The sequence below is a fragment of the Stigmatopora nigra genome, chromosome 2 (assembly GCF_051989575.1).
Source record: "Stigmatopora nigra isolate UIUO_SnigA chromosome 2, RoL_Snig_1.1, whole genome shotgun sequence".
Taxonomy (NCBI): Eukaryota; Metazoa; Chordata; class Actinopteri; order Syngnathiformes; family Syngnathidae; genus Stigmatopora; species Stigmatopora nigra.
The window spans coordinates 5,654,585-5,717,024 of NC_135509.1; the positions used below are offsets into that span (position 1 = coordinate 5,654,585).

Below are 62,440 nucleotides of genomic sequence, written 5' to 3' on the forward strand. Positions count from 1 at the left end.
CAATGATATTAAATAACAAGAGGAAGGGGCAACCTTTATATTTAACAAAGCATTGAAAAGTTGATGTAACATTGAACATTTTCTAAACCACCTTGTGTCTAGGATTTTTCAAATTTGATAATTGATTGAATGCTTTTATTGTTATTATACAAGTATGCCTTAATGCTGAGAAAGTTCAAAAGGTCATCATCAAGTGATACGGGGAGGCTATGTCTCTAACTTATAACAAAATAAGTGAATGACTTTAAAGCATTGTGTAGAAAAAGAAAAGATGGGCGTTTACAAACTGGATTAAGTTTCAGGGAGGGAATCCTGATGACTAAATGCTCAAACACGTCTCATTGTCATTCCGCTTTGGTGGAAGAGGTTGGAAATAGCTGTTTATGTGCCCTGCGGTTATGTTGTCACATCAACAGGATGTGCAGCATTACACACAATCAGATGTGCAATTAAAAAGCATCAGAAAAGAGATCAAATGTTGGGTCTGTGGGAAATATATAACATTGTCTCATTCTTTTCTTATCACTAAGACGTTTTAGATTAGCATCTTGATTAAAAGTGCATTTTGAAGTGTAATGCATTAGGTAGACTGGGTCGCAAAATTCCATTAGGGGAAATCATTTATCATATGAATGCATTTCATTTGATTCATTTACATTCATTCTTTTCACTTTCAGTGTGTAATTTGATTGTCATCTGCTTATGTCTGAAGCCTGGCAGACACTTTCACAGACAGCAAAAAAAAACGAGACATACTGTTGTCTTATTTTAGCACATTCGATTATAACCGTGGTCAGGGCAACCAAGCTGAGCCGAGCCCAGGGAGTAGGAGAAATTGGCGGGACAGTTTTGCAGCCTAAGCAGTAGGCACAATCAAGGCCAGCAAAATGACGGCTTCCTAGTGCCGTTTGGGTGAACTGCATACGTCATCATTGTAACTGCACACATTTTCATCAAAGTGTTTCCTGGAAAAATGACTGCACATGTGAGAAAATACTGTATCTCGAACACCTAAATTGCCAAATCAACACTATACATTTCTGGAAGCGTACAAGTTTGATTAACTACAGAAATGAGTCAGTTGTTACATGATTTAGTCTGGTCAATAACACAAATATGGCATAAATGATTTAACTTCACTCAAAGGAAAAGACTAAACAGACATAATAGTGGAGAACAAAGATGTGTGTATTGTACTGCATATTCTCAATAACAGGTTATGTTTTTGTGTTTAGTTAAATGACTTGAGTTGTGAGGAAATATAGAAAAAAAACACTTTTTTTTTTATTTAATTGATAAATAGCGTGGTTTACTTTGTGGTAAAAATTTTACAAGTTTTACCAAAATGTACAAACAAATGTTTTACAATTATCATTCTCAGTTGAGGCCAAGTTAGCCTCACCCCACTTACAAAACAAGCTCTGAAATGATTCAAAAGCTTGTCGAGTCCTGCAAATTTGCCACCCACACAGAAATACCTAGTATTTTTTTAACTAGGCTGCCAGCTTTAGTAAGAATCAAACACGTGTCACATCTTCAGTGACTGAAAAGTTTAAACATAAGCATTTTTTAACAGGTAATGAACTGCAGTAATCGAAAAGACAGTATAGAAATACACTGGAAATGCACTGAATTAAGTACACAATCCGACCAGATGATCAAAACAGATTCTGACACAATTGGAATCCCGAATTGATGATAGTCAAAAGCAAGAGACAAATGTAGCCATTCTCTTTTTAGGATCCTGTCACCATTCCCAGATGGTGGGTTTCACCTCATTACTAGGCCCTCTTGCTGAGAGGAATGGATGGGGGGCAGGTGCAATGGCCCAAGAGAGCTCCAGGACCATGTTCGATGTGGATTACGACACAGTGATTAGCTGCCATATAGTGAGTGGGAGATGGGAATGGGGGATAAGAGAAACCAGAGAAGGCTCTCTAACGGGACTTTGAAATTAATGTAGTCCTTCTCCCGCTTAGGGCATCAAACATGACAGGCTCTTGTTTGAATGGCCATTGTAGATGGGGGAGAATCATCCAGATCTTTTAGGTGCTTAACATGTGATGACCAGTAAAAAAAAAACACCTACTGTGCTCACCACACTCAAAACTACAAAGCTGGCAGCTGCTGGAAAAAGTAAAGAAAAAAAAAACCAAACTGTCCTCCAATTGAATGGCACTCTTTGATTCCTAACATATGCTGTCCCGTTTTTTTTTCTTCTTTTTTGGGATTTAACTTCATTTGTGATCACTAAGGCAAGGCTCTAAAACACACAGCTGCTTTCCTAATGATCAACAAAATCTTTAGTAGCAAAAGAACCAAACATTAATGACAGGCAACCAGTAATGTGTATTTAGAGCATTCACAGATAGATCAGCACTCAAACAGATATTGACTCTTTTAATTTAAACTAAGGAATTTAACCAGGAATTTTCATAAGAAACTATTATTGAACTGCTTTTGAACTCAAAATGGTTCAGGGACTGTTGTTTTTTTAGTAATCCTAATTAAATCTTATTTTGTTTTGGCAGAAATAATATGCAAATTATACTCTAGGATTTACAGTATTTTCTGCTAGTTTTGGCTGGAATCATCAACTGTCCTAATAAAAATATCTGAGAGGACTAATCAGACTTTCAAATTTTTGTTTGTATTTGCTATGCATCTTTGTTTACACACTCTCATCACAATTAAATGGCAAGCAATGAAATAAAACAGGAGGGAAGAACAGCTCATTCATTTTTATACACTCCATTTGTAGGCTCTATTTAAAATCATGAATAAAATACTTATTCATATTTACCTTTTCATTACTACAATTGCATATGTAAAGGAGACTATCCCATCTGACCTTAGCGAAAGTCAACCCATCAAGGAACGAGGGGGCCACAGGCAGTAAGATACCCGGGATAAATTATTCAAATTTATCATGAATAAATAAAAATAAATAGCCTACATGAAACAGCAACTACTGATTTAACACAAGAACACAATAGCAAGCGTACATAAAGCAACAGGGAGACTGTCAACTACTTTAATAGATATGAGACTAAAGAATAATAATAATGATGACTTATTGGAGCATGAATATGTTTTGATTTCAAAGCTGCAGAGGTGCTGAGAAGCTGTACTTACTGAACAGCCCATTCCTGATCTGTTGGAGAGTAGTATAAAAGTGAAAATACTGCAGAGGTAGTCACCACCATCCTCTTCTCTTTTGTTGCCCATCTGTCATATTACCTGTTCCACCATTCTCTTGATAAGATTACCCCCATCCCCTCTTGACACAGGTGTGAACCTCAAATGGTGAAAAAAAACTTGCCCTGAGCACCATAATAACTGATCATGAGGGCAATTACAAAATAATTATATCAAATGATGAGTGAGCTTTACATGAACTGTGAAAATGCAGGATATACACATGAAAATGTTTGCATTTATACTTAGTTTTCCCAGATCTATCTTTAATTGATATTTTTAGAACATTAAGTTTTTTTTTTTAGAAACTGTAATACTTACCTGCAATTAGGATATCATCTTATGATAACAACACACAAACACTCACTCAAAACATCATTTGCAGAATCTATAGTGACAAATACTATCAAAATTGGAACAGTGCAGTGATGTATGATTAATGCAAACCCATTTCATTTATTAGATCTGATTTTGTTTTACGTTTCTAACACAAAAAAGTGTCAAGATTGGTTTCTGACCAAAAAAATAAAGCATCTTTCAATTGATTTAACCCTATTTTTAAATCAGATTACTACTTTTACAATAGTAAATACTATATAATAAATTAGATGTGTTTACAATGGAACTAAAGACTGAAGCTGTCTTCGATGCTCTTGATCTCAACAAGTCTCATCTGTGTTATTATTTCCTAAAAACTTATTAAACCAAATCATCCAAATTGTATGAAATAATGATTATTTCATACAATTTGGATGATTTGGTTTAATAAGTTTTTAGGAAATAATAACACAGATGAGACTTGTCCAAATGATCGCCTATAGGATTATTAATCCTATAGGCGATCATTTGGACAGCAGTTGCAACATCTGCAGCAGGCTAACGTTAGCCCAGTATTCTCGAGCTGTGTATGAATTGTCATGTTAAACAACAAAAATCGATGTTTTCATCTAATCTACTGCAAACTAAAGCATATGCATGCCATATTTCATTCAAAAGCACTTAAATATATATGATGACTGTCAGCGATTGTTTATGGTCAGCACATTCCGTGTTAGCATCCATAGTGATTTGAATTGATGGGGGCTGGGATAACCCGCAGCATCCAGCCGCATCTTGACAGCCGTGGAGAGACAGTTTACCTGGTTGTAGTGAACCCTGAACGGCTTCAAGTAGTCGGATTCGGTGCATGGAACGACTTCAATGTTGTTGATCTCTTCCATAGTTTGTTGGGCGGCCAAGCTGGTCCTGTCACCGCAAACGCACGGACAGTGAAGGAATCCTACGGAAGCCTGTGGAGAGCATCACACTTAAACAGAAGTGGTCAACAATCACTCATTTTTTTGTTTATTACTTATAAATGTTGTTTATTGTTTCTCTTTGCAGTCATACAATTACCATTAAAAGAAGAAATCAAGAAAAACATTCCTGTAAAATAGGATATTAACAATAGGCAGATGTGTGGTTAATGTGTCTGCCTCACAGTTTAAGGGCCGTAGGTTCGATCCCGGATTGGTCCTCACAGTTCCAAATAAATTCAAGAATTTGCTTTGAATCTTGACATTTAAATGCTTCTCCGACTTCTCAAACTCAGGTAGTGCTATAAGGGAAGAACATTTCATTTTGCATGTTTTCCCCGGGCTTGCGTGGGTTTGCTCCGGGTATACTCCGGTTTCCTCCCACATCTCAAAAACATGCAAGGCAGGCTGGTTGAACACTCTAAATCGCCCCAAGGTATGAGTGTGAGGGTGAATGGTTGTGCCCTGCGATTGGCAGGCCAACAATTCTGGGTGTTCCCTCCCTGGTGCTTGTAGTTAACTGGGATAGGCTCCAGCACCCCCCGCGACCCTTGTGAGGAAAATGTAAATAATGAATTAATGAATTTAGAGACCAAATACGACTTGCTTAGTCTATGGGATGATTTAGATTGAATCACATTATTTTTTTGTCAAAATAATTCAGGATTTAACCGAAAATTGAATATTAACACTTAAATGCTTCTCCAATCACTTGAACCCAGATTATGCTATAAATGACTGGGAGATTGTGGAGACCCTTTGGTGACCCTGCATCCCTCAGTGTGTGTGGTAGGATGATGTAACCCCGAGTATTAAGAAAAAAAATGCATCATGGAAAACCATCTGTAGACATCCAATCTCGATTGAACGAACTTCCTTCATCCATGAAACTCCCACTACACAAGGGCAGGACATAACACATTTGTGAGCTGATTTACATCAAAATAAATATAGGCCAAGGCAAAACAATGAGTGGACCTGTAAGAGGAACACGGCGTCTCTCCTCTGGGCAAGTCCAATTTATACCGCCTGATCCGGCCAAGCTGCTGGGCACGATAAGAAGGGAGGGCCTGTTGAGTGAAGTTATTGTACTAAAGTCACCCTGCAGTGGCACCCTCGGAAAAGTGACATAAATAAACTACATAACGGTGATGTGTTGCTACGTAGTACAACTAGAAAAGAAAGAACAAATATAAAGAAAAGGAAACACTGACAAATGACAGCGAATCTATAGGTTTTCCGTCATTCCAGTCTTCAGTCCACTCAAGTATTTTTTTCAGCTTGTTCTTTTTAGCTATTATTTTAAATACAGAACAATAGGCAGACAAATATAAAGAATATGGCTCAGAAATACTCTCTAAAAGATATATATCTCATCCAATATTATTGACAATTTTGTCATACTTTGCACATTACCAAGTTTGCATCCTTGTAAAGGACAACATAAACCAGGTGTACTCTGATACATATTTTATACTTTTTAAAATAACTTTCTTATTAAAGTACTGAAATACATTTACAGTAAACACCCTTCTGCCTTAGTGTCTTTCCTTTTATGGGCCTCACTGGAATGTCGCCCACATAAAGAAAGGATTCCAAAAATCTTATCAGCTACTCCTGGGGCACCCATAAGTGCTAATCCCATCCTTCCATGAACATATGGGTGCCAGGCCCTGGAAGTCATGAACAATTACAACTTGCAGGTACCTGACAGAGGCCAGGCTGCATTGGGCTTAAGACAATGAAAGACCTGGAGCCATCTATAGTCTTCCTGTCTGTCTTCTCTTTCAATCTGTTTTAAAACTTTTTTGCATCCTTTTTTTCTGTTTTGTTTAACGTATAATGATTTATTGGAACTTATAATGAACCAGAAGAATGTTCTTTTGGTGTGTGGTTTTCCTATATGTACTCTAGGTTATTTCAAATAATGATTTAAGATTATTTTTTGATGTAAATCTCAATTATTTACCTAGAGTTGCCTTGTCTGAATGTATCGACTTTCATGGCTACAATATCCCTGGATAATCTATTTACATTTGGGAATACTATTAAAATTATCGTAACTAACATTCTCAATGGTACTGCAAATAACGCCTCATCCAGGATATCCTCCATGCAGCTTCAAAGGTCACGTACATGCCAACATGAAGAGAAAAGCTTTGTCATATATAACATGAGATATAAACAGACAGGCATTCGTTACTGTGGAAACTTCTGGACTGGTCTTTATTTTAAAGGAAATCTCTACAATGGGCTATCCATAGCATAGTTTATCAGTAAGGGTCAAGCAGGGATTTGGGTTGGAGCCAAAGGGAATGCACTTAGCCAAGGTGGCTGTTGTCTCCCTGTTAGCGGCTTTCGGGTGTAGGTCGCACAATAACCACAAGTCGGGATCTTTTGCAACCTCTCACCATTTATGGAAGAGGGCAGGTATTGCATGAGGCCCCATGACAGCATTATTATCATTCTTTAGTCTGTGATGGATTTCAAAATTCCCCCAAAAACAGGTTAATGGAGTTTGAGTCCTTGATGGGGATCCCCCTTTCAGTAAGGTAGTTTTGATTTCAGAATTAAACAGTTTGTGAAGGTTTTCCTGATCCAGGCTTTCCTGTTGCTCATCCAGTATATACAGTCCACAAGGTTTTGTTATTAGTTGTATTAAGTTCATTTTGTCCTCTTGTGGCCATGTCTAGTCTACATAATACGCAATATTCGATGAATTACTGTACTTATATGAAACACTTGAAAATCGTGGCAAACATGTATAGTTTTCACCAATAAATCACTTTTTTTGTGGATGGAATTGTGGGACAAGAATCACGATATCAATAGAATCGTGAGGTTTTTTTTGTTTGCATCGTTATAGCTCTAATGGGCCTTAGGGGCCAATGGGTCCTGATGCCACGAGGCAGCTGCAGTGGCTCCGCAATGCCCCTGCTGAGCAGGAGTCTATTTTAACAAGCGGACCTATTGTCTTTTCTAAAGAATGACCAGAGAATGCGGTCACTTCCGTATGTGTGTGTGTGTGTCTGTGAATGGGATGAGTGGGAGGAGAAGTTAGGGGTTGAAGGGGATCAGGCGGTATTGGCTTCATTCACATCCTTCTGGGAGCACATGCCACCAGAACTAATTACCTGCCTGCAAGGACCAATTAAGTCGGCCCCCTAATGCCACATAACAAGATAACTTCAGCTGTCCGGGAGGCGTACAGGAGCAGATTGGTGGGGGTAGGGTCTCTGATAGCGATTACTGAAGGACATGAGAACACAACAGTGTTATTTGGTGTCGGCTTTGTAAAGATATAGCACCCAGTGTCTTTGCAAGGCTTCATATTAGAAGCAATTGCACACTTTTACAAGGGGCCAAACTCATACTTCAACCTACTCATAAAGCAAATTAATTTGAATACACAATATATTGCAGTTTCCAGTGTTGATGTTCCTCAATTTTGCTCATGGTTAAAGGTCCCTACATGAGTCAAAATTACAAATAAAGCATCGGTCTGTGGTTTTCTATCTTCTCAAATCAATTACTGTGCCACATCTAGGAGTTGTTGATGTGATTAGAGGACAGATAAATATCATTGAGTAGATTTGATCAGGTTACTACAATGAAATATTGTTTCTAGGTGTGAGGCTAAAAAGATTTTTTTATATGGAGCCTGAAGCCAAATGTTCCACCTAATAGAATTAAACTCCACTAATGCCATTGCAAGACATTTTAAATACCACTAAATCACAAAGAAACTGTTACCCAGGAAGAAAAAGTTCCATTAATACTAATGATCCAATTTATTAGAAAACAGAAAAGACACATTTTATTTACATTAATGTGTTTTCCCCAAAATAAGACTACTATAGTTGTTTTACAAACCAAGTAGAATATGCTCGCCATCTACAGGTGACTGTAAAGACTACAAACAAATAGATTGAACTGAGAACAGAAAATACAAAAGAAAATTATACAATGTATATACATAAAATTTGACGGAAAATAGCACACTTTACAGATCTTAAGAAAGTAAGTCACAATTAATTTTCTTTACAATTTTTGTCAAGTGTTTCTTGCCTGGACTGAATGATTCCACAATCTGTTTGATTTGACAGGCCCTGCACACAAAAGCAATATAATATGAAAAAGCAGAAGCAATATTAATTCAAATTTGAAGGCATTAGCACAGAATAGGGGTGTCCAAAATGTTTTATTCCGAGGAAAGGAACAAAAAACATTACTATAACACAAGTCATAGTTTACTATGTTAATGACTGTCAGTGGTCAAGGTTAGAAACATGTTACTCATTTATAAATTGGTGCAGTAGGCCCTTAGAAAAAAGTTTGGACACCCCTATATATTACTTATTATATTATAAAATGCCCTTTGGTCATACATACGTTGCATCTCCAAAGAAGTTGTTGAAGGCTTGCAGTTGAACAACATAGAAGTGGTTGACCAAACTGACTGACAACGTGACCTCAAACCTGGAAAGTCTCTTCACACTGCTGAAGGTAATATTCACTCTGGAATAAATTGACAAGATACTATTTGTTAGAAAAATATGATGAACACACGTGAAGTATGAACAAATGGCTATGTACAGAGAAATAACCGTCAGCGTACTATGCAACTAACTTACCTAGTGTCCACACAGCTAATGTCCACGATGTTTAATCGTAAACCTCCCCACATTCTCATCAGTCGTATCTCCTCTCCCAAAAGACGACAGTGACTCACCACCAAGGACACGTCATGGAGCAGCTGAACCCAATAGGAAGAAGATATCAGAAACAATGGTAACTTGCAAGTTGCAACAAACCATAAATTACAAAAACAATTCTTGACTGAATTATAATGCATACAGACCTTTGGAATATGTCTATATGTTGGGTACTTCTCCACCCATGCTGTTTCACCCTCAATGTACTGAGAAAGCAGTTTGTGAACCAACCTGGTATGGTCCTGTGATTTTTCCTCTGGATATATAAAAAAAATGAAGGAGAAAAGTATTCCAAAAATATTAAAGTGTAAAATGCCAGGATTTGTAAGATGATTAAATTCAATTGAACAATTTTGAAGATCTTTATATTACCATCAAGAAGAAATTTGAAATTGATGTTTGACGTTTTCTTCTCAGCTTCCTTTTCAGCACTATCTCCTAAGGACAGCAAATTCATTGGTACCGAGAGTTTGAAATACAATAACAGTAATTGGACATCCAATATTAGATACAAATGAACCATTTCAATTATGGTAAGAAACAAAAAATACCTTTGTGCACCACTTGTAGATGCAATGTGTCATAGAGGAAAGTGTATATTGTGTGGTTGTCCATCTTCTCTCCGAATCGCCATTCAGTGACACTAAGAAGGGAGGTAATTTAGATATTTGAAACAAACATGTCATTTACAAAATATAAATTAATATAATAGGCCATTAAAAAAGAGAAACTAACATATTCAGCATCTTGACGAAGCCCTGAAGGTTTTTTGTCTCATTTTTCAAAATGTCCAGTTTTCTTGAAGCCTGTCTTGTCTGCAGATCCATTTCATACATCTGTCTGTTATAAGAAGACAACACATACAAAAAAAACACTTAAATATGGATTAATAAAAAACTTGGAAACATTCAAGAGTTTGTATTATGTGTTTACCGTTTTTTGTCCCCCAAAGTATCATTTGCATTCTTTATTTCTGTTGAAGATCATATTCATTAAACTTCACAATTGGACAAATGATCATATATTTATAGACAAATTTATACTGTGAACTAAACATAAATTGTGTGAGCTTACCTTCTTCAAGTGACTTCAGGCTAGCCATATTTTGAGTTCCTTTATCTTCAATTGTTGCAAGATCTGTGTGGAGAAAAAACACTGAGTAAGTAAATATATACAGTGAGACTGGAATTAATGTTTTTGGGGACTTGATAGTAAGAGAACTATATCAATTAAACAATAAAGAGTGCCACTTCCTAGGTAGTTGAATCCAGATGAGATTTTTTTTAAAATTCCAACACAAAGCCAATACCTTAAGAATAGAGAACAAGATAATAATACCTGCTTCCAAATCATAAATACAGCCATCCAGAATTTTGATCATCTCATCAGATAGAGCAACTTTACTTTTTAACTTCTCTTGCTCATCCTGTAAACAAAACCTCAGATGAAGATCTTCAATCTATGCAGATATTACACTCACCAAGTACTTTTGCAGTTTTTCTATTTACCGTAATGGCTTGTGCAAGATTTGAGTACAGGGCCTCCTTCATTTCATGTGAGCGGACTTTGCTCATCTTTCTGAAGAAATTGTTTCTCTCTTTTAATTTTGCACCAAAAGTTGAGATCTGTGGATTCAAACAAGTCCAGTTATACTCCACTATAGCGAAGGCATATCTACAATATACATAACATGACCTAAAAATGTATTTCCATGGAATATAAGTTTTTATCGCCATGTGCCATGGATCAAAATACATATCTGGACTACATGCAATTATGAAGTACCTCCTTTTCTGAAGATTTTTTCATCTCATTCCACAAACTTTTATTAATGACATTGAGGGGTTTGTTTAAGTGCATCATTCTGGCATACAACCTGAAAATACAAAATTGCAGTATATTTTAAACTATTAAAACACTACTACTGAAATGTATATTTTCAGTGTTTATTTCTTGAATAGAAAATATTCTTACCCTTCAACATTTCCTGAGAGTATTTCCAAATTACCTTCATAAACCATTTTTTGGGGATGATTTATATGTCTATTTTTCAATTGGTCCATTGGTGAGCAACCAGTATATGGAAGCTGAAAAAAACAACAACATTATTGTGTGTCAGTCTTATTCGTATTTTTTGTTTTAGTAAATAAACCTACCTTGCCATGACTTATGCTTTGTCGGGGCTTATGGATCACAAAGTCTATGCTGAAGAGTTGAAAGAACTGTAGCACCGTCAGAGTGCCATTCTCTAATTTCTGAAAGAAATATGAAAGAAAATCTCTAAGATTTTAAGGAAATTAACTTTTGAACTAAGGATTACAGAACCAAAAACAAACCTGCACATCACTGTCATCAAAGCGGGAATCTGACATGCTGTGTTTAAAAGCTGAAAACAAGAAGAGAAACTTAAATAAATGAAAAAAGAAACATAAACTACACTGGGCAAACTTACTAGATCCATCACTATGGGTACTGTTTGTATGTGTACTGCTGGAAGAATCCATTGTCTGGTTTGACTTTGTTGGCAAAGTAGTGCTGTTCACACCATCATATTCCAGAACAACAGGTTGCATTCCCTTGAAAGAAAAGAAAGGTGAACAATGGAAGTTATTTTAGTCAACTGATAAAATGATAATGACAAAAGTGTTTTTGATAATACCTTCAGACTTGAGGTCTGAATTTGGCTGTACAACATGTATAAATGCTTAACAATGACCCAAAGGTCTTTCTAACATGCAAAAATTCAATAAATAAATCAATTAAATTGAAAAAGGATAGTCTATTAGTTCTAAATAAAATCTGGCAAAGAGTGTGATGTTAGTTAATTGTTTAACTCTAAAGAAGAATAATGTAAACAAACCTACCGTTTCAACATCTTTGTGGAAAACCTCATCAGATGACTTTGTTTCCTTTTCATGCTCTGTATTGCTCTCATCAGATGGCAAGCATCTCTTCATTCCTTGGGTACCATTTGTGTTGTTTTCTTGAAAATCATGTTCCAGTATAGTTTTATCTATATTGTGTTCTTGAATAGGAATCATGACATCTGAGATCTTTGGGGGACTTTCCAGATTCAGAGTTTCTGATAAATCTTCACAACTACCAAGTTCTTCATCATTAATGTCACTCACATCTATAGCATTCCATTTGTTCAGATTATCGGTAACTTTGTCGATTGCTGTTTTGTACCCAGATTTTTCCTGAGAATAGCTGGAGTTTGCATTCTTTAATTCCTGAACTCTCTTCCTTTCTGGGAGTTTTGGCATGAAGGTTCCTACTGACAGTCTTGACCTCAGTTCTGTACTCTTAGATTTGAAAGGAGTTGCTACAGTTTTGTTTTCTTGCAAATCATGTTGTTTATGACCATGCAGAGTGTTTTCCAAGCTGGTTTTAACATCTGGCACCACTTCAGGAACCACAACATTGCTTTCTTTGTTGTTTTTGTTGGTGTCAGAGTCCAAGTCAGGCAAAGGTGCAGTGCAAATGTCTGTAGGAATACTCACAAAAGTACATGTCAAACGCCTGATTTTTGACTGAAGCTCTACTAAACTGACTCGTCTAGACTGTTTTGAATCTTTATCATGGTCACCAGAATTAGGTGAACATAAATTCTGTGACAAAGGAATAGTTTCATTTCCTAATGTTGTTTTGTTCATACTCTGTTGTGCTTCAGAGGCTTTGGTATCTGTTTTTTCTTCTACATCTTGATAGGATAGTTCAAGCTCTTGACAAGTCTTTTCTGAAGCGAACTCCATGTTCTCATGAACATCACCATACGTGTATCGTTTTGTTGATTCAAACTGAGGTGGCTCGTTTGAGCATTTCTTTCCAAAAATGTAACCAGTATCAACTTCTTCCAGTTTGAGGCTTCCATCAGTCTCTGATACCTGAAAAGAGGCATCCATTTTCTTCAGTTTGCTCAAAGGACTACGACAAAGTGTTTCAACTGCTGGGACTTTGTAATTATTATCCACATAATTTGTTTTAGGCTGAACTGACATTGAGTTGGTTACTTCAGCAAAGCATGGTTCTGCTGGAGGGTCTGCTTTGTTGAGCATACTGTAATTGTTTTGTCCTCGATTGAAATTGAGTATTGATAAAGATCTTTTTCTATGCAGCTCGTCTTGTTTCTTGGCACGAGGAAGGTCACTGGATAATAAACGATTAGTAATGTTTATAGTGTGACTTCGTGTTATATCCATAGAAATATCATTTGTATTAAATCTGATAGTCTTCTCTTCTCCAGAGGTAAAGCATTCTGTGTTTTGTGGTGGCTTTGCTGCATTCAGAGCTTCGCCTTGTGTCACTTCCATGACATTTTCTGTCAATTTTATGGACTGCTCTTCAACATTAAAGTTGACATTTTGTTGTAAAGCTGTTTGTAAATATTCATCACTCTTTGTAACGCGGCTTTGAGTCTCATCCATTGCTGAAAAAGTTTTTTCCGCTCCTTTAGGCTCATTGAAGTGTAGTCCTGGTTCCAAATGTGAAGCCATGTGTGCAGTGATGCTTTGCCTTGTATCCATAGCGGCATCATTTGCAGAAAAAAACTGCATTTTCTTACTTCCAACAGGAGCAAAATGAGTTTCATTTGATGTGGTGATGCTCCCTCTCACTTCCATTACAGCATCATTTGCAGAAAAAAACTGCATTTTCTTACTTCCAACAGGAGCAAAAGGAGTTTCATTTGATGTGGTGATGCTCCCTCTCACTTCCATTACAGCATCATTTGCTGAAGACCATCTAATGTTCTCTTTACCAGCAGGCAAAAAGTTACAATTCTGGCTTTTGCCTGGTTCCAAATGTGTAAGGTTTGCAGTTATGTTTTGTGTCAAAACTTTCGCTGTGCCATTTACTGAAATACTGACGTTTTTCTCTTTTCCAACAGATGTAAAGTTGTCGTTTTGTTGTTGTTTTTGTTCAAAAGCGTTATCAAATGTTGTAGTGAGAGTCCCTGTTATATCCTTTGCTGTATAATTTGTTGGAAACTCATAAATTCTGTGTGTTTCTGGTTTACCAGGAGTATAGATTGCTGCAGGGAGGTTTTGAGTTCTATCCATTGCTGCAGAGAGGTTTTGAGTCATATCCATTGCTGCAGTGAGGTTTTGAGTCCTGTCAATTGCTGCAGTGAGGTTTTGAGTTATATCCATTGCTGTGTTATTTTCAAAAAAACTTGTCTTCTCTGCTCCATAAGGAACAGAGTAAGCATGTTTGTAGGCTTCTGGTCCAAATGGATTATCAATTTCTTTCTCATATATTGAAAACCTGTTAGTTTTCTCTCCAGCAGCAGTTGTAGAGTGTAAAAATTCACGTGTACCTGGTTCCAAAGGGGCATTAATTTTTGCTGTGAGGCTTTCCGTCATATCCATTGCAGCGTCATCTCCTGAAAACCTGATAGTTTTCTCTTTTGCAATAATTACAGAATTTAGAATTTTTTGTGCTCCTGGTTTTCTGGGATTATTGATTGCTGCAGTGACATTTTGAGTCATATCCATTGCTGCGTCATTTCCTAAAAATCGTATGGTAGCTTCTTCTTTATAAGGTACAGTGTATACATCTTTGTATGGTCCTGTTTCAAAAAGAGTTTCAATTGTTGCAGGGAGGGCTTGCGTCATATCCATCGCATTATTTGCTGAAAACTTGATAGTTTCCTCTCCTCCAACAGTCACAGAATTTGCATTTGCATGTGTTTGTGTTTCAAAGGGCGTAACAGTTACTGCATTGAAGGTATGCATCATATCCTTTCCTGCATCATTGCCTGAAAACCCAATATTTTTTTCAACTATACTAGGATCACAGGCTGCAAATCTTACCGACTGTCCTCGGCAGTCCTCTTGAGTAGCAGAATTGATCTGGAAAAAACCAACATTTTAAGTTAAACGTTTTTCGCCATTTGAATATTTAACCCAATTTTAAATTCCGTTGAGGCAGAAATGAATTGTCGCTAAAAACATGAAGGTGCAGTAGAAGATTTTTAAATAGATTACGTATGTTCAATTTCGCATTGAAAACACTTACCTGATCATTCACTTTTAATGTCATTTCCTTCCCTGCGCAAATAGAATTGTTCATTTAGTTTTCAGTGAATTCCGGTGATAAATATTGAAGAAAATAGATTAAAATTTGGTGTTACTCTACCTGAAATATAAGATGATCTCTGTCTAGCTGATGGCACCTGCTGAAATATGGTTTGTCCAACTTCAAGTTGTATTTTCTTCATCGGTAACGGATATTGGATTGGTTCATTGCTTCCTGTATTTTCTAAAATAGACACTTTTGGGAATGTTGTCATAAGCTTCTTCTGGTCTTCTTTGGGATGGCTTGAATGCCCAATAAATGGTTGCTCATTGGCTTCCTTCATTTGAGTCATGCCAGCATCTCCGGAAGTAACCCTTTGGCATTCGGGTTTAAAGAGGGTTGCTAGGAAGTGTTTAAATTTGGGCTCCAAAACTATGTCTGGTGACACAGTTTGGGCCGTTTCTTTTGTCAATTCTTTTGATTCTTTGTTTTTCTTTTCCATAGATGATGCTAAAATGTCATTTTTTCCTTCTGAGAGAGAAATTCCCAAATTTGGTGTTGGGGAAGATGAGAGCTGCTCATTCATGATCTTCACAGGATAGCTTTGCGTCATGTCCATACAGTCGTCATCTGCGGTGGACCACGTTTTCTCTGTGCATTTTTGTTTTGAATTGCACTAAAAGAAAAGCAAATAACATCTCATTATAAAATCAATACTATATTTTCAATTAACCCAAGAGAGTGGAAGAATAAAGTGTATTCTTTTCTAATTGTACTAAAAGATAAACAAATAATCTCATCATACAATCAGCAGTATAATTTCAATTAACACAAGATAGGTGAAACAAAATACTATATTAACTAAAGGTATATCTTAAACACATTTTGTGCATATCATATTTAAATGCTGGTTTCATCACAGTTTGCATTTCTAGAAAAAACACATCACAAATGTTTACAGTATTGTATACAAATGTTAAAATTCTTTCTCCAAAATAATTCATAATGAAGCATTTTAAAAACTTACAATTTGCTGTTGACTTGCAGCTGAAGACTGTTTTTTAAATGAGATTGGATCTAAAAAAAATGTGAAGCAGATGTTCATGAAATAATAACAAACAGTGCTTTCAAAAAATGCATCTGATGTATCCAAAGAATGATCAACATACCAGTTATTTGAAGATAATCTTCAGCATTTTCCTTGTCAAACCTTATGGGAATAAAACACAATATTTTAATAAGGAATTGTGCTATTGCACATACAAACATTCTGACATAAAGGTTTGGAAATAAGTAGAAACAATTAATTGGCCGTAGGGTAAAATCAAACATACCTGACTCCAAACACCGCTGTTACAGAGAGAGAAAAAATAATTAATGAAGATGTCACTTCGGAAAATGATCATACAATGGATTACTCCGGTAAAAATGTTTAAAGTCCAACTATCATACAAAAGGCATTGTAGACACTTTCCCTTCAAACATATAAATGTGATTGGAGCTTTACCCATCATTTGACAAAAAAATGTATGAAAACATTTCACTTTCTCGGATTAATTTGTTTTTAGGTTGAAAATACAATAGTTGGGCTTTAAAGAAAATCAGATGTTTAAATGGGAAATAAAGCACCTTTTTGATTAGACAATCCTTCCATCATGCTGGTCTGCTTGTGTGGAGTCTTTGGGGCGTGTCTTGATTGTGATACAATATCAGATTGGGAATACATTTTTTGCGAGGGGATAAGACACCGAAAGGGATCATCATCATCATCATCGTCATCTTCCAATTCCGCATGAGTAGTTGTGATATCCATGCCATTGTGACCGGATTTTTCCTTTTCCAAATAAACTTGAAAGCTTGGAGCTTGGTTTTCTTTATTGAGGTCTACCCTCTGTGATTTAATCTGGGGAATTTGAGAATGTGATGTTTCCAAAAGGGTCACATTTGATCCAGAAGATTTTGAAAGACTGAGTAAATTGTTGGAAGAGGCTTTTGAAGCTGACACTGATGACGTGACTTTAAAATCTGTGATTCCCCCAGTGCTCATGTTATGGCTTAGACCCATCAGAATGGTTTCTCTTTTTGCAGAGGTCTTGTTCCCACAAGAATTCAAAGTGTTTGGATGACTCTGTGAGGCATCTAAAAGACCGTTATGAGTAATGTTGATAGTGTGACTTTGGGTCATATCCATGAAGACATCATCCTCAGAAAACACCACCGTTTTTTCTCCAAAATCTTGCCCATTTTCAAAGTTGACCTGAAAATGAGTCAAATGTAAAAGACCGGATTTAAGATATTTCATCCCATAATAATCACTCACCTTTCCATTTAGTTCAGTAGCGTGAAGAGGTGTATTTATCTGTGGGATTCCTATGTTGATTTGGAACACAAATGAAATATGTACACAACAAGACAACACATTTTGATTTATAATAATTAAATAAAAAGGCATACCTAAAATTTCTTGATTCACATCTTCCACTTGCAATACCTGAACACTACAATTGGTCCAAAATAAATTCCACATCACACACAAATGTATAGATTTAAATTCAAAGAAAAGAAGAATTTAAAAGTTATTTTACCTTTTTTGCATTGGCTCCACTGTTAAGAAACACATTCAACAAAATAATGACATGACTGAATACAGAAAACCAGATCATTAATACTTTACATACCCATAGACATTAATTCTTGAAATGGAGTTCGGATAGGAGAGCCATTCTTCACATCCCTTTGAACAAGAAGAAAATAATGTATATAAGTATGTTGCTATAACGACAAGATGCATGTGTATTTAGGTTTTTTTTTTTTTTGTTACTTGGAAAAAAGAAGAACATCGTTGGCTGGTGCAAAACTAACTCTTCTGGAATTTCTTTTTTCATGTTTTTCTGGTTTGGCACATGGAACCTAGATGGAAAAAAAATACATTACAAAAATATATAAAATCCTTGAAAGATAACATATCACAGTTTTATTATGAACCTTGGACTCATGCATCTAAATACCTCATTTTCCCGTAGCTCGGAATCTTGGAATCTTACGGATTTCCGTGGTGCTTTAAGAATCTGAAGAATTATAAGAAGAAGAATTGTGGAAAATATAAATGACAATTGTTGTTAGTGTATATTTACTTTTATATAATGTAAGCATATGTGTACTGCCCTCATGTGAACGGGCCACCGTTCAACCTCACAATTTTACCATACAATTTAAGATACAATACTGTCAATACAATACATGGGTGGAAAAAATCAATGTACTATATTCTATATAATTAAAATTAAAAAGAAAATCAAGCTGTTTAAATGGAAAAATGAACCATATTTATTTGCAGGCAAACAAAAATCCATGGAAATGAGATATTTTCATAAACTTAATACCTTGCCAACACAGATATGATAAGGAAAAGAAAACCCTTGTGAGGATAAGCGGTTCAGAAAATGAATGAATGTTATGCACACTGATCATTACTGAAGATTTTATTATTGCTTTTCTTTTATCTCATTTCATCAAAAGCACTTTGGTAAGTGGTGGCTTTGTACTTTTATGAATAAATATTGAGTTGATTTATGTTTGTTGGTTATTTGCATTACTCACAGAGGAAATGCGTCTATTGGAGGTGAAACCTGTGTTGTCACTGCAAAAGTAAACAAACATGTCAAATAACAAAGTTGTAACAAAATGTCATATTATTGGTGTCAAAAATGTCAGACTTACTCATTTTTGCCAATATCCGAGGGATCCATTTTCAACTCAAAGACAGTTAGATTAATTTTGGTCAGATCTGTTTCCCCTTTAATGAAAAAAAGTAGCACTTAGCCATCATCTTGATGCCACCAATCATCAAAAACATTTTCTTTTTAGAACCCCAGTGAATTCGATAAATAAGCAACATAAAACAGACAGATCACACAAATAAGGTGAATAGATTCCTCGATCATCGCATTAATTTCCAACTATTTGAATGGTTTTAATGTTTACCATTGATATTAATTGGGCTCAGTGAAAGCATCATTGTGGCTTACTATTAACACAATATATAACTATTAATTAAATCAGACTTACCTTTTAAATTGTGAAAACGATAAATGCACAGATGAGTATTGTCACTTATTAACAAATATTTACATTCATAAAGCAAGATCTAAATTAGTATAGCAAACATTTTAACCTCGACTTGTTCAAAGCTAACGTCTGTAGTTTTGAATTTAGCCGCCACCGCGCATGCGTACTATAAAATAATACTTTTACGATGAGGTATATAAGATGTTAATTGACATATGTGTATTCGTTAATTTAATGATAATCATCGATCGGATTCAATTTTAAAATAACTAGAACTATTTAATTTTTAGTCTCATAACGACATACAGGATATGACGTGAAAAACGCACATTCTTGCAAAACGGTTGGAAGGCTTACTTTTTGAAATTATTGTGCGGGTAAATATTTTGAAAGCACGTTTTGTGTATACAATAAAGATGTCCAAATTTCCAAGAGGTAAGCACTATCACTTTGTTGTTTTTTCTTTACATTAGCATAACTGGATCGATCTTTTTCAGGAATTCCGAAATCTGTTTATAAAAAAGAAATGAAGGACCCTTCTGCAAAAAGTGGGGTCAAACAGAAAGAAGCAGCTGGGTGAGTAAATATGAAAATATAGTAATAAATAACAGTTTAGCTACTAAGTTTAATACTCAGAAAATAACATGCGGAATCAATTGAAGTATACAGCAAATGTATACTACTACAATGTATTGTGAGGCATGTAAACTGGGGATTTAAACTGAATGATCAATGCCGATGACTAATTTTTCATATTTTCCAAAAAGATATGGCCTGCACGGAGAATTAAAGGAGCAAAATCAACAATTGACTGCTGCCAAAGAAGAATTACAGAAAGAACTCACAGAAACACAGGTAGGGAAAGAGAAATACATGTTGTTATACCTACAGTAGATGTGCTATTCCAAATATTATTATAATATTTTTAATACAGGAAAGAGTTACCCATTTGGATCATCAGTTCAATGTCCTAGAAAAAGAGAACCAAGAGGTGAAGAAACAACTTCACGATTGCCAGATCGTTTTGGTTGCTGCAAAAGTGGACCCGGGTAATTATGCTTTTGCATGTATAATAACTTTTCTGCATTGAATATTAATGGAAATTAAAATTCAAGTCTATTCGCTACTTTTAGTTTCAGGTGAAGCCATCGTGAAAGCTGTACAAGAGAATGAAAAAGAAAGAAAAGAAGTCATGGTATGAAAATGTATTTCTGTATTTTTCCTTCATTTGATGTAAAATATGTACACTACCATTAATTGTGCATTTTATAAAGTTCACCTCCGTTCACAACAACTGATTAATATTACAACATTGTTCTATTCTAGAATGTCTCGACCAAATTGTTGAATGAATTACAAGCTTTTGAGGAAATTGCTAGTCAGCAACGTTCTCGCCTGCTGGTAAATATTGTGTTTATTATTATTATGAGTATTATTGTCAATATGGATGCATGACAATTAACAGCGACAAATATTTGCATGTTTTTTGACATTTTTAGGAAATCCAAAAAACAGTTTCAGACTTGAACGAAGAACGAGAGCGTGTAATGCAAGAGAGGAATGCCTTCACTTTGGAGGCTGGTGAACTGGAAAAAGCTCTGATGGAGGCAGAAGAGCTATTGTTATAAATGTGTCACGTAGTCTCTTGATGTGTTTATGTACAGTATGTGAGTGAATTTCATGTTTTCTGTAATTAATTTGCAATAAAAAATATCACAATGATTTGTTTCCTATTTGTACAGTATTTTAAAATGATTCTTTTTACAGTAATGGCTCATAATTGTGCTGAACTGTTTGTTTTTAATAGAAAAATATTTGATTTTCCATACTGCTTATTCTCACAAGAGTCAAGGGTGTGCTGCATAACGTAAAATCAATATATTGCCAAGATATCAAAAGCAGCATGAGTTACTAACATTTTTTTTCATAATTTCCATCATACTACCTTCCATGTATTTCCAATTTTGATCGCTAGAGAGCAGTCGTGTGATTACAGTGTTTTCCCAACTGAAACAACAAAGAAGAGTTTCGCGGAAAAAAACCCTGCATCCAGCATGATCGTTCGACATTGAACGATAGCGATCAAATATCTCTAAAACAATTAACTTTGAGTGTTTTGAGTTATACGATTACATCAAGTGACTTAAACATTATTAAATTATGTTTTCTCTCACTGTCAACCTGTCAACAACTCCCCTGGATCCCACTCTGGTGCGACTGAAGGACTAGTCATTTCAATTCTGCATAGGGGAGTAGGTAAATACATTTAACAGAAATATAAAAGTTATTATTGTCAGCTTTTTTTCTCCATAAAAAATGTTCGGACGAGTAATATACTACAGATAATTTTCTTCTTCCTGTAAACAATAGCATGACAATAGCATGTACACTAACCTTTAACCCTGTGCAACTATAATGCTGCCTGTGTGGCTCTGTTTTCAGATCATGTCTGCAAGTTGTGTGAGGCAAATCCTTTGCCATGCAGTTCAAATACTGAAAGGGGGCAGTACTGTCATTCCTGCATACAGGATACCCAGAAGGAGCGTAAAGATGGGCATCTTTGGCACATGGAGATGCTCTCCCTTTTGCACAGAGGCAGTAGGCTCCAATCCACCACCTGCAGTAAAGAAAAAAAAGCCAGATCCTCGTGCTCGTGACACTATCAGCAACATTGGCCGGAAAATCTCCGCACGCCAGATCCAAGTCATCAGTGAAGAAGGGGAAAACATGGGTGTCCTCCACCGTGCAGATGTTCTTAGAATCATGGATGAGAAGGGTCTCAAACTGGTGCTGCTCAATGAACAAAAAGAGCCTCCAGTTTATCGTTTGATGAGTGGAAAACAAATCCATGAGGAACAGATGAAGTTGTGGGCAAAACAAAAATCTAAAGCAGGTTAGAGAAAACAATAAAAACACAAAACTATCTCTAAAAAGTGTATTATGGTTTAAAATTGTGGTTATGTGAGCATGCATTTCTAGTTTCTATGTAAAATGCAGGTGATTTTGAAAGACTATTTTAGGTAATAGAAAAGTATAAAACTGCCTTTTTGTGGGCCTTTTTTTGTACAGCTCCTCTACAGGTAAAAGAGCTTACCTTTTCATCGGGAATCGCACCTCATGACCTAAAGACGAAACTGAAGCAGGTGGGAAATTGGTTGGAAAAGAAGCATCATGTCAGGATTACATTACGCTCACCTAGCAAAGATTCCATAAATAATCTGGTAAGGAAGACTCCTATTTCACCACTCATTCCAAATGTATTGCAAACAGTGCCTCAATTTGCCATGTCAATTCTTATTTTCCAACAGGATGAAAAACTAGAGCAGATAGTGCAAGAAATGGATGTGATGGTGGGATATGTCACTAAGCCTAGAGTCATACGTGAGGGTCAAGCAGCCATGTGTATTATTCGGCCACCTTCAGCAAAGGAACTATCTAAAAAAGACAAGAATCAGACTAAAAAATCTCAGTCTGTTAGCCCAACGGCTGCCCAGGAGGAAACGTCGCCTCCCGACACAAAAGAGGAGCCAACAACCATGAGCCATGAAAAATAAAACTTTTTTGCAATTAGACATGGTTTAAGCCTGTATGTTTTGACACATTAGATACACAAAAGTACATTAAAAACACGCATACATAACATTAACTACTACAGTATAGCTTAATGGGAGTGGGGTTTGTCTGATTTGTGTAAATAGATGTAAATGTCACAAGGATTATTATTTTGTTTTAAATAAAAAAGTATCATAATAGTGTTCAAACTTGGTATTTTTGGTTGATTTTTAATGTAAAAATTGGGTGTGTCGAATTTAATGTTAGAAAATTGTTATAATGCTGATAGTTGATGTTCATTTTGAAGGTAATCTCAGTCATAGCCATTTAGTGTTGGTACTGTATAAAACTACCTCACTTGTAACTTTGCTAGCATCAATAAAAAAAATAATCTGTGAATTTTGGTCACACTATTGTTTATTCAAGAATATTATCATTTCATGTTAAAATTAAAAAATACAATTTGGCTTACAGATACATTCACTTGTCACAGATAATGTAAATGTGTTTAACACTTTTTAATCCAATACAATCCTTGAATTTGCAGCATTAGACTCATGCTCTGTTAGTCTTAACTGAACAATTGGGAACTGAAGACATCCAACTCATCTTAAGCTCCTTCACATTTAAAAATATAAACTTTTCCAAACTGTAAAAATAAAAGCAAGATTAACTAGCATGCATGAACAACATTTGTCAATAAGCCTCGAGTACTTTGTAAGAGGAGAAAGGTTTAACAAAGTGATAGTCCAGGTTACCGCAGTGAGGGCATTGCTGCACATTGCTGTACTCGGAGAAATACTGCATCCCGATACGAACATCGACTACTGGCTTCCCGCAGTGTTTACAGTTGAGACGGGCCTGAGAAGAGGGGAAAAAAAAGAACCATTGGACATATGACTATTTAAAAATAATGATCTGTACACACAAAAGATGAAAACAGCTCTTGTTTTTTATACTTAATACAAGATTTTAACCCAAGAATGTCAATATTAGGGATATCTGTGGTACAATCGAAAAATAAACAACCTCACTAAATGGAATAATAGTAATCTATTGAGTCGGTATCTTTATTTTTTTTATTTTAAGATGTGTAATATTAGTTATATTTTAAGAACTATTGTCTGATTTTTTACCTGACAACAAGGTGAGGCAGCCAGGATGTCATAGGTGTACATAGTGCCCAGTTGATGCCAACTTCCATCCCAGCGGGACTTGCATTTGATGCATACGATCTTGTGGACACCCTCGAGACAATCCACACATATAGCATAGAGGTGCATTAACCTACCTGTTCGAGACATAAAAAATGATTAGCTGTCAAGACAGAAAAAGAATAACTAGTTGTCAAAATAAGTCAGTCATAGTGTGCATAATAGACTTAAGCGCACCTAATATAAGATTTCACTCAATATTTCAAAATGTACAAAAATGTGGACTATTTTTTTGGATTGTGGGAGTGGCTTGCACAGTTGTAGCTTGTTTTTTCACTAAGTGTAGATAAAATGCAAGAATCCCAAACAAGGAAAACCCTTTTTTTTTTACCTTGCAGGTGGCAAGGTACATCGTACTCAATCTCATCATGGCGTGATGGGCTAAGGAACATTGTCCCGTCCACTAGTGGAAATTGTTCAAATACTGGGAGTACTCGGTGGCACAGAGCACAGTTCACCACATTCCTCTGACTGGCACTGAGTGTGGACAGAATGAACCTATAAGACAGAACAATATGGGTTATCTGATTGTGGCATTTACAGACCTTGTTATGAGCTAAACATTGAGGTGTGACTGGCTCTTACTTGTTACTCTACATTTAAAGAACTGTACTAAAACTATGACTGGAATATCCATATTCATTTAGTAGCAACAAAAGTTAATGTATGTATGCATACATGCATATACATATGTATATGGCATAGGCTCCAGTACCCTCTGCAACCCTTGTGAGCACAACGAATGAATGGAAGTTCACAAACTAGGTAATGTTATGAGTGAATGTAAAAAGAACAGTGATGGGTCAGCAAAAAGGGGACACATTTGGATGTATTCATGTAATAAAGCTTTCAATTCTCATCTACTATAGACTGTGTGTATGTTTACCTGCGCAATTCTTCTCCCTGGCCCACCTGAGCATCGTCCTCCATTCGAACGTGGTAGGTGTTAAGTTTATGGCGAGGGATGTGAGTGACAAGCTCCGAGAGGTCCAGCCTCCTCAGGAACTGTACAGGTTGTGGAAGGGTACCATCAACTATGCTGCTTGATGCAATCCGGTGATGAATAGGGAGGGTGAATGCCATCGGTAAGGGTAGCACAGACGCATTTTCAAGGTGAGGAATGCAACCAGATGCTCGGCTCAAGGTTCCACCAACTATAAGTTGCTTGCGCTGTGCCTCCATGTGAACTGCAGTTTTGAGGAATTCCCCAAATTGCCGGGAACCCCGAAAACCAGAGCCGGCGGTTGGCGAGAAGGAGAAACCAGTGGGAGGAGACTGTCCTGGGGAGCCACATGGAGATTTCAGAGAGGGGCCTAAAGGAAAAAGACCTCCTACTGCACCTGCTCCTCTCTCGACTGAGTTCTGACGGTCTAGTGATTGTCTTCGCGGTTGCTCCTGACTCGATGCTCTATGTGCAGGTTTACCTGCTCCTCCAGGTTGCTGTCTTTTCCGAGGCTCCTCAAACACACCATCCCCAGGCCCAGAAGCCCCACCACAAGACCCTGTTCTGCCAGTGCTTCTTTCAGATGGCTTCTTCTTTCGTTCGTCCTGCATACGCTTCACCTGATACCAGTCCGTGTCTTTTTTTAGATGACCCTGGCCACAACGACAAGAGCAAAACCTAAAAGCTAAGTCGTATCCTTTCTTGGTCCACATATTCTGTCGACACTGTTTCTCATTCCAGGAACGAGCACGGCCGATGCAGTTGAATTGTACCAGAATAGAGCTCTCCCACTCATAGAAGCATTGCAAGTGCATCCAATTTCCGAAGGGACAAAGCTCATTATTGCACTGAATCCTCTGGTAGTCATCCTTCTCCCGGTCAATGGGCCGGCCTGAGCTGCAGACCAGTGGTGTCGCACACTGGAACTCTGGAGGATTGAGGGCAGAATTGATTATTTGTATCATTTATGGACAGTAAATATTGCTGTTGTGGCAATAATCATATTTAGTACTTTGAATTTAAGAGTATATGACCATATGTTTGGTCTCATGCATGTTATAGATCAAAATGAGCGTGTGATGTGGTTGAAGGTTGTCACTTATGTTTTCAGGAATTTGATTGCAATTGATTTTGGGATACAAACCGATCCGCAAATGAGCCGATTTCAAATAAGTGATGGCATAACATCCCACCGCACCTTATTATGCAACTACCTGACTACTGCTTCCAGCACACCCACTAGTTCTGAATATGAATACTTGAAAAACTAACACATGGCAAGGATTTCAATTTATATATTCCAATTCAATCCAGTCAGACACATTTTAATCAGTGTGTTTACAAAGGGTAAAAAATGACTAACAATTGCAAGATACCTTGCTTAGCAAACGACATCATTGGCATTTTCATTGTGAAATACCTTGCGAATGTAATGAAATGGCACCAAAGATAGTGAAAAAAACATAGGAAAAAATAATGCAAGGTCACCTTTATGAGATTAATAGAATAGTTTTTACTCCAGAACTAATCATATTATATATATGGCATATAATGCACACTTTAAGTATATGTATATATTAATTAATTATTTTTTGAACCACTTTATCCTCATTAGGTTCGCAGGGGGTGCTGGAGCCTATCCCAGCTGACTTCAGGCCAGAGGGAGTGGACACCCTGAATTGGTGGCCAGCCAATCACAGGGCACAATGAGACAAACACCTATTCACGCTCATAATCATACCCAGGAGCAATTTAGAGTGTCCAATCAATACATGCATTTTTCCTTTGTGTTTTATGAATATCATTCATAAATGACCCAATTGTTTTTGGCCCACCCTTTTCACAGTAGCCCCCTTAATAGTCAAAATGCCTACATTTGCATACTCTGGATCCTGCAAATCATACACAGGAATGCCATTATTTTAGCATGGAAGTTTTGCACATCTCGTTTCAGTTCAATGCAACCAGATGCGTTAGGTGGGCTTATAAGCTTTTGCAATACTGCCGTGCATGCATGACACTAGCCAGAGTATGTCAAAAATCAGGCATTGCAAGAATGCATCAGCACCAAAGTTGTTTATTTACGTCTCGGTGGTGTTTGTGTTCTTACCACTCGAACGCTCGCTCCCGGGTGCAGCAGCATTGGAGGCAGCAGCAGCAGCAACCACGGCCGCGCCTCCTGTTGCGGCCGCGCAGGCTCCATTTTCCTGTTCATCCCCGCTACTGTTAGTGCGTTTGCTCTTCCTCCCCTTGTTGTTCTTCTGATTTGGCATTTTTTTCCTCCTCCCCTCGGCAATCGCTATATTCGCTGGCGTTCATCAACGGCTTGTGTCAACGGTGTCAATTCTGCGGACTCCATTTCTGCAGGAGTACACGCTCGTATTTTTTGTGATGCACGGGCGTTTTTGGTTGGAGTGGTGATAGTTGTTGGTGTTGTCCGTGCAGATTTGACAGCAAGACTTTTAAAAGCTGCTATAACCTTAAAGAGAGAAGGCGTGCCCCTCTGTTGTTTTCATTCCTGTTTTGCTGTCTTCTTCCACCCCGCGACGTCACAAGAGCCCCCGACATTGGCCGACGGCGACCTGTGCTGTGTTCATGTATCCTGGGAATCCGCAATACTTTCTTAAATGTCCTAAGATAAAAATGACCGTGTGAAAATGCATCATAGTTTATTAATAAAGCAAGAAGACCAATCGGAAAATTAGGGTTCATCATCATGTTAATTTTCCTATATTTATCAAGCCTTTCAGGGACAATGCTCTCACCTGTGGACAGCTATTTAAACATTATAAAGCAAGTGATTATTTTTGATCATTTAAATATTTTTTTGCGCACAAGACTTTGAACCTTTCATAATGCAAGTGACTGTTTTCAGTCATTTTAAATAGTTAAATATAATATATATAACTTATATATTTAAATAGGTTTTTCACAGACCTTATATAAGACATGAAAACATAACATGAAAAATATAAAACATTGCCATGATACCAGAATACAATGTGTAAAGATTTTATTCATTCCAATGTAGACACGAGCTATCGCCAATACAAAAGATAGTAATAAACAATTACACAAAAGGCAGGCATTATGTGTGATCCACAGATATGAATTAATGGCATAAAACTCTTGAGGTATCAGTGCTGATCTGGCAAGGACTCTCCTCTTTTTGCAAAACTTAAGCAAAAAAAATCAAACACCTAATCCATCTGTTGCTGATGCTTTTTCACTAACAATTGCAAGACATATTTCAAGACCAATTTAAGCACCCCTGAATGATTACAAATACCAGAGTGGACATGACAGCAAATAAGAATTGTCACTGTATTCATCCCATAATTGTTAAAAATGCAGCTTTACTTGACCTCATTCCATTTAAAGTTAAGACACTTGTGTGTTTTGCTTTAATAACATTGATGTAATTATGTGCAACCAGGTTTAAAATAGTCACGTAGCAAAGTATTCAAGTCGTCAAAACCATAATTTCTCAGTTTGCATTATATTCAGATCTCATGAAAAATAATTTAAATGACATGCAATTGAAATTTGATGTACTTATGCTTGATATGCAACTGTCATTAAACCTACAGTAAATGAAAAACAAAACTAAATAGACAAATATAAAACAAGAACTAGTTCATCCATATAGCAAGTAGATTTGGTTGGTTTGGTCCTGAGAGAAAGTACAAAGATATTTTTATTGGCACCTTATAGTATCCATATGCTTACCAACACATTGTAAACACTTTGACGTTGATAGAGCGATTTTGTTGTTTCCGTGGCAAGAAAAACAAATACTTTTAACCAAAAAAATAAAATAAAATAACACCAATGTGCTTCATAATACTGTACTCAAGACCAGACTATCCACAACCATGACTAGACTTGGTGAATGTAAATGTTGGATGGCACAAACAAAACTGGTTCCAAATATCATGCTTTGTTTGGTACATTTAAACTTCAATAGTGTGGAATTCAATTGAATATTAAGGCTAGGTCGTATTTGGTCTCTGAATATTAATTCCAACATTGGGATTTCCACATTGAATAGAAATTTTAAGAAATGATAAATGATAAAGCAAAAGCTCAGCATATCGAAAACACAAGACAACCTAGTACTTTTGCACTGAGCAACAGTGACCTCATTCCTAAGACAGAAGAACAATGTCAACATTATCGTGTACACCCTGCAGAAGCAATTCGCCCTCGAACTGGACAATTTTCTGCTTCTTGGCAGCCCTCAAGGTGCCCACCAAAGCCTCAAAAATGTTGGCACAGCGGTCGTCTTTGAACAGGACTCCAAACTTTACAGTTGTTTGACCTTCAGCATCTGTAATACATTTAAATATATTTTTTCGATCTGTTCCCAGATAAAATTGAATTGCACAATAATTCAAAGAACTTTAGGTCTGTGTATAGTTATTTGGCTATTTTCCAGTGCTAGAATTAATCAGCCTTAAAAATAACATGAAACCTCTACATTTATGGTTGAATTGGACTTGTGTAATGAACTGGCTTCTCTCTAAGAAAATGACCTATATATAGTGTAACGCTACAATGCACAATAAGAGACTGGACTCACTTTTGCTGCCAAGTCGTTCGATCTCCCCCACCAGCAAATTGACTTCATGAGCGACATTCATTGCTGCTGCAACATAAGAAATCAAATAAAGGAGAAATGTTATAATTCAGAATATTTATTGGTGGCCGTACCCACCGGCACCCCCGCGTGCAAACCCACCACACAACCCTAACCAGCAAACCCCTAACCCTCTATACAGGGTTAGAGATTATGGTTTAGGGTTAGGGCTAGAGTTAGGGCTATTAGGGCTAGGGTTATGAACATTCATAGTATTATTATATGAATACTATATATTATATATATATAACCCTATACATCATGATTTGAATTATATGTATTATATCATATACAAAAATAATTCATGGTAGTCTAATTAATTATTAGACGAACAAATTTAATGTTTTATGTTTTTAAAACACTATTATCCGAAATATTAACAATATTTAACAAAAACCGTGCATTGCATGCCAACAAGCTACAACATGAAAGGGCGGATTATAACCAATGCGGAAGTGGCTATCGACTAGCCACATCCCGGCAAAGGTTTTTTTCCAATTAACTCAATGCTCTACAAGCAAAACTATGAAATCGGTTTCATTAAATTACATAGATAAGCAATCTCCGATGACAAAACAATATTAAAGACGACTTTAAAACACACAAACAATAAGAACAGTTACCGGCGATCTGCTTGTTACAATCGGAGGGTGGAGTCCCTGACTCCTGACTGTTTCAATTGATTTAATGTAACTTGTCTACAATAATTTTAAAATTCAATTCATAAATATTACTCATGCATCAGATCTTTTCGGACTAGTCTAAAATTTCTTACCTTAATTTATTATTATGGTCGCCTCTTCGACGATGTGGTACTGGCTGCGTCCTATTAAACTGTGATACGTTTGGGGTAATCGTAAATTCTATATATTTGAAAATAGCAGAGACAAATTGGATCTATTATAAAATTTGCAATACATAATGTATTTATACAATAAACGTCTTAAATTGCTGTTTTTCTTTTTAAATATCAGTTAATCTTCCGTACATTCCCAAATATCCCGAAGTTTACAAACTCACCTCACTAAGGCGTCACATCTCGTGATACATTGGTACTCTTGATTACTTTTATACTATTATATATTCCCCTCAATGGTACCAATGTTAAATGTGACTGACAACGAAGCAAGATTTTGGGAGAAAAGTAAAAACAAAACATCATAACTTATTATATATATAAATAAAGAAAGCATACATAATAAACGAGTTATTATGCTAATGGTGTTCATGCATTTCAGGCCACTAAACACAACACTTTAGAACTTTAGAAATTATGTTGATATAACACTTTATTACACAAAGTTGAGTTGCAAAAGGCAGGCTTGTCACACCCAACTGTCAATGCAATGTGGTCAAGTAAATTCTGAAAGTAGCAGAGATCCGACAGTGAAGAGTTGATTTTCAAAATAAGTCGCTGTTAGTCTTATTTTGAAGGATCCTCCCAGAAGTGCAAATTTACCGGAGTAGATTGACAGCGCTAGTAGGAATGGCGGCTATAGTCACTACTACAGGAAAGAACCTAAAGAGCCCGAAACTTTACTTCTAACGGGCCCGCCGATGAGTTGATCTCTGACGAAACACAAGAGATCATCTTTCGTTTATCGGACGAAAGACAGCGTCTTTTGACGTGAGATACTTTAGGTCCACTTGGATGCTTCGCTTGCCGTTATTACTGTAGTGTCGCCGAGGTATATTGAAGGTAGCTGCTAGCCAGCTGTTGGCTCATTCTCTCGGATGGCCCAACAAGTAAACTAAGTGATTAACTGTGGTAAATAATTGGTCATTAAATGCCGATGACTGTGCGGAGCAAGAACGCGTATTTAGCAACAGTAAAGAGCGATACTACGCAGGATCATCGATTGTCATTGCGACTTGTGTACATAATTAGTGCTAATCTTAACGCTAGCTCCAAAGCTAGCTAAGTTGGGATCCTGAAGTGTCGCCCATTTTTGGATACTGCCCCAGCTCCTGGCTCGGGGGCAAATCGACAGCCCATTTCCCTGCTTTTAAAGTGGCATCGATCATACGATGGAAAGTCTAACGTTGACTGATGTCGAGCAGAAATATTACTCGGATCTGTTCGTCTACTGCGACACGGATAACACCAAGAAAGTGGCTTCTTATGGGAGAGTTCTTGACCTTTTCCGGGCGGCCCAGCTGCCTAGCGAAGTTGTCATACAGGTAAGCTTACGGTGGTAAATACTTGAACACTTTATTGTCTGCCAGTTCATGTGGCTGCAAAGCCGTGTTTTTTGATGTTCGATAAACTTGAGAGACTGTCCAGAACTGAGCTGTCAGTAAAAGCTACTGCTAGCCATCCTAGTTAGCCAAGGCTGCGCGGTACGTGACACACCTTCTTCTGGCTAACGTTAGCTTTTCCTCCCCAGCATAGCTCCAAACATGCTGTGTTGCACATATATGTCACTTATGTGTGCTGTTCATCTCACATAAAGACAATCAGGAATGCCATTCAGAAGGATTTACGACTACTTTACTTTTTTCCTGTTTCTTTCCATCACAACATTTCCCTCCTCGCCTCCTTTTATTTAACCAATATTTCTTTAATGTCTCAAAATAAAACTATTCCTCAGCAGATCATCAAGATCAGGTGACTCGAGTGGAAAGTTAGCCCATGAGAATATCACCACAAATATATATAATGCAGTAGAAAATTGCTTGTTAGGATTTATTTCCTGTCAAATGGTGATAAATTATGGTTACATTATGACATGAGTGTGTACGGAGTATTTATTTATGACTTGTTGCCTCACAGTTGTGGCAATGTCAGCGCTTTGTGACTCAGCATCCTTTTCAAGGGCAAGGAGTTCAAGAAATAAAGGCGTATTGTTCTATTTTTTTCTTTTAAATGTATACATAAAACACCCTATTGGATTTTGATTAATTGAGCAAGTGTTGTACTTGAATTGGAGAAGTAAGCAAAAAAAATCTCCTCCCAAAAAGCCAGTTAATCATTCATTTTCTTAACCAGTTATCCTAATAAGGGTTGCGGGAGGTGCCGGAGCCAATCCTAAATTGATGGCCAGCTGATTTGCAGTACTATCTTATTAATGTTTTGTGTTGTTGTTTTGTTTTGGTGTTCAGATCACAGAATTATGTGGAGCCACACGTCTTGGTCACTTTGGACGGAGCCAGTTCTACATCGCCCTAAAGCTCATTGCCATTGCCCAGTCGGGTCTGCCTCTAAGAGTGGAAAGCCTCAATTCAGGTGAGTCCTTTGGAATTATATCATAATATAAGTAGCAACAAACTCTATTTCCTCATCATATCGGATGTTATTCAGATTCAATTGTTGTGTTTGCAGTCAAGGACCTACCATTGCCTAGGTTTGTCGTGGGGAAGAATGAGGGAGAAGCAAGACACGTGGCATTATACCAGGAGCCGGATGGTCAAGGGTTGTATCCTGCCTCTGCTACTGCGTTAATACCAAGACCACCAGGCAGGGGTCACCAGAACAAGAAGGTCACACCCTCGGCAAGTGTCCATCCTGTACACGAGGCAGTTCAGCCTACTGCGCCTAGCATAGAAACACAGGTATTTCATGTTTTTTCATTTAAATGAGAAAGAAAATGCTTTTTGTCTCATTATTTTCATGATAAATAAGGTCTTGGTTAATTAGGGACAAACCTTTAATCATATAAACTTCCTTTTTATTTATTTAGCAAGCAGAACCAACATCCCCCGTGGTCTCCCCTCATCAATCCCCACCTACCTCCCCACCTTCCTGGAGGAAGCACAAACGGCAGCACAGTAGCGGAAATGCAGAGCGACAACCAATTGTGGCACCAACTGGAGCCGTGTGGACGCAATTCCGGGAGCCACAACCTGGTAATTCAATCATGTTGTTTGTGGAAAATTTGACTAGTGGATATATTTGGTTTACAATGGACATGCTATCCATCATTTTTCAAGTTGCAAAGGGTTCATCACTTCCCTAATTCAAATTAGCACCATTCTTTTTAAGAAAAAAAAAAAGGGAATAGAGAAAATACATGTGAACCCTTTTTAAAGAACTTTAAAAATACATACACCACTGCATATTGTTTTTACCACAATTTGGATAATTCCTGTTTTTTGTCAGCTCCTGCGGCAGGTGATGGAATGTGGCCATCACACTCACCACCTCTTCCAGGTCAGGAAAGTTGGGTCAGTTTCACAGCTGACACGCCGCCGTCAAGCACAGTCCCTGGAGCGCAACCCTCTTCCCTTCAGGTAGTAGAACATAACTGATGAAATTGTCAGTACTTATAAAGGATTTATATGTTCCTTTAGTATAGTGAAGACGATCTGTATATATAATCCATTTCATGTAATGTTTTCCTTAGGAAAGCACAACGATACGAACAGCAATGGCCGCTGCCGCAGCAGGATCCGCGAACAACGAGATTCAGCGACAATCCAGTGGCTATGATGATCCTTGGAAGATCACAGATGAACAGAGACAGTATTATATCAACCAGTTCAAAACCATTCAGCCTGACCTCACTGGTTTTATACCAGGTATAAAAAAAAAATAATAAAAAAAAACATTAGCAGTATTGTACTTAGTCTTCCTTTCTTTTTGTATGTCGCAGGTTCAGCAGCTAAAGAGTTCTTCACCAAGTCCAAATTACCAATTTTAGAGTTGTCACATATTTGGTGAGTGTGTGCTTTTACGTTTGTTTTAATTGCAAATGGGCCTTTATATGTTCTTGTTTTTTTTTTATGACCCCAATTTTATAGTTGTTGCAATCTTCCCCAAGAGTCAACTGGAGAATTCCCGATAATTGCAGAACAAAAACAAACAGACATTGACATAGATAGACATAGGTTTTTGCTCTTATTAAAAATTAACCAGCTGTATTTTGTGCATGTTAAGGGAGCTTTCAGACTTCGACAAAGATGGCGCACTTACTCTGGATGAATTTTGTGCTGCTTTCCACTTGGTGGTGGCCAGGAAGAATGGGTACGACCTCCCCGAGAAGCTGCCCGAGAGCTTAATGCCAAAGCTGATTGACCTAGATGACTCAGCAGGTTTGCAGCTTCACATTTTATTTGTTCTCCTATTTTCTCTTATTGACCTTGGACCACATTAAAACTCACAAGTACCTTTTGAAATGGATGGCTAAATCCAAACACCAATTTCTTCCTTATTGAGCATGCTCTTGACTTTTCCAATAAAATCCTAGCTATCAATTTGAGAGCCCAAAAAAAAGCCAAAAGTGATTACAATTTGTTACCATCTGGAAAGACTATTTTTGTCAGCATTCCATTTGACATTACCCATGTTTATGATAAATAGAAGCCCCGGAGCCGACAGCTGATGTTGTTTTTTCGGCATCCCCTGCTGAGGTCACGCCCAACAAGTCTCCTTCCATGCCTTCGCTCAACCAGGCTTGGCCAGAGATAAACCAGAGCAATGAGGTTTCCTCACCCACACACACATCAGTCACAATTACTCTCACAAGTACATTCTCTCTAACTTTCCAGGTTTAATTTTAATCGCCCTAATTGACACAAAATGTCACTTGTTAGCAAGTATGATCTCTGATTCGGCACTTCATCTTTTGGGGAATTTATTGTGTTCCCAAATTCAGTGATACCACTAGATGATAATGCCTCTATGCCTGCTGATGATCTCACTTCATCTTTGGTTGACTGATGATGATGCGCCTGTGCTTCAGACTGATGATATGAGAGTGTTATGTCACTGCATTGGCTGTCTTGCTGACTTGTTTTACATCTTCTCACTGTCCATCTGTCTCCTTGCAGCAGTGGGAGACGTTTAGCGAGCGTTCCTCCAGCTCACAAACTCTGACCCAATTTGACTCTAACATTGCACCAGCTGACCCTGTAAGTCGATCACTTAGCATGCATGGTTTGACCATTAATGGACAGACATTAACCCATCCAAAAAATATCAGTATTTTTTTTTCTGTCTCTCTCTTCTCTCACTCTCTCTCTCCCTCTCTCTCGCTATGTTTGGGCATGAGGTTCTTGTAAATCTGCGCATGATCTGATAATAGCTTTTATTGGGTCTTTTCTTTTGCTACTGTGACAATACTAATCACCAATTCTATACGGTTCAGAACAATGATCACTAATTTGGTTTAAAAAAATTCACTATTATCCTTGCATTGGGCGTACACAGTATGAAGAAAAGACAAATTTGAGCACATTTTTGGGATGTTCATAAATTATTTTGTTATTTATGTCATAGTCACCGATGATTTAAAGAAAAAACACAAAGCTGCAAAAAAAGACAAGGCGAATGTGGCATGAATAATGTATTTATGAACGCAACTCTGACCCCCATCACAAGAGTGTGTCTCACTTCTGCTCTTCAGGATACGGCCATCGTCCACCCCGTTCCCATCCGAATGACCCCCAGTAAGATCCATATGCAAGAAATGGAATTGAAGAGGACTGGCAGTGGTGAGAGCCTCTATATTGTTAAAAATACCTTACCTACTTGGGAAAACAAGTTAAAACTAACTACAACTGTATTACTACTGAAAGGCAAGACGTGTCAACAACTACACAATACCTCATTATATAAAAACAATGATTTATGTTCAATGAAGACTAACCTCTACTGCTTATTTCTGAATCTTTAGATCACAACCACCCGACAAGTCCGCTTATGTCAAATCCACCAGAAGCGTCTGAAGAAACCAACCTACCCGCCTCCATGAAGTTTGTGCCAGCAAATGCTGTTGGTTAGTACATAGCTGGCTTGCTAGTTTGAAGTTGTAAAAGTAAAAACAATTTAAATATTCCAAAACAATGATGTTAATTTAACTGAAATGAAAAGAAATGTATTTCAGCTATATACCTGATGTTTTTCTTTCCTCTTACTAAAGGTGATGGTTACAGCAGTTCTGATTCTTACACCTCTGACCAAGAGCCAGTCGCAAGGCAAAGGTGACCATCATAGCAGTTGAATATTATACCAATTCTCTGATTTTTGCAGGTGAGACCAGGCTTTTCTGAATTATCTCGTATACTTCTCTGCCCAGGTCTCAGTCAGGTGCATCCCCTGAAGCTCTAAAAGTGGTGGCTCCTCCTCCCCCTCCACCCCGCCCTCACGCATCACACTCCCGGTCCTCGTCATTGGACATGAACCGCACCTTTGCCGCTGCCTCCGTCCCGGGACAGCCACAACCTGCCTCCATAACTTTCCCACCTGCTGTGCCTCCTCGACCGCTTCCCACACAGGTGAGCTTCAATACAACAACTGTACTTCCCCTAATCATTAAGAAACACAGACTCACACTTCACTGATGTCTTCCTCAAAGTCATCAGCACCGCACACGGGACAGCGAGCTGAAGCCGAGGTTGCGCCGGTCACGGGGTCTGCACTCACCGCCACGTCCCCTCAGCAGATCCCACAGCAGCCCAACTTTGCAGACTTCAGTCATTTTAAGGCATTTGCTGCATCTGAGCAACCTTCTAGCCTGCCAGAGGTTGACAAGCACAGTGATGCAGCACAGGTGTGTAGGTGGCTTCTCTCAACGGTCTTTTCTTTTGCTTATGTTATTTAAAAAAAATACGATACAATTGTTGGCCTTGAATGTGTTTTTAGAGTGTTTCCTAATCTTTTAGACTAAGTCCCATTAACATGCCCCTTTGTTTGTGGTTTTCTGCAGGGAGACAAGTCTTCAGAAGGTGCTGGGCCCTTAAGATCAGTCAAGAGTGAAGGCCAGGCTGATGAAAGAACAACCATCTCTGTTAACTCTGTAATTTGACACCATCTTGTTTCCTTTGTCTGTCTACATCCAACATAAATTTGCTGCTTTTAACAATATTGATTACTAATTATTAGTTGCCACAGAAAAATATAGTCATCTATACCTTGTTTTGTCCTTCCAGACCAAGGGTTCGTCCGGGCCTTTAGCTCCTCCTCCCAAACCTATTCGTCGCAGGTTAAAATCTGAGGATGAGTTGAGGCCCGAGGACGAGCAACATGGCCCACAGAAGCCAAACATAATAGCTGCTGCTCTGGCTACTCAGCCTTCAATCCCTAGGTAGGTTAACCTGTGTATGTGTGTGGTGAAATACATATTGATCATCAGTACCATGAAGTATTTGTGTCTGTGTGTTGTGGCAGGTCAATAGGTAAGGACAAAAAAGCAATACAAGCATCAATCAGAAGAAACAAGGAAACAAACACAGTTTTGGCAAGACTAAACAGTGAATTACAACAACAACTGAAGGTACATTATAAATATACAGTATACTTAAATGTATATACTAAAGATCAAGTTTAAGTCTTTCTACTCTGTGATTTAATTGAAGGACCTGCTTGAAGAGAGGATATCTTTGGAAGTACAGCTAGAGCAGCTCAGACCTTTCTCTCATCTTTAACCTAAAACGATGCTGTGGTTGTAGTTTCTCCAAAGCAAGGCAACGCTCCCGGTGGGATGCCACCCACCACCCTGACCCCACATCCGTTTTCTTACATGCTCCATCCCATCCACTGCGTACACCGAGTTTAAGCCCTGACTCATCTGGTGTACAACAGAGCAAGCTCGGAGCACGAGAAGTAAAGGTATGGGTGGTTCTTCAATGTGGCACTTTTCAAGTTTCTCTAAAGAGAATAAGTAGGAGTATTGGATGTTTGGCTGCAGCTACAAGTTCTGTCTGAAAAGACAAATGCTGGTAATAAGTGTGTGTGACAGTGGGATGTGTGTTTTAAGTTTCAGGAGGAAAGTCCCAGTGTTATCAACACGCCAATTTATGGTTTAATGTCCTTTAACATTATTTTTACAGGGAGGAATGCATTGAAATCATGTAATGTTTAAAACAAGGAAACTCACAAACATTTCCTTTTACGGCAAAAGTCCAGAAACCTAACATTTTTGGACTTATTAGGTGTATTCTCTGGAACAGAATGTTTTTGAAGTCTGATTTGTCGAGTCAGCCCTCATCGCCTTTACTGCCCCACACCCTCCCTTAGTGCGTTTGAATGGGTTCTGATTTAATGCCAAAAGACTGTACTGTAACTGCTTTCTCACCTATGTGGTCTCTTCTTTGTGCTTATTTCCATCTTATCGCAATCACTCCCTATCCCCCCTTTTGATCGTAGCTTTATGTTTCAATCTCCTTCACATGATGAGAGGTTTTAAGTGCGTTGCAGCTAAAAGATGTGTAATTTATGAAGGATTTGGGATGCAAAGTTTTCCTTTTTATTTCCTGTTTTGGCACAGATCCAGAGTTTTTTTTTTTTTTCAATCATCCGCCGGAGGACGCGGCACTATGCAAGTTCAGGGCAATTCAGCTCCACAGCTGTTTGACCTTAGAAGTAGTAGCATCTGTGTCTTTGTTTCTTTTGATCTTCCAGAATATAATCTACTGTATGCTCCAAGAGGGCAGCAATTCCACGTCAGTGTTTTGCACTTTGCCTAAATCCATAAGAAAAGGATAAAATACAAGATTACAGCTCAGTCACTAAAACCTGAATGACTCAACTGCACTTTGAACCTTAAAAGTCCCTTGTTTGTCATTCTTTTAAACTCCTAGTGCGCCAGAAGTATTAAAAAAAGGAAAAAAATAAACACAAACCCCACTAATTATCGCCCGGAGAACGGTTTGTGCCATCTTAAAGTAACCTCCCATTTGATTTGAGTTTTATTATTACTGTATGTCCAAGGCCTTAACTCCCACTAGTCTGGAGTTCAGGTTATCATGGTGACTGACTGACTGACCACCTTGTTGCATCAAGGCTCGCCTTTTTTGTGTGTTTTTTTGTTTGTTTTTGTTTTGTTGAGGATGATCAAGTGCTCTGGGTCTATTTTTGTATGTCTACTTGTGCGCGCAAGAATTAATATTGCTGCATAGCAACATTTTAAAAACATCCCATCATGAGACAGATTTATTTTGCCAGACAAATAGCTCCCTTCTTTGTCCTAATTGGCAATTCAAGCAGAAGCAATCAGTTGATAAGTCAACTAAATCTTTAGTGGGATTGTGAATGCCATTTTCTCCCAAATCTTGAGTTGTACATTGTATATGACGCCCTTTTTTGGACTTGTGTACATTTGCATTAATTGCTGACTAACAGCGAAATAATATTCTATTTAATTCCTTTGTTTGGCTGTGGGATCCTAGATGTTTAAACTGCATGGATGTACTGTATCTCTGCAGAGTCAACTAGCAGCTGTGAGTTTTACACAAAAAATAAAAATGGCACAATATTTTAAAACGTGCTAGACTGACATGACTGTAGCTTCCTTCTTTCATCTTGGTAAAGCAACAAGACATCAGTACACATTAAGAAAACACTTACATTTTCATACCTAAAATTTCAATAGGCTGCACAATAGCTTTGAGAAGGCTTTATTTTTCTCTATATTGCTTTGTCTTTCCTAAGAATTGACTAAAAATGTATCCAAGTGATCCACAATAAGTCAAGCAATCAGAGGGCCAAGACTATATAAGAGAATAATACAAACAGCAGTAAGCACTTTAATTTTAATTCTTTGATATTTTTCTTGTACTCTCCTGAGTTGTGGTAAACTAGTTCAATCTGCAGGTGTTAAAAGAGATTACAATAAACAGTTGGATGAATTCTTAAAAGCCAGGCAGGAGTATTTGTGGTAAAGCCCCAAACTTTAAACACACGGGGCCATTCTAGAGACTAATCATGTACTAAATATGTTCTCTTCCAGCAGGACGAAGAAGTCTAAATACACTTAACAAGCGTAATATAGTTGTTTTGCAGAAGACTTGTTGGTAATCATTGCAGGTTTTGTTTGGATTAGCAAATATCCACTATTTGGCAATGCTGAAAATGAACAGAAGAAAATTGTAATTACAGAAGTACACTTAAGTACTACACTTAAGTACTATTAGGTACTCACACTGTGATATCCTTGTAGCGGTCCAAAGCCTCCTGAGCTACCACCTCAGGGAACTTTGGGTCATTCCAGGGGATGTCACCTGGTACATTTAACTTCATAGGTGGGGATTCGAAAAGCTTGACGGACACCTTGGTGTCTGGCTGCTTGGCATCCTCTCCAGGCTTTGCCATTGGTTCCTTTGTGACCACCTATAATAAAAAAAAAAAATCTAAATTGGGACAAGCTGGATTTTTACAAGCATTCCAGTTATCTAAAATCTTATATAATCTGCTAACCTGCATGTATAACCTGATTAGGGGGAAAAATTATTGGATAATAACCTCTGACCTTGCAGGGTAGTAATTGGAAATAGAGTGATGCTGTACTGGTACCGTTTCTATTTTGAAGAACTCATCCTTGGTGTTGGTGTTGTTTGCCAGAGATGATACCCATCCAAACTGCCTGTTAAACAGATCCATGACAGAGGATGTGTTGAACATTTGCTCCTCGAAACGCTTTAGAAGAGCGTTGTAGTGCTGTGTGAAACGTTCAGCTATGGCCAGAGCTCTTTCCAGTTCTTCTTTCAGGGGGCCTTCCAGTGGCTTCTTTCCAGAACAATCTAAGAAAAAGACTAACTCTGATCAATATGGTAATGTATCTGTTAATTATCAGTTAAAGAGGTGTTTTGAATTAATGCTATGTCTTCTTTTTACCCTGTATGTATGCAATGGTTTATTTGCTTTTGCTTGAACCTGCTCATGCAAGAATTAGTCTTTTTTTGAATAATTATATGCTTTTTTTCTTAGTTTGGCCTTTTATGTTGTCTTTCACCTAGGACAGCATTGCAAACAAGAAAATGTTCTCAATACCACTAAGTGGATGAATAAAGGTTGAATAGATGTATTTTTAAACTCATTTGCCTTTTACTTACCAATACTTACCAATATGTTCAATTTCTTTGCATTTTTGACACTCATCACGGAATTTGAGGCAGCCAGCTGAATTACGGCGAATCTCCCTGCAGGTCATGCTGCCATCTCCAAAAGGTTTGGTGACGACCACGTCCTCATTGATGCTGCCGTCTATGGAGACACGCAATATACGGTAAGACTGTTCTTAATTTTAAGATAATAAGGCATAACATTGACAAAAGATACATATAACTGTAGTACACATGCATTTCCCCACTAATCTTCCAAATTTGAGAGTTTCCATGTACATAATCCTTTCCAACCATGGCATCATTGTTCAAACACGTACCCTCATTAGTGGGGGCCTCTGTGTCAAGGTCCATCATGGAACCAAAAGAGCCGAAAGGGTTCCTGTGCATGTTCATCATGTTGGAGAACAAACCCTGGAAGCTGGGGAAAGGGTCATTGAAGAGTGAGTGGATGCTTCTTCTCCAGCGAGAGGGGAAAAAATTGGGAAGACCAAATATAGGTGGGTTGTAGTGGACATGGTCAGCCACCTAAAAATCATTCCCAAAAGCAAAATACTAGGAATTAATATCCACATAAAGTATTTTTTTCCTCCAACACATTTTTAAACTAAGCTTAACATAACACCAAGTGAAACACTTTGGGCCAAAACTACACTTTACCTTCATACTATCTGAAAATATGCCATCTACTCCGTCAGCCATCACCGAGTATTTGTCTTCCAAGTCTGTGAACTCTTTGTTTTGACGCTGTCCTTCCTGCTCCAGGGTGTCAATCCTCTCTCCATTGATCCAAAGGGAGAAAGGGGATGTGCGGTTCAGCAGGCCCTCTAACTATAGTAAAAAAAAAGAGACTGTTTGTTATGGTAGAGTGAAATTACATTCAGTACCTTGCACTGGCAGTTCAAGTTTAATGAACAACTTCAATCAGTCCATTCCTACGCTTCTTATCTTGGGAAAATTTGGGGAGTTGAGTTTATTCTAGCTGGCAAAGGATGAAGTAGACTCTGTACTATTTGTTGGTGCATCACGGGGTAAATACCGAGAAGGAGACATTCAGATTTACAAATGCTGTGAGCAAACTACTACACTGTTAGTGAATTACTCTTGACAAACCTATTATTACTACTACTACTACTACTACTACAGCTCCATCTATTGGATCTACAACAAAACTCCTACTATTACAACTACTACTACTACTACAGACAGGTTCATCCAGTGGATGTTTAACACACCCCCTACTATTAGTACTACAACAACTATAGTTCCATATAGTGGATGTAAAACACACGCTCCTACTACTACCACCACCACCACCACAACTGCGTTTAATATGAAACTTTTTTTAAGATAGGCTATTCATTGAATGTACACCTTATAATGTGGAAAATAGGGTAACCCCATGAGGACACTAATAGTTTTACCTGGCGGCCAACCATCCCAGATCCACTGCTACAAGTGCGGGAGTAGTACTTGACGCAGGTTTTCTTCAAACATGGTTTACATTCCTCCCACAGGGTCTTCATAGTCTCGTTACAGACCTCCTCTTGCTCCTCCAGCTTGGCCTCCATTTCTTGAGCAGCCAGCATGGCCTCCTGAAAAAAAGCACAATGACATGCAAAATAGCTATTATGCCAACTTTCGCAGTTCCTTTTTGGGAAGCAACCCTGTTTTTACTGTGGGAAAACTTTATTATGTGTTTGTTTGGAAATGCCAAAATTGTCAAACAGTATTGCCATCTTGTTGCACAATAATTGGGAGGGGAGAAGGTTCTAATGACCTGGCCATATGCCTGTGCTGGTATATTAGTGGTGCTTTTGCATACTTGTGGCATCTTGATATAATTACTGTATTAACATTTCTGATGGGAGTGTCATTTACCCGCATAGTTTTGTGATCGTGGGTGGATTACTGTACCACTAAATGAAGTAACAGTCTCACTTTTTTCCCATAATAATAATTCTGAGTGATTATCCTCTAAGTATGAGTCATTTTGTCAAAAATGTGGCAAACTCTAGTGTACCTCTTTCTTCTGTTTGGTTTTCTCCAATTCATCCAAAACCTTTTTGTGGTCTTCTGAAGATTTCTCCATCATATTCTTCATCTCTTTGACTCCATTGATGGCATTCTCAATCTGTACATTTAGATACTTCTCTCCCTCAAGTGAGATCTCTGCGGAAAACACATATAATTATGGTTTCCCACAATTATTACATGCGATCGAAGTATCTTACGCTTAAGATTTTCATTGGTGGGAGGAAGAATGCAATTAACTGAGGCCAAAAAAAGTCCCACTACAGCCAGCTGCTTGGACACCTTCTTCATCTTCATCATCATCATTATTAACATCCTTTCTGACTCTGGGCCAGCAGGTGTTGATGAGAAAAGCCTGTGTAAGAAAACATTGAATTAATATAACAACCAAAGAAAACCTTTTACACACATAAATACTTCACCCAAAATATAAATTACAACATTTTACACTTTCTCATTCATACATTTTCTAAACTCTATGTTGCAGTGCTGACGACACATCCCAGCTGACTTGCACAATCATCAGTGTGTGTGTGTGTGGTGTGAATGAATGTGACCAGACCACCAGGACATCTGATGAGCACACTGACCTTAGATCAGTGTTTTGTGTGACTTTCACCAAGTGTGACTTTCTGCTTGATGTTAGTAACAACAACTGCAGGCCCCTTCTCTGTTTACCCATTTTTGCTGACGTCCCATTGGTCTGCTCTGCTGACCCTTTATTTCCCTTCTTCAAACTCAGTTGACCTTTTACTAAAGGGGCACCCTGAAGTGGACACAGTTTCTATCTTCCTGTCTATGCTCTGACTGACTAACCAAATGGACGAATAATGTGACTAGAAGAGGATGAGAGGAGGATGGAAAATTGATGCCCTAATGTATACAAACTCCTATATTTGGAAGAAGAACACTTTGGAGGAATAGTGGGAAATAAACATATTGTGATGTTTTGTCCCTCGAATATCATGGATAATTAGACCGGATAATTAGACCGGATAATTAGACCGGATAATTAGATCGGATAATGAGACTGGATAAGTCCGCGACAATTGAAAAAGCGCAAATTATTATTAATACCATCCTACATGTACTGTACTTTTTCTTCACTTAAACAGGGATTTTTAACAACAAACATGTCATTTTCATGTTTTATGTTCATCTGTTAGCAGTGACATGATTGAGTTTAAGTTAGAGTTTGATTTATTTAATAAATGCTATGTTGGCATTAAGCATGTGTCAGTATTTGAGCATGGTAGAATATTTGTGCCCCCTTTGTATCTGTTGTGAAAGAATATATTTCTGTCTTCATGATTACGCACAGAATAGAGAATGAATTCAGTTGTCCCAATTTAGTCCGACACTTCATTACTGGATGTCTGTTGGTTAGTTTACACTTCGTAAACATGGAAGGACTGCTTCCCGTTAGGCTCTTTTAATGAGGTAAAATCATCCAGGCCGGGTGAGCTTACGGGTAAAGGGGGAGTAGGGGGGTGAGTAATGCTAACAAAAGAGCCAAAGTGTGGGAGAGTTAAACAGAGTTGCTTGACAAAGAGAAAAAGGGAATGATTCACAATTGCAAGGCAGAGCCACAGGATATAAAATAAAGGATGCGTTCAGGAACAGTGGTTACACAATTTACGGACTGCAAACACACTAATGTAGGAAAAGGACAGCTTTGTAAAGTGACCCAAAATTGGGAGCAAACTGATATAAATACCTCTCTATCTGCGTGATATATAATTTGAAGATCTTATACAAATATGTGCTCATAAACATCTCTATGTGGAATTTTGTGGTGTGTGGAAAATGTTCACTGTGTTTTTTTTTGCTTTTCTCCCGGTTCACAAAGCATATTTTGTCAGGAATCAAAATTAATGTTCATCTGCAGAAGGGTTTTATGAGATACAATACACTAATTGCATTAAAAATAGCAGAGGTAAACTTTGATTTATACTTTGGGGGAGATATTGTTTCAAAACTATCCTGATTTTTGTATTTTTTAGTGCTTTGAAAATTAACCCTCTCCTCTTTTTTGATTCAGCTCACAAATTTAATGCAGGTGCCCTCCTTTTCCCATCCCCATGGGTTTTTGCATCAAAAATGACTCACTTAACATGACACCAAAAGTCTTGCCATCCACTAGCACAATCACCTATAATATAATATTACTAAAGGTACATAAGAAATATAATGAAATGGTGTATTAGTATATTTCATCTACTTTAATCCACTTCTTATCTGAAGATGGAGGTCACACCCATGAGTAAGCAAAACAAACGGGTCTATTCAACCATCAGCCTCAGAATTCTGCATCATTCAATAATCATGTATTTTTTAATACTAGCTCTACCCTCATTTAAAAAACACACACACACGCAAAATCATAATAGTCTTAACAAAATGCAGCTTTAAGAAACACTACAGATGATTGTGCTTAATTCTATAATTATAATGATGGAGAATAATTGTAAAAATGTTCAAACACAACTAGTGTTTACCCTCCAAGATGGGTTTTTTACTCAAATGAAAATGTTCTGTGACTCACCTTGAAGTGCGTCCTTGGGGTTCAGGATGCCTGAACTGTTTTGCATCACCCTGCACTCTTATTTATACAGCATCAGATATCTGGGACAAGTTGACACGTGACTTGCCTGACCGGCCTTTTTTTTTTGCAGTGCCCTTTGCAAGAAGGATTTTCCGGCCATACCTTCAAAATAAAGCGTGGTTAAAGTACCTCACATTATTAATATAAGAAGTTAAGTTAAAAAAAATGAAATCTTGATAAGGGGCACAGGTACCATAATTAAAAGTTAACAATTAAATATAATATTGGATCTTTATCATTTATATGTAAATGATCATATCATTGCGGCCTGGCGGATTGAGTGGTTGGCACATCGGCTTCACAGCTCTGGGGTCATGGGTTCAAATCCAGGTTGGTCCACTGGTGTGGTTCTCTCCACGCATGAGCTTTGTGGGTTTTCTCCTAGCATTCCGGTTTCCTCCCACATTCCAAAGACTTGCTTGGTAGGCTTATTAGACACTCTAAATTGCTCCTAGGTATCAGTGGGAGTGTGCAGATGGTTATCCGTCTCCATGGTGTCCCCCGCCTCCGACCTGGAATTAGATAGGATAGGCTCCAGCACCCCCCATGACCCTAATGAGGATAAAGCAGTTCAGAAAATGAGATAACTTGAGATACTGTATGACCTTTTAGTGAAGAAATCAAGAAATAGAGACATTTTAATAGACACAATTGCAGTTGTATCAGTGAAACTATGTAACTAAGTAAATTTCACCTACAAACCAACTTTTTAAGCCTGTTTTTGGCATTTTCAGAACTTCCCCCTAAATAAAACTTAGTAGGGGTGTTATTCGCAAAAGAAACAGTAGATGGAAGCATATTCCTGTTCTTACAGCTGAAGGCCCGATTGGCAATGCATAGGCCTGAACATTCATAATCACAATTAAATCCATACATTCAGTTTAAAGATCAGAAAAGAAAAGTGGTGACGTTTATGGTTCTAATATCAGTTCAGCCCTCCTGTGGAGTGGTCTTGTTATGTCCTCATATTTTACAGTGGCATGCAAAGGTCATTAAAAAACAACTTTCCTCCTTATTACTCTGTATTTTACTGCATTTATGTAATCTTTGGTACATTTCAGACTACATTTTCCATAATGTGAATTTAAGATTTGCCTCATTATATAGTACAAAATGCATAATGCATGATGAACAATGTTCACAACTTTTGCAGCAGTAAAAGTACAAAATGGATGAATATACTTTAAGTAAGTATTTTTCTTGAATACTTAAGATCTTAATTTCTGAAGTAGGACAAAAGGCAACTTCAATACATGCCTGCAGTCTTTTACAATGACATACATGTGTGCCTTTAATGGCTCGAGTTTGAAGTACCATAGAAGCTTAAACACATCTGGAGTTTGCATTTGTTGGTGTCAATGGCTTACTAGCCATAGATCCAGTGTGACTAAATTGAAAATCTGTTGCATGACCCACTGCGAAATAATGGTTTGCTCCATTTTTGTGTGTCTGTTTATGCATATGAAAGAGTCCAGATGGTTGACACAGGCTGTGTATTTTTTACCGTCAGAAACTTCAAGCTATTTACTCAGCTTTTAGGGTTAAGGCACACAATTAGATAATCACTAAGTCAATGGGCAGTTGGATAAATTACATTTTATGCACATTTAACTCAACACATTTCACCATAAACAATGAAAAGTACAAAAAACATTTTATTTGTTTTGCACAAATATGTTCCTAAAATATTTCATGCATTCATATCAGGCCTCTGACCAGACAGGTGCCTGGGTGTACCTGTCAACTAATCACAGGCCCAGCCTCTAACGGGCGGAGTAACGCCAGGTGGAAGCCATCAGCATTTAAGCAGTATATAAGGCCACCAGGAACCTGTCACTGACCATTACAGAAAGGACAATGGACCAAGATCACAGAACCAAGACTAACCCGACCCGGAACCCGCCAGTGCTTGCCGGCCACGTGACTAGCCAAATAAAGGTTATTGGAAAAGTACTATGTTCATCCCTCGCCTGCTTTGGGGTCTGCACCCAGATCGTAACAATTCATGTCTTCTTTAGAAAAAAAAAAATCCTAAAACAATAACAATACTGGCCCTTGTTTTGGAATTTTTGGACTATTTCGATTCCAATGTGCTTAATTAATACATTGTTTCAAATTGAGTAAATGTTGTGGCCCCATTCACCATATTGCCTGTCCAATCTGTTTTTTGAGAATGACTGCCAAAAGGTTGAAAATACTGTGTACAAGTTTATCCATTTGGCCGACCATTGAACTGAAACAGTCAACATGGTTGTTGATGAGCATCGGTAAAAGGCTGACTTAACTGATGGTATGAATTTCAACAAAAATGCAAAAAGAACTTCCTAATGAGTCACCTCTTTGGAACACGGTGCAATTATTGGCAGGCTTAATAGGCCCCATGGGTGATATTGACTGGGCTGCAGCTGATCGGCTCCAGATGGACTTCAAAAACAGATTCTGGTATCAGTTGAGCTGCAGCTTTGTGCCCGGTGACATGCGTGAGCATGTTTTCTTTGGAATGTGTACTGATTTAGAAATGGGACATGATATTTCTTGGTGATCAAAAGACAGCTGAGAGATGTTTGTCTTTGAATACATTTGTACTTTGCGTATATAAGGAAGCAGACATCACCCATAAAGGATGTAATAGTGAAACACTATTGGCTATAATAACTGCAAAGAATGTACGCCAGTGTTTTGGGAATAGATTTCTATGGTTAAGGGATTTTGTGTTTTTTTAATACATTGACAAAAAAGGTCAGTGGGAATAATGTGGTATAATAAAGTGAAAAAACACTTTATTGTTCTGATATATAATAGCAGGAAAATACTTGTAAAAGGATTTGAGTAATCTTGGTACTACTTTAGCCAATCAAATGTGAGTATCCTAAATGACCCTTTATGTCATTAACAGCACAACTTAACATACTTGTAAAACACAAATATGCTGATGTATAAATAGAATCTAGTATAGTGTATTTATAAAATTTACTTACATTAACCATCATTGCCTTCAAATAGTTATAGTTTTGAAAATTTAGACTTAAAATAACTGACTTATAAAAGCGTGAATAGTGTTGCTGTATCCTTGGGAAACATGTTTTTCCAACATCAATAACAAAATGAATTATGGTGTTATAACAAAAACAAAAACAAAGGTATAACTCTGAATGTTAAACTATCAGGCCTGACAAAAAGAAAGCCAACATTCCATTATTGTTACCATTATTCTTTGTAACTTGACATTGTAATGGCACCTGCCCTCCGTTTTGCAACTGCAAATTGAGAATAGAACCAGGTTGGATTTATGGTTTTGGTATAGGCAGGTGTTCCCCTAAAAAGCTATTTTCTAGTGTTATTTTCCAAGGCCACATGTACTCAAGGTGCTCATTCTTGTCATGTCCAAACATTTGTTAGTCATTAACTCAGCCACAAAACACACGGACCCTGCTTTCATTTTTCCCTTTTTTCTTCTTTTTTTTTACCCCTTGGTTTCAGGCCCTCCCTCATTTTTCCAGTTGCTTTGTTTCTCTCTCTTGCTCTCTCGTTTTTTCTCTCCCTCCCCCTGACAGTGGAACATGGATTCATTCTGCAGAGATTTTAGTCTCCTAATGCTTTGAAAGGGAGAGGGATAAAAGCACAGAATTTCAAGTTGCAGCACTTTTGGCACTTGAAACACTATAATTGTGGCTGGACTAATAATCAGACCTCTATTAAATTACCTCTTTTTTCTTTCTGATTTAAGATGCAAATGGATTAGCTGGATTTACAGCCTCTTGTAAACAGTGGAAGAACATTGAGGAACTTTTGGACTTTCTCCATATTTTGGGGGGCACCTGGAAAATGAAAGTCAATGCCTCAACCTGCATCCCACTTTAACTTCAACCCAAGCAGTTTTGGCGGCTCCATCACCACCACCAAAACCACAAAAGTCAATCTGAACATCAACAAGATTAAGTGGAGAATCATGAAAGGTAAAGTGTTTTTCTGACATAAAACAATAGGTTTGTGCATACATAAATGGAATATGTTTTAACCTGATGTCAGTATATTTTGTAGTGAATGGGGTAAATGTGGTTGGCACAATTTTAAGTTTCTCCATTGGAATTCTAGCACCTCTGTTTCGAATTAGCATGTTTTGAGCACTTTAGATGGAATTTTCTTTCCAGATGTACTTCACCTTTATGTGAGCACACAAAAGCCACATAAAATGATGGAGAGCCTTGATTTGAACTCTGAAACATGAAACAGTGAGGCAGACTTCCCTCCAATTTTACTTTGGTCCAATTGTGAAAATAACTATTACATTAATTCAGAGCCGAGTTAAACTAAAAGTTCAATTAATTAATGGCTATTTAACAGAGCACAGCTCCAAAGGTGACAATGAAATAAATGATATTATATGGCAGCATAAGATGGTAGTGCACCTGCATCTGCTACACATAAGCTTCACATCTCCAGTTTTGAGAAAGAACAGCTTTGTTGATATTGGATTGGAAACTACAATCTGTCAGCTTTTTAGATCTCCCATACTTTGACAAAAAATATTCTGTGCCAGAACCAAATTTCCCACAAATTCAACTTTCTGGACTTGTCTTCAAGGGAAAAGGAGAACATAAGGTTTGAAGCAACATGGTATGAAGGCAAAGCTTGCCAGGGGGCTTAGAAAAGGGCAGCCACATTACATGTTTCCCACACCAGCTTTGTGCTGAGCCACTGAGGTTTGACTGAAAGCCCAATAGAAACTAAAAAGTCGGGGTGAGGAAGTTGTAGAAGATACCACAAGCGGCCCAACAGCGTGAAATGATGTAAGCCCATGGCACCGTTTAAAGAAATAACAATATAAGGAGCAATGGGGGCATTTCCCATCAACTACAGTAGTAAACATTAACATTTCCTAATGAATTCTTTGAATATTAGATCAATTATATAAAGTATTTGACTCAAACACACCAGCAAGACACTGATAAAACTAAGGAAAGGCAAAATAAATGTAAGCACTTAAAAAGCTTTGCGATTGGCTGGCATTCAATTCTGCAGGTCCCCTGTCTACTGCCTATAGTTAGCTAGGGTAGGCTCCAGCACCCTCATAAACTTTGTGAGAATTGGCAGAAGATGAATGGAGAAACTAAAGAAAATGCATATGATGCCAAATTGGACCGTAAAGAAAGAGTAAAGATTTAAACAGGTTGGAAAGACAGTGTGTGCAGCAGGTTAGGGTAATTAGGTAGAGATGGAAATGTGTGTACCAGTGCCAGTAAGGGACTGGCTCAATGGATGGAATATTTTGAGGAGGTGATGAATAAGGAAAATTAAAGAGAAGGGAGACTAGAAGATGCAATTGTGGTAGACCGGAAAGTAAAAAAAATGACAAGTTACAAAAGGCACTGAAGAGAATGGACAAAAGGAAAGAAAAAAAAGCAGATGGTTTGTTTAAAACATCTGTGGAGCTTTGGACCACTGAGTTAAATAGAATTCTTAAGGATGAGATATTGTCTTAGGAATGGAGGATATGTGTACTGGAACCTTTTTTGCTTTTAAATACCTGCTTGACACAACAAATGTTTATGAACAGATGATCAGTCAAATGTTTTCAAAACTATTTCATATCATAAGATAATTGGAATTTCTACTGGTAAAGTTTTCTCTTTACTTTTGGAATGTAGCATGATATAAATTGTATTTCCATCCATATAGATGGATTATATCACATAGTTAATGTATCTTTAAATAAATCCCTACCATCTTTTCGACATCCTGTATCCTGTGAAGTAGGACACCTGTGTATGTTTTCCAGTTCCTGTTATAATTATAACCATGGCAACCTAACCACCAATGTTTCTCCAATCCCAAACTGAATGTTTCATCTGTGCTTTAGCAGTATAAACACAGGCAGGAGTATAATATACTATGTGAATACCTGAGCATAATTGGCCTATTCTGCAATCTAAATGTTGCTATTTCAGTGCTTCCAATCCAGTTCTTCCTAACAAACTGATTATACCTTGTTTCACATGAAGTGATATTGTGTTTGGATTCGATTTTACTGATGACTAGCAATCAAAGCCATCTCGTTCATTTGGCGTTGGGCATTCTGGGAGGTGGTCAAGTAGTCCGAAGTCACATGGCTGGACAGACTATGAAATCTAAGAACATATACAGTATTTTCCTCAGCCAAAGAGAACAGCAGCTCTGTTAACGTGGTTTTTTCCAAAGTCTTAAGAGTGAGTCCAGCCCAGTTTAACCAGAGCAAAAATATGCTGCCTCATACATTCCTCAAAGGGACAGAGGGGGCTCGTTTGGGAGGGGGTCTGGATGATGGACAGGTGTGCAGTCATTGTGAGGCATTGAGAAAGAGTAGGGAAAGAAGATGTGTATTGGACAAGATTTATGACCTCACATTGGCAAGGTCCTTAAATAATATTCTCCAGTTTGGAAAATATCAATAAAATGCCCCAAAATTATGTTGCTATGTCTTATTCTGACAAAAAATGACATTAAAGTAGATATATATAAATAAATGACACACTGTGTTGCATACAAACATGCATTTATAGTTACATTAGGTGGTAAAAAACGGTTTTAACCTCCTGAGAGGGCAAGCTGGAAGTCACAAAAAAACTTCTCTCGTAAAATCCTGTCTTGTTTAACAGAGCAACAAATTCCAAACATTTGTCCTTGTTTTTCAGAGACACATTCCAGTCAAAGGGTTCTAAATCATGTCAAGTCAAGCCAAATAAATTTAAACTCGGAAACGAAGAATAATCATTAAAGTGCAGGAGTTACTTAACTCTAATTGACTTGAGATTGCATATAAAAAGTACATAAAGTGTCATTAGTTTATTTTGACATTGTATCATCTGTTGTGGTTTACACAGTTTCATGGAGTTTGCCTGCTTTCACGTTCTTCCAACCATGATATTTTCATAGGTGTGTTTCACAGCCACAGAACACCATCTGGACCAGATACTCACTTGCAATAACAGTAGAAACTGAATTTGTTCTAAACGTTTCAAGGGAAGTTTTAGCAACTGTGGAGAAGACAGTTGTGTAATCTGTTACCTCTTTATAATATATATATTTTTTAATTACAATGTAGCATCAAAACTTTCGATACATGCAAAAGGCTTGTCACATGACTGCTATAATGTTTTTGGGGTTTAGTAGTCTTGTCCAGAGCACTGATGAGAACTAATTGTGCTTTCATATGGCTTTTTCTCTTACCCTCTTGTTCTCTCATTGGGTTTATCTGGCCCCTGTCACATCCGGCATCTGTACAGATTTGAATAAAGAAATGACTCAATTTATGAGATTTTGGAACGGACATTTTTCAGGTTTGGTGTTAAAACTTTAACTAGGACAATATGTCATTTTAAGGCTAAATTGTGCACTTGTTTTTTGCTTGCTATCCAGTTTTCCATCCATGCTCTGGACACAACGTCAGGGCTTGGTCTGCTCTGCATAACGGCGGGTTTATTACATAATGTTATGTGTCAAGTATAAAAAAGTGTAAAAAAAAACTAGACATGGTTTTTATGAGGCCAGTTGAAATCCAGTTAAGTACAATTTGGGTGGAAATGCACAATTTTTGCAAAAACGCAATCATTTTTTACCATTTCATCCTTAAATAGGTCAAAACCATCTACATAGCAAATAAATGAAAAAGCGCTACATCATCACATTCTATTCAATCTTCATAAGGAGTAATATAATAGTTCCAACAAGGTAGGAGTCTCATATTTAAGGGGCTTATGCCATACATACATTTCAATTACAGGCAAATGTTCTCTTATTCAAAAAGGGCTGAGTATATTTTAGTGGTTACACGTGGTTTGGCTGTGACTTAACTGTTTAGGTGTAACTTTGCAGTGCAGTGTTGTTGTGCCGCTGTCAGCTCAGCACAGCCCTGTGTTTGTTGGACCTGTCTGCTTCCTCACTAAAGTGAGACGGACGGCAGAACCCTTTTTTTTCCCGTAGGGAGCAATGAAAACATTAGCAAAAGAGAAAAAGCTGGTTTAGTGGACGTTGGGAAGGCAGAGCAGGCAAATATCTGAGGGTGGATGCTTTTTTTTAGGTTATAAACAATGTGCTGATACTTTCAATTTTTGTGGAAAGTCCAAATAACTCTAATAGTTAAGTGCTTAGGTTAAGGAGTAGCTCGAACGACTACCAGAACCAAAAAGAAAATTCTGGCGTTTGCATTTGCGAGGCACTTTAAGAGCTACCTGATCTAAAGTAGCAGTTCGGTTGACTTTAAATCAACAACTTGACTGATTGCAGTAGTGTGCCCGGGTGAGTTGAGTCAGTTGTTTATAATACTGGAGCACCAGCCAGAACACCACTTAGACTGTCATCTCCATATTCATTATATAATTACTCCTAAAATTTAACATTAATCTTAATTCACGACTTTGTTTTTTTGCTGGCAACATTCTACATTGTAAGGCTGTATTCAAATATGTATGTTATAATTTGAGTTTATTCCTCTATACTTTGACAGTGTCACTTATTATGTATAACCATTGTGGTCAATGCCAAGCAAATGAGACGCCATAGACCACATCAAAGGGGTTCTGAGCTGGTTCACTAATATATAGACCACCAAAGTAGAGGGGGGGGGGGGGGGGGGTTCTGGGAGAAATACTTACACACTATAACATAAAATGTTTCCTTTGGAGGTCAGTATCCCTTTTAACTTTTTAGTGTACCCTTTTGAGTAGAGCTACCTACCCCCTTCTCCTTATTCCATAATGTCTGGTTTACCCACATTTAAAGTGACTAAGGATTGCATTGGGGACAACAGTTTTGTCAAAACCATGTCGTCAACATCATGGCAAATACTTTGTAACTCATAGTAAGTCATAGATTGTAAAGAAGAAGCTGTAGCAACTGTAAAATCATCCATTGTGTCTGCCTGCTCATATTAGAAACTCACATACTCCTCTTTGGCCTTCACAAAGCACATATTGTGAGTATTTAGGCGGCATACATTCTCTATATGAATTGATTGGCAGGAACACCTATTCCTATCAATAATAGTATATTTTTTTTCTTCTATTTTGACCCTCAATGTGACTATAACCATTTTTAACATGCAAAATTTGGCAACTTCTTTTTGATATATGGCAATAGTAGTCTTACCTCCTTCATCTTTCTCTCCTTGGCAGACAGTTACGGAGGAGGATATGAGAACCAGCTTTTTAAAGGTAATAATCTTAAAATTGCCTTTTTTTGTTCTGTTGCATCATTGAAAAGGAGGAAGTCAACCCTTATTTTGTGCGGATGTGTTTAATAAACATGACACACTGTTTTTGATTTCTACAGAGGAGGATTTCAATGGAGAAGAGGAGGAAATTCATCAGTTCAGAGGTGATGGTTACATGCACAATTTTTATAAAATATTCTGAGCAATGCATCACTAATCTGAAACATAAATACTAATGATCCATATGATGATTTGTCCAGGTCGCACAAGAGGAGGTTGTGTAAGATGCCAACAAGGCCATTCACTGCAACTGGCTGTCAAAGTCCTTTATGCATTCGTAGCATTCCTCATCATCACTGTCGTAGTTCTGGCCTCACTTGGTAAGTTAAGATGGATTGTTTAATTAGAAACAATTATACAAGATCTATGATGTAGTCACAGAGCACAGATTAAAGCTTTCACTTGAAGAATTAATAATGATTGATTTTTATCGCACCCTGTAAGACAAATGGGCAACATGTTTTTACCTGACAGCTGCAGAAGGCCAACAGATGTTTTGCAAATCGGCGCTACTTTTTATTGGCTCAAAAAGCAGTAAATCAGAATAATTTACCATGAGTCGGATTTCACAGGAGAGACCGAATCTCGGTGCTGATGTGAAATCTAAGAACTTGCTTCTGCGTGAGGCTTGGTTCAAGTAAAGTATAAATGAGATAAACAGTAATATAAGGAGCATGTGCATAAGTGATTTTCACTTTGAAGTGGCTCAATATGAAAAATACTAAAATAACTACTTTTGTATACTATCACCACCTTGTCTTTCTTTTGGAAAAGTGTTTTAACAGAAGCTACAACAAAGCCAAAGGAAAATGAACACAAATACATTATTGAGATTTATATATCTGTTATTTTTAGTCCATATAAAGCTGTCATTTCAGAATTATATGACTGCAGTTTATCCATAAGATATTCATTTGTACAGTTACGAGATCGAGGGTTCGATACCAGATAAAAAACCTACCCGTGTAGAGTTTGCGTGGGTTTTTTCTGGGTACTACTAGATCATAGAGCGAATGTTTAAAACATTTGCTGATTCATTAATTTAAAGCATGTTTCATAGGAGCCATACAATTGTTGAACAAACAGGTGGTGCATACAACACGTGGATACGTTTATCCGGGCTGGTGGAGTTGCATCACTCCCTTGAGTCAGCAGTTATGATGCGGAAAATATTTAACAATACTCACTGTTCATTTGTACAAACTGTAGCACTCTTTTGGGATATTCATGGGGGAGTTTTGCAACTGAGCAGCTGCATAAACCTCAACATTTTGCTACATTTATTGAATAATGTAAAAAGAAAACAGAATTTGGTCTGAAATCACAGTTGTTACTCATTTTTAATACTAGTATGGATTTTAAATCTTGGTTAGCCTCACTTTTATTGTTATTATTGCACATCTCTCCAAAAAAAACAATTGGTGAAAATTACAATCCCAATTTGAGTATTAACTAAAACCAGAAGTCATCCAGTGTAGTTTGTTATTGTTTACAACTAGAAAATGTCTTGATGAATGTTTCCCAATCTCCTTTTTTAGTGTTTAGAAAGGTTGACAATCTTTCTGAAGAAGAGTCAGTCTATGATAAGAAGATTACAAGGGCTCAAAAAGTCATGAATGGTAATACTTCTCCATTATCAATTTTCCTCACTTGTTATTCATGCAGATTTGCATCATAACTACAAAACTTGATGTTTCAGAAATCAGTAACTGCTCCGGCTGTCTGGATGTTAACGTCTACAGTGACGAGATAAGACGGCTTAAGCAGGAGTTTGAAGACGTCCAAAAAATGTTACTGGGCCAAGAGCAGGTACAATAGACCAGAGTGATATTAAAATCCAAATGTAGAATAAACCATAATTTCATGCTGGCTATTTATTTGGTGCTTCCCACTTAGGTTCTGGACCAAGCCACTCAAACCCAAACCAAGTTAACAGCCACTAGCAATCAGCTTAGCACAGATATGCAAAGCCATGTTATGTCTATTAAATTTCTAAACCAGTTGCTGGTGGGATACCAAGACCAGGTGGATGGCTGGAAAGATGTGCTGCAGGAAACCGAAGGGAGAATGAAAACCCTGACAGAGGATCAGTATGATGTTAAAGCAACTGCACAGCAAATCAACACAACAGTCGCACTGAGGTGAGTTTAAATCTGAAAAAATAGAATAGACTGTGCTTGGTACATCACTAGCAATGTTCTTGACATATTAGTACCTTTTTAAATCCAAAATGGCTCATTTTTAAAAGACCACACGTGGAAATTGTCAGGGCATGCAGCTAAACCCAATAGAGAATAAATATGATTCTAGACTAAAACTAGGATTGCTAGAGTTTTTTTGTTGTGTTTTCAATGTAAGAAACTATTAATTTATCTTTTTCATCTTCTCTAGTACTATGTGGATTGATGCCTTGCAGAGAAAATCAGATGAGGAGACTCTGGTCCTTCAGAAATTGACCAGCGACTGGCAGAACTATAGTCAAGTTTTGGGCATGATTAAATCCAATGCCAGCACCAACACACAAATTTTAAGATCCCTTCAAAACAGCATCATCGCTGACCACCAGAGAATCTCTATTTCATCTGAGATGTACTATGAGCTTAGTCAGCAGGTGAGTGTATTGTATTGCTAGTTGTCCGCATTTATTTGTTAAAAACTTCATTTTAGGATTCATATATTGCATCGTGGTAAGGGAAATGGAATGTTGTTGACTGTCTTTTTCAGGTAATGAATCTCCAGGTTCAACTTGACAACGTTACATCTTTTATGGACGAACATGAGGAGAACATGCATGACCTCCACTACCATTCCAAGTATGTTTGGTATAACAGTATTATCCATACTATTGAGTATTTGCATTCAAAATTGTATTCTACAAAGTGGGATTTACTTTGGATTGTTGTATTCCCAACTCAACATTAAAATATTGAAGCCAAAAACATTGACTTCATCTGAAACAGATTTTACAGCAGTGCAGTTAAAAATTTATTCATTCATTATTTTTAGGTATTACGAAAATCGGACTGGAGAACGCTTTTCTGCATTGGACGGTCGCCTGAACTCCATCGAGATGGAGATAGACACGATATCATCCAGCATCAATGCCACTGTCAGTCACGTCCAGAGTATGTACAAGTACATCAACATTGAGAGCTCTACCTGCCAAAGCCGACTGAGCAGACAACTGGAAGACATGCAGGTTGAGTCTACATAGAAATGACAAAATCTATTCCGGTGGTTTAGACAGATCAAATTTTGATGTGTTTTCTTTATTTCTTTATGTTTCAGTACATCAACAGCAGTGTATTGTTACTTCTTAATTCAGCCGACACACTAAAGCAGCAGAACACTTTGTTAAATGTCCGTTTGGATGTGGATGTCAGAAACTTATCCATGGTGATGGAGGAGATGAAGTTGGTGGATATTCATCATACACAACTAATGAAGAACTTCACTATATTAAGAGGTAGAGTCTGCGTTCCTTGAAAAATACTCTATATCGTACCTCCCTCTCACCTCCATGCATCCATCAACAGGTGCTCCAGGACCCCCAGGACCCAAAGGTAACCGAGGAGAGACTGGGTCAAAAGGACCTGTTGGACTGACGGGGGGTAAAGGGGAACGAGGCCCAATAGGAAGCCGTGGATCGCAAGGTGAAAAAGGCGTTTCTGGGCCCAGAGGTGCAGTTGGTCAAGCTGGCCCTAGTGGTAATAGAGGACCAACAGGAAACACAGGACCTAAAGGAGTCCAGGGTCAACAAGGACCACGCAGTGAGAGGGGCCAGAAAGGTGATGCGGGCCCACTTGGTAGAGCTGGGATCCCAGGATCTAAAGGTCCAGCAGGAATTCAGGGTCAGACAGGACTACCGGGTATAATTGGACCACCGGGGCCAAAAGGAAAACCAGGACCAACTGGGCCCCCTGGACCACCTGGATCCCCTGGACCTCCAGGAGTACAATATTCCCATGATCAGTCCAGCACACAGCAGAGAAACCGGCCTGTTGATGGAGCTAAAAGACAGTAAATGGTTCAATTTGGACAAAGACTCAAGAGAGTGAAATGGAGCATACAGACAATGGGAAAAGTTGCTCCTAAACCAATCTGAAAGACCTGTATAAAACAGGATATTTGAAGAGGATGAAGATTCTCAATAACGGTATGAGAGAACAATTTAAAGATTAAGCGTCAATTGACATATTGCATTTTGTTTCATGCAGGTTTGTCTTTAATTACCATGCAAAGACACATAATAACGGATGTGTTTTTTAAGGATAAAAATACACTACAGTAATGAGCGATGATGAAATGTGCCTGAAATTGAATGTAAAAAGCATTATACCTACATTCAAACATAGTGGGTTTACATTTATGGACAAAAAAAACATCTTTTTATGAGTAATGACACTTTAAGGGCAAAAAAATAGTCATTTTTGGACTTTTCGGAGCAGGAACTCTGAAGAGGAAATTTGTATTTGTTGTGTTAAACAGATGATTGAAGAATTAGTAAAAACAAATGTTCTTTAATTCAACTCTGCTCCATTAGTATTAGAGAGTAGCACAAACCTGTATGTAGAATATTGGGCTCTATCATTGTCACTATGGGCATTTTATCACCATGAACAAGATTTGAAATATTATTTTACATTTGTGTAGTTATAATAGAGCAAAGCCAGAAGCAAATCCTATTACATTTAAAATTACAGTCTGTATTACTGCTGTGAAAATCACTTTTCATCAACATATGGAAACATCTTTTACAGAACAGAAATAAAACTATAAGTACATAATCATACTGTTTTCTTTTTGAATAAAAGTTATTGTTGTCATGATATGCAACTGGCTTGCATTGAACAATAAAAGAATACATTTAAAGGGTGGTCTTGCTTGTATTAGACTTGCAGAACATTGTTATTGTTGCCTTGTCAAGGAAAAGGGAGCAGCTTTAATAATAACACAAAACACATGGCAGGGCCTCATGTCAAGTTTTTGGGCTTTTCTGACAGTGATTTAAGGGGTTTTGTCAAGAATTGCACTCCTCCAATATGACAAAAATGTTAAAAATAAATAATATATTTTAATTATATAATAATACAAAATAAATTGATCAAAATAATTGAATCACAGCCATTTTCTGTTATTTATTTTTCATTATAATCGATACTCCGCCACCCCACTTGCCTTAAACTACTGCATGAATTTTCAAACTGTCATATCACTTAGAGTTATATGTAACAGTTCATATTTCAGGCTGTCAGGCAGCCACAATTTGAGGTTCACTTAAGAAATATGGGAAACTTAGAGGTGGAAACCTCTCGAGTGTTTAGGTTGGCAAGAATCTTCTTATTTTCATTTTCCCTGCACTGTTTTCGTATTGGCAGCTACATTTTTGACATTATCACATTGCAAGAGGTTGAAGTTTAATAATTTTATTCCCTTGAGTCCTATACAATTCTCCCACAGAAACAAGTCTGCCTTGAAGGATGGCAAAATAAATACTATTGTCATTTTCCAGAAATATTCATTCAATGCTTCAAAAATGAAACATTTAGACTCCGATCTCACTCAAATTTTTACGTTTTTTTTGTAGTGCTGTTTTCTGAGGTGGGTACTTTGTCTGCTAAATGAATAAAAATGATGTCACTTTGGTCAACAGAAATGATTGAGGACTGAGAATGCATGTGGTGTAAGTATATAATGAGAGTTCAGCATGCAAGTGTTTGAGCAAACACAAACTTCCACAGTCTAAGACATGAGCTAACTGCAGACTTGACTGGCCCCTAAAGAGCTTGTTCCTTTTGGCAGCTGTAGCAACACTTGCAGTCCTGGTTGCTATTATTCCGTTTGTATGTGAACGATGACAAAAATCACACCTGCTGCAGCACTACACCGTTGACAGTCAACAAAGGTATGAAAAAAATCCCATGAATTGTATGTAACCTGTCCAGCAATAACACACTATTGACATTGTTACGATAAATTGACCCTTTTAAAACTCTCAGTGGGTGGATTGGTCGTTTCACACTTTCCGACTACCTCAGCTAGACTTAACGTCCCACCTACAGTCATTAATTCCTGTTGACTTCAACCCTCAAAAAGTGTAGACATGTTTGATTTATTGCTAAATAATCATACTAGACAAAAAATAATTCATCCATTCATTTTCAAAAGTGCTTATACTCAAAATAGTCATGGAGGGTGCTGGAGCCTATCCCAGCTAACGATGGGCACCATGCGGGGCACACCCCTGAATCAGTATACCCAGAGAAAACCCACGCAAGCCCAGAAAGAACATGCAAACTCTCAACCCCAGAACTGTGAGGCCAACATTTGGGCCAACATATGCAAATAGATTAATAGTCCTATAAATCATTGATGATATAATGCAATGCTTTCCATAAATCAAAAGCATTGAGTGGAACTAGTGTATATATATTTAAAAAAAAACAATTTGCCTGTGTTTTTTTAGAATAACAGAACCCAGCTGCAGCCAACCAAACTGACGCCTTTGGACATTTTTTTTTGTGTATTCTGTCCCACTGTTCTGTTTTATTCCAAGTGAGAGCTTGTTGATGAAGTGTAGCAGCTCCACCACAGACGGTATGTTACCAATCACAAATCTAAATAAATATCTGGGTTATGCAACCACACATACGGTATTGTAGAAATAAAAACTTGTCTTTGACATTCTGTTACCAATGACCAAACAAACGGTGATGCATTCATTTATTTGAATGAGGTTTAATTACATATAAGAGTGCCATTGTGAATGGAAAGTGAAGAATTGAATGTACTATGGTGCATTTATGTTTGTTTATCTAATTGCACTCTAGTGGAACCTTTACTGGTTCATAGAAAATGATATTTTTTTGCATGTGATGTGGAAGTGCTTCTGTTTAGCAATAGCCAATATAAAGTGATTACATTTCTCTGCTCACAATTTAAATTTTGTGTGATTTATGTAACAAATTTGTTGGTCAGGTTTTCTAATTTAACGGGATTATTTGTATAACTAACTATAGCACACATTTATACACTGCACGGTAGCTTTTAACGATATATGTAAGTAATTTCTAAGGGAACCAAAATTTTGGGTTAAGATATAAACATGAGCAGCTGCAACACTGTTCTCTGGAT

At 37.6% G+C, this 62,440-nt stretch overlaps 9 protein-coding genes and 1 long non-coding RNA gene across 15 annotated transcripts in view; 5 read left to right on the plus strand and 5 right to left on the minus strand.

The window, feature by feature from the left end:
• Positions 1–4,490, minus strand: part of nudt14 (nudix (nucleoside diphosphate linked moiety X)-type motif 14) — a 9,421-nt gene extending 4,931 nt beyond the window's left edge. The window contains exon 1 of the mRNA XM_077710782.1: positions 4,338–4,490. Coding sequence (XP_077566908.1) covers positions 4,338–4,418 — 81 coding nt within the window. The 5' untranslated portion in view covers positions 4,419–4,490. The remainder of the gene's footprint in view (positions 1–4,337) is intronic.
• A 3,779-nt stretch (positions 4,491–8,269) lies between these two features.
• Positions 8,270–19,620, minus strand: knl1 (kinetochore scaffold 1). The gene is made up of 31 exons (XM_077734519.1): positions 19,295–19,620; positions 18,947–19,022; positions 18,827–18,866; positions 18,235–18,294; positions 18,048–18,136; positions 17,905–17,960; positions 17,812–17,830; positions 17,547–17,724; positions 16,856–17,483; positions 16,561–16,576; positions 16,396–16,436; positions 16,254–16,303; positions 15,347–15,902; positions 15,227–15,258; positions 15,022–15,060; positions 11,661–11,784; positions 11,545–11,594; positions 11,365–11,463; positions 11,183–11,295; positions 10,994–11,084; positions 10,717–10,833; positions 10,547–10,634; positions 10,283–10,345; positions 10,142–10,181; positions 9,944–10,048; positions 9,760–9,851; positions 9,581–9,646; positions 9,355–9,464; positions 9,128–9,249; positions 8,886–9,011; positions 8,270–8,602 (listed from the first exon to the last, which is right to left on the minus strand). Exons 2-31 carry the CDS (start codon positions 18,973–18,975, stop codon positions 8,506–8,508), a joined length of 3,336 nt encoding a protein of 1,111 aa, XP_077590645.1. The 5' UTR covers positions 18,976–19,022; positions 19,295–19,620; the 3' UTR covers positions 8,270–8,505.
• Positions 19,462–21,016, plus strand: knstrn (kinetochore localized astrin (SPAG5) binding protein). Its single transcript, XM_077710974.1, has 7 exons — positions 19,462–19,729; positions 19,792–19,870; positions 20,062–20,149; positions 20,229–20,343; positions 20,428–20,489; positions 20,621–20,695; positions 20,794–21,016. Exons 1-7 carry the CDS (start codon positions 19,711–19,713, stop codon positions 20,920–20,922), a joined length of 567 nt encoding a protein of 188 aa, XP_077567100.1. The 5' UTR covers positions 19,462–19,710; the 3' UTR covers positions 20,923–21,016.
• Positions 21,017–21,293: 277 nt separating this feature from the next.
• Positions 21,294–23,245, plus strand: mtif3 (mitochondrial translational initiation factor 3). 2 transcript variants are annotated; one of them, XM_077711927.1, is made up of 4 exons: positions 21,294–21,546; positions 21,737–22,187; positions 22,364–22,515; positions 22,603–23,245. In XM_077711927.1, the coding sequence occupies exons 2-4, from the start codon at positions 21,740–21,742 to the stop codon at positions 22,846–22,848; spliced, it is 846 nt and encodes a 281-aa protein (XP_077568053.1). In that variant the 5' UTR covers positions 21,294–21,546; positions 21,737–21,739; the 3' UTR covers positions 22,849–23,245. The 2 variants fall into 2 exon arrangements, with proteins under 2 accessions (XP_077568053.1, XP_077568049.1); XM_077711923.1 differs by having other exon boundaries at positions 21,295–21,550.
• A 7-nt stretch (positions 23,246–23,252) lies between these two features.
• Positions 23,253–27,581, minus strand: heca (hdc homolog, cell cycle regulator). Of its 2 annotated transcripts, XM_077711912.1 has the most exons (6): positions 27,114–27,581; positions 25,777–25,931; positions 24,947–25,656; positions 24,392–24,558; positions 23,983–24,137; positions 23,253–23,707 (listed from the first exon to the last, which is right to left on the minus strand). In XM_077711912.1, exons 1-6 carry the CDS (start codon positions 27,274–27,276, stop codon positions 23,543–23,545), a joined length of 1,515 nt encoding a protein of 504 aa, XP_077568038.1. In that variant the 5' UTR covers positions 27,277–27,581; the 3' UTR covers positions 23,253–23,542. The 2 variants fall into 2 exon arrangements, with proteins under 2 accessions (XP_077568038.1, XP_077568032.1); XM_077711906.1 differs by having other exon boundaries at positions 23,254–23,707; positions 24,947–25,931; positions 27,114–27,580.
• Positions 27,582–27,999: 418 nt separating this feature from the next.
• On the minus strand, positions 28,000–30,534 carry abracl (ABRA C-terminal like). 3 transcript variants are annotated; one of them, XM_077712227.1, is made up of 3 exons: positions 30,418–30,534; positions 29,586–29,651; positions 28,000–29,333 (listed from the first exon to the last, which is right to left on the minus strand). In XM_077712227.1, the coding sequence occupies exons 2-3, from the start codon at positions 29,644–29,646 to the stop codon at positions 29,152–29,154; spliced, it is 243 nt and encodes an 80-aa protein (XP_077568353.1). In that variant the 5' UTR covers positions 29,647–29,651; positions 30,418–30,534; the 3' UTR covers positions 28,000–29,151. The 3 variants fall into 3 exon arrangements, with proteins under 3 accessions (XP_077568353.1, XP_077568354.1, XP_077568355.1); XM_077712228.1 differs by having other exon boundaries at positions 29,586–29,648; positions 30,418–30,497; XM_077712229.1 differs by lacking the exon at positions 30,418–30,534 and adding an exon at positions 30,266–30,352.
• Positions 30,535–31,114: 580 nt separating this feature from the next.
• On the plus strand, positions 31,115–39,856 carry reps1 (RALBP1 associated Eps domain containing 1). 2 transcript variants are annotated; one of them, XM_077740791.1, is made up of 19 exons: positions 31,115–31,823; positions 32,745–32,868; positions 32,965–33,194; positions 33,323–33,488; positions 33,742–33,872; positions 33,986–34,160; positions 34,235–34,298; positions 34,519–34,673; positions 34,942–35,063; positions 35,412–35,492; positions 35,987–36,074; positions 36,257–36,358; positions 36,503–36,563; positions 36,659–36,857; positions 36,938–37,132; positions 37,289–37,378; positions 37,512–37,666; positions 37,750–37,855; positions 37,938–39,856. In XM_077740791.1, the coding sequence occupies exons 1-19, from the start codon at positions 31,671–31,673 to the stop codon at positions 38,004–38,006; spliced, it is 2,466 nt and encodes an 821-aa protein (XP_077596917.1). In that variant the 5' UTR covers positions 31,115–31,670; the 3' UTR covers positions 38,007–39,856. The 2 variants fall into 2 exon arrangements, with proteins under 2 accessions (XP_077596917.1, XP_077596925.1); XM_077740799.1 differs by lacking the exon at positions 35,412–35,492.
• A 105-nt stretch (positions 39,857–39,961) lies between these two features.
• Positions 39,962–46,163, minus strand: clu (clusterin). Its single transcript, XM_077740812.1, has 10 exons — positions 46,000–46,163; positions 43,655–43,809; positions 43,444–43,592; positions 42,845–43,015; positions 42,081–42,251; positions 41,741–41,948; positions 41,422–41,562; positions 40,873–41,099; positions 40,502–40,689; positions 39,962–40,425 (listed from the first exon to the last, which is right to left on the minus strand). Exons 2-10 carry the CDS (start codon positions 43,767–43,769, stop codon positions 40,413–40,415), a joined length of 1,383 nt encoding a protein of 460 aa, XP_077596938.1. The 5' UTR covers positions 43,770–43,809; positions 46,000–46,163; the 3' UTR covers positions 39,962–40,412.
• On the plus strand, positions 41,447–50,227 carry LOC144212721 (uncharacterized). Its single transcript, XR_013329808.1, has 3 exons — positions 41,447–41,584; positions 47,767–47,997; positions 49,787–50,227. It is a non-coding gene; the product is annotated as an uncharacterized LOC144212721 (long non-coding RNA).
• A 666-nt stretch (positions 50,228–50,893) lies between these two features.
• On the plus strand, positions 50,894–60,093 carry scara3 (scavenger receptor class A, member 3). Its single transcript, XM_077734532.1, has 16 exons — positions 50,894–50,921; positions 52,216–52,367; positions 53,455–53,538; positions 53,911–53,982; positions 54,762–54,895; positions 55,174–55,247; positions 55,366–55,410; positions 55,507–55,626; positions 56,845–56,925; positions 57,006–57,115; positions 57,203–57,447; positions 57,698–57,917; positions 58,031–58,119; positions 58,313–58,505; positions 58,595–58,772; positions 58,843–60,093. Exons 1-16 carry the CDS (start codon positions 50,894–50,896, stop codon positions 59,328–59,330), a joined length of 2,313 nt encoding a protein of 770 aa, XP_077590658.1. The 3' UTR covers positions 59,331–60,093.
• Positions 60,094–62,440: the final 2,347 nt, after the last annotated feature.

What these genes read in the sequence shown, in the direction of transcription:
- knl1 (XM_077734519.1), bottom strand. Translation starts at nt 18,975, where the DNA reads ATGGATCCCTCGGATATTGGCAAAAATGA. An exon ending in TACCCATAGTGATGGATCTA is followed by an intron (nt 11,595 to 11,660) that starts GTAAGTTTGCCC and finishes TCTTGTTTTCAG; the next exon opens with CTTTTAAACACAGCATGTCA. An exon ending in CTCTCAGGAAATGTTGAAGG is followed by an intron (nt 11,085 to 11,182) that starts GTAAGAATATTT and finishes TTGTATTTTCAG; the next exon opens with GTTGTATGCCAGAATGATGC.
- knstrn (XM_077710974.1), top strand. An exon ending in AAACAGAAAGAAGCAGCTGG is followed by an intron (nt 19,871 to 20,061) that starts GTGAGTAAATAT and finishes TTTTCCAAAAAG; the next exon opens with ATATGGCCTGCACGGAGAAT. An exon ending in AAGAAAGAAAAGAAGTCATG is followed by an intron (nt 20,490 to 20,620) that starts GTATGAAAATGT and finishes GTTCTATTCTAG; the next exon opens with AATGTCTCGACCAAATTGTT.
- mtif3 (XM_077711927.1), top strand. Translation starts at nt 21,740, where the DNA reads ATGTCTGCAAGTTGTGTGAGGCAAATCCTTTGCCATGCAGTTCAAATA. An exon ending in AAAACAAAAATCTAAAGCAG is followed by an intron (nt 22,188 to 22,363) that starts GTTAGAGAAAAC and finishes TTTTTTGTACAG; the next exon opens with CTCCTCTACAGGTAAAAGAG. An exon ending in AAGATTCCATAAATAATCTG is followed by an intron (nt 22,516 to 22,602) that starts GTAAGGAAGACT and finishes ATTTTCCAACAG; the next exon opens with GATGAAAAACTAGAGCAGAT.
- heca (XM_077711906.1), bottom strand. Translation starts at nt 27,276, where the DNA reads ATGCCAAATCAGAAGAACAACAAGGGGAGGAAGAGCAAACGCACTAAC. An exon ending in CGGGAGCGAGCGTTCGAGTG is followed by an intron (nt 25,932 to 27,113) that starts GTAAGAACACAA and finishes TCAATCCTCCAG; the next exon opens with AGTTCCAGTGTGCGACACCA. An exon ending in CTGCCTCACCTTGTTGTCAG is followed by an intron (nt 23,708 to 23,982) that starts GTAAAAAATCAG and finishes CCCTCTTCTCAG; the next exon opens with GCCCGTCTCAACTGTAAACA.
- abracl (XM_077712227.1), bottom strand. Translation starts at nt 29,646, where the DNA reads ATGAATGTCGCTCATGAAGTCAATTTGCTGGTGGGGGAGATCGAACGA. An exon ending in CGAACGACTTGGCAGCAAAA is followed by an intron (nt 29,334 to 29,585) that starts GTGAGTCCAGTC and finishes AATGTATTACAG; the next exon opens with ATGCTGAAGGTCAAACAACT.
- reps1 (XM_077740791.1), top strand. Translation starts at nt 31,671, where the DNA reads ATGGAAAGTCTAACGTTGACTGATGTCGAGCAGAAATATTACTCGGAT. An exon ending in CGCCTAGCATAGAAACACAG is followed by an intron (nt 33,195 to 33,322) that starts GTATTTCATGTT and finishes TTATTTATTTAG; the next exon opens with CAAGCAGAACCAACATCCCC. An exon ending in ATTCCGGGAGCCACAACCTG is followed by an intron (nt 33,489 to 33,741) that starts GTAATTCAATCA and finishes GTTTTTTGTCAG; the next exon opens with CTCCTGCGGCAGGTGATGGA.
- clu (XM_077740812.1), bottom strand. Translation starts at nt 43,769, where the DNA reads ATGTTAATAATGATGATGATGAAGATGAAGAAGGTGTCCAAGCAGCTG. An exon ending in AAACCAAACAGAAGAAAGAG is followed by an intron (nt 43,016 to 43,443) that starts GTACACTAGAGT and finishes GCTTTTTTTCAG; the next exon opens with GAGGCCATGCTGGCTGCTCA. An exon ending in CAAAGAAATTGAACATATTG is followed by an intron (nt 41,100 to 41,421) that starts GTAAGTATTGGT and finishes TCTTTTTCTTAG; the next exon opens with ATTGTTCTGGAAAGAAGCCA.
- scara3 (XM_077734532.1), top strand. Translation starts at nt 50,894, where the DNA reads ATGGGGGCATTTCCCATCAACTACAGTA. An exon ending in CAAATACTTTGTAACTCATA is followed by an intron (nt 54,896 to 55,173) that starts GTAAGTCATAGA and finishes ATATGGCAATAG; the next exon opens with TAGTCTTACCTCCTTCATCT. An exon ending in GAACTTCACTATATTAAGAG is followed by an intron (nt 58,773 to 58,842) that starts GTAGAGTCTGCG and finishes ATCCATCAACAG; the next exon opens with GTGCTCCAGGACCCCCAGGA.